This window comes from Indicator indicator, chromosome 3 (genome assembly GCF_027791375.1).
Source record: "Indicator indicator isolate 239-I01 chromosome 3, UM_Iind_1.1, whole genome shotgun sequence".
Lineage (NCBI taxonomy): Eukaryota > Metazoa > Chordata > Aves > Piciformes > Indicatoridae > Indicator > Indicator indicator.
The window spans coordinates 40,504,946-40,577,034 of record NC_072012.1 but is presented as its reverse complement, the minus strand read 5'-3'; the positions used below and the strand labels follow the sequence as shown (position 1 = coordinate 40,577,034).

General features: G+C 38.6%; 2 protein-coding genes across 3 annotated transcripts; one reads left to right on the top strand and one right to left on the bottom strand.

Moving 5' to 3' along the window:
* Positions 1-39,679: 39,679 nt before the first annotated feature.
* ATP23 (ATP23 metallopeptidase and ATP synthase assembly factor homolog) lies at positions 39,680-45,825 on the bottom strand. Of its 2 annotated transcripts, XM_054399402.1 has the most exons (7): positions 45,808-45,825; positions 44,268-44,394; positions 43,569-43,614; positions 43,380-43,461; positions 42,943-43,080; positions 41,441-41,524; positions 39,680-39,902 (listed from the first exon to the last, which is right to left on the bottom strand). In XM_054399402.1, exons 1-7 carry the CDS (start codon positions 45,823-45,825, stop codon positions 39,699-39,701), a joined length of 699 nt encoding a protein of 232 aa, XP_054255377.1. In that variant the 3' UTR covers positions 39,680-39,698. The 2 variants fall into 2 exon arrangements, with proteins under 2 accessions (XP_054255377.1, XP_054255376.1); XM_054399401.1 differs by lacking the exon at positions 45,808-45,825 and having other exon boundaries at positions 44,268-44,448.
* RPAP3 (RNA polymerase II associated protein 3) lies at positions 44,780-63,813 on the top strand. Its single transcript, XM_054399400.1, has 17 exons — positions 44,780-44,797; positions 45,835-46,029; positions 46,764-46,904; positions 47,387-47,509; positions 48,636-48,763; positions 49,330-49,451; positions 49,818-49,888; positions 50,846-50,977; positions 52,009-52,136; positions 53,593-53,714; positions 54,098-54,168; positions 54,300-54,416; positions 57,204-57,415; positions 58,618-58,813; positions 59,413-59,510; positions 62,628-62,728; positions 63,717-63,813. The coding sequence occupies exons 2-17, from the start codon at positions 45,877-45,879 to the stop codon at positions 63,806-63,808; spliced, it is 2,007 nt and encodes a 668-aa protein (XP_054255375.1). The 5' UTR covers positions 44,780-44,797; positions 45,835-45,876; the 3' UTR covers positions 63,809-63,813.
* The last annotated feature ends 8,276 nt before the right edge of the window (positions 63,814-72,089 follow it).

The window sequence follows — 72,089 nt, the reverse complement described above, 5'->3', positions numbered from 1 at the left end:
CTTTCAAAACCCATCTGGGCACATTCCTATACAACGTGATTTGGTGTATCTGTTTTAGCAGAGGGGCTGGACTAGGTGATTTCCAGAGGTCCCTTCCAAACAAAATCATTCTGTGATTCTGTACTGTCAATGCAGAAAGAGGAAAGTGATAAAGAGTATACTATAGTTAAAATGTCAGCACTATGTTCTCTGAAAATAAAGTAAGGAACATGCAGGTGGTAAAAAGAGGAACGTAAAAAGTCAGTTCTTGTATCTCTTGCTAATGAAATACAATTTTCAAGGATCGCTAAATTATAGATTAAGGGGATATAGAGGTGTTTGAGATTTGTCCTGAGAGGAGGGAAGCGAAAACCTCGTTTGGGCTCTTGTATATTTGTTTTGGAAATGGTCCCTGGTGCATAAAATCTCCAAACCCATCCCGAGCCATCTCTCAGAAAGTGCTAATTGGCCTGAGTCTTTATCATGGCAGTTGGATGCTAGCTGTTCAGCACCATGCATAATCACAGTCCAATACTCTAGGTTACTCCTTCCTTTTTTTTAGCAAAAAAAATAATAGTTTAAAAGCCTAAAGACATGCCAATAGTTCTAAGAATTATATTAATGGGATAATCAGCACACTATCCATACGTATATTTAATTATTTTTCTGTTCTTCTGTTTTCATCTGGTTTTATTCAGAACCTTGCTTCTTATAAAGATCAAGCAAAATTTCACACCATAGGGACCCATCCTGTCATTTTCTCCCCTTTGAGTTGTGGCTATCCTTTGAGGTTCTGATCATCATTACCTTTCAAAAGCCTAGTGAATGTCTATTGTTATTAGAAAGCCGTGCTAGCTTTTATGTGCCAGTCAGTGAGAGGACTACAGACAATGGTTATATTATGTCTTCCAGCAAACACTCAAATTGTTATGATTAAGAGGTCCTGAGCAGCAAGGCTTCAGCTGTATCATTGAATTGCAAGATGGAAGCTAAGGAGAATGGTGTTGGTATCAAAAGTGATGTATGAAATAGTTTTCAGTATCTTTTACACCTTCTTTTCCTCTCTGCTTCCTTCTTAAGGACAAAGCTATAAATCATCATTTTTTTTCCGCAAGACAAACCTGCTCAGGTTGTTACACAAGCCACCTAGCCAAAAGCAGACACAGCCAGATGGGATGACTTGTGAAAAGAGATTTTGAAGGGGAGTTTTAGAGACTATTACTAATTGCCCTCGTGGGGCCTTTATGTCCTTTCTCAAGGCCCATCTTTCAGAGAATGTTGTAAGTATAAACCTGTGCTGTGTAACAAAGACAAAAAAGATGAACAGGTGTTAGCTGGAAAAGAAAGTAAGCTTGTTAAAGAGCAGGACTGGAAGAAAACCTTTGGGCCATGCAACCTGAAAAAAAAAGGCAGAGCTTGGTGAAAGGAGAGGAAACACCAGGAGAAGCAATATTTGAACCACCAAAGCTGACAGAAAAAAAATTAAATGTACCTATGAACTGGATTTTTCTACAATTTGGCATGTGGTCAGTTGCTTAATTAGTTGGAGAACCAGGTTCTCCAAGTAAACAGAAGAACCCTAGACCAAGAGGCCCCAGAGACAAAGAGAAGCTGATCTGTCAGGATTCCATGCTGGGGGGATGTAGTTGTACCTGCCGCAACAGATTTCAAATTTTTTAACTGCTATTTCTCATTCTCAATCCCTCAAGGCAGAAAAGCCTTTTCCTTTAAGAGAAGCAGAATGACATTACCAAATGATAAACTGACTGAGATTTGTTCCTGCTCTTGTGTTCAGATGGAGCAAAGACATAAGGAGCTGAGCTCTGTTGTAGTCTTTTTTTTTTCCTACCTAGATCCACTAATCCTCCTCAACTTTATGTATAAATATATATATAAATATATAAAGTTGTCTACATACTTCCATAATATAAATCTTCATTTCTGTATCTACACAGGCATACATAACCTGTCATCACTCTAAGGCACATAAAAGGAACAGTTGGAATATCTGGTCCAATCTACTTATTTTTTTCCCTTCTCTTCTCTATATGTACAGAGTTACATGAATTAGTTTTTTTCTCACTTTTATTATTGACATTTTCCTGAGCTTTCCTCTCTGCCTCCTTTTTATTTGCAATTAGCACCAATATAGTTTGCAGAATGAATTTGTCTTAGGATTGTAATTATTTGACTTGCACTTAAAGTTAAATTAAGTACTCTTAATATTTTTGGAGAAGTCCTCTGACCATTCCTGCTTGATACTGCTAACAGGAAAGTCAAAAGACCTTTAATGAAAGCAAATAGGTCCTGTTATGTTCTGTTACAGATTTAAATCAAGTAGCTCCTTTGAAGTGAAGGATTTATATCAGCATAAAATCAATATAAGAATCAAAATCCAAGCCTATAAAATGTAAATAGTGTCCAAAATTGACGCAAGTTATTTAACTCCATTGATTTCTCAGTAGACAATTTGTGAGGTATGGATGGGAAATATTTTTTCTACAAACATAGTCTTGAAATGTTGCCTGCTGGTCTTGGCTTTCTGGGTTTTTTTTACTCTGGCAAAAAGTGAAACATGGTTAATATTGAGCTCACCGTTGTGAACTACGGCCAAACTAGACTATACCAAACCATTAGCTCATCTCATCATCCAGTTAAAGCTTTACTCCTGAGAGAAACTCAGCACTCTCAGATTTCTTACCTGCTTGTCTGGTAAACCGTCCAACTGAAGTGAAATCATATCACTCAATTTCCTGTACTGCATCTGTTCTAAAGCTTCCTCCAATATCTCAGCCACTGCAGTTGTTGAATTATGGTCACACCTTTGGCTGGTTTGGGAAAGGTATCAGATTAGGCTTTTCAACAAGCTCACATTACTTTGTGGCACAGCAGATGCAAGACAGGCACCATTCCTTCAAAGTGGTTACCTTGCCATCATGGAATAAGCTCTAGCACATTATAAATCTGTGTGATGCATTACAGCTCTGAGTGGATTGGATCCATCTTTAATCACACAAGAATAATTTTTAAAGCATCAAAAGTATTTTTACTAGTTCAGAAAGAATTTCAGGCTTTACTTGGTTGGCCACGCACAGGTCTCTAATTCTACTCTAGGGGTCTCAGCATATCCCACTTGGATAGCCAGGAGTATGACTAACTTTGGGGTTTAGGATTATATCTGCCAACCTTATATGGATGTCTCTCAGACACAAGAAAGTATCTGCTTTAAAAGGTACTAAATCCCTATTTTTAAATGACTGAATTGGACCCACCTACTGAGAAATTCATGCCATGTCTTTACCAATAACAGAATAAGTAAATCACCCTTCTGAGGTGAGTGCTTCTTTTTATTGCCTGCAGTTGTTTTTGTTTTGGAGATGACATTCAGACATCTTCGAAAGATAAGATGATTCCTCTCAATATTTCTAGAATGAGGTTTGTGAAAATACATTTTTTTCTAAATACTTGTAAGCAGTCTTCCTTTTATATTATATACTTGGAACTTGGGAGAAAGAAATCATAATCTATTAAACCAGTGGGAATATGACCTTTCAGTGCAGAGGGAATCCTGATGCAGTCCATCTTCTTTATCTTTTCTCAGTTTCTACAGTTCCTCTACTTGTAAAACACCTTTCAAACTTATGACTAGAAAAATCATATAAGAGCTAAGTATTAGTATTAGTATTTATTAGGAATAGTGTTATTGTTAGTATTAGTGTTAGTATTAGTATTGATATTACTATTAGTGTTAGTATTAGTATAAAAGTGCTCTGATGCAGTGTGTCCAGCGGAGGGACACAAAAATGAGCAGGGGGTTGGAGCACCTCTGCTACAAAGACAGGCTGAGGGAGTTGGGGTTGTTCAGCCTGGAAAAGAGGAGGCTCTGATGAGACTTAATAGTGACCTTCCAGTACCTGAAGGGGGCCTACAAGAAGGATGGAGAGAGACTGTTTACAAAGGCCTGTAGTGACAGGACAAGGGGCAATGGCTTCAGAGAAGAGCAGATTTAGATTGGATGTTAGGAAGAGGTTCTTTACCATGAGGGTGGTGGAACACTGGAACAGGTTGCCCAGGGAGGTGGTTGGGGCCCCATCACTGGAGATATTCAAAGTAAGGCTCAACACGGCTATGGACAGCCTGATCTAGTTGAGGATGTCCCTGCTGATTGCAGGAGGGGTTGGACTGGATGACCTTCGGAGGTTCCTTTCAACCCAGACCATTCTATGATTTTGATTCTATGATTCTAGTAATAGACTGACTTGAACCACACTCAAATATTTATTCAGTCATCTTTGTCTGTACAAAAAAACTGACATGAATGAACTACTTTGGCACAACTTGTTAAGCAAAAGGAGTCCTCCATGATACAATGCCTTTTAGTCTAGAATAGGATGTCTTTGTCCATGTGATGGTTTGAAACTGTCTTTTGGCTTGTTTAAACAGAATGGAAGTGAGGAGGAGGAAAGGGGCTTTTGAATTAGCATGGGTTGGTTACTCAGAAGTCATGTGGCATCCAAGCAAATATCTACGCAGTTCTTTCTAGCCTTCATTCAGATAAGGAATGCATTTTCCCACAGGGGTAGAAAATTACAGCCTGTGACCCTCAAAAGAGTGGGTCTGAACGTTCCTCTGTGTAGGGAAGTTCTCATGGAGAAACAAATCAGTTCTAAATCTAATTAAGAGTTTTCAAATTTTATTTTTATTTATTTTTTAATAAAAATAGATATTCTCAAGTGAAAGTTAATTCTAATGTAAAATCAGAGAGGAGCTCTGTTTAACACAATCATCTTGGAATGAATTTTCCCAGGAAAAAAGTGACAGTTTCTGGTTGTTATGAGGGGAATACATAAGCTCCTATCCTCCCCAGCAGCTGGTTTTGCTGAGCTCTATGATGCCTGTTTTATGTTCCGTCCGCCTTGAGGAGTAGCACTGAGCACGAATTTAGGAGGAGGGAAAGGCATGAAAAATACATTCTTTAAAAAAAAAAAAAAAAAAAAGTTAATCTCTGCTGGAAGGATTGTCCATATGTAGATAAAATATGGGAGTATGAGGAACTTCTTACAGTATTAAGCCTCATCTCCTTCTCTCAGAGGTAATCAGCTCATAAGACCTGATACCTAAATCCATCAGTCACTGATGTAAGTAGGAAATACCTACTTAAACATTAACATGCTAAAGGTTCTAAAGGTTTGGTAGTATATATTTACTTTGTGAATGAACCTTCTATTCGACATTTTCAAAAGCACAGGGTAAAAAAGTCAGTACATAAGTACTGTAGTACCAAGCATCATTTGTTTGTGAGTCTTGGGGCTATAGACACTGGTATGAAGGTATACAGTTAAAATAGAGCTATGTATAATTTATCTGTGGCAGAAACTCAGTGCTGCAAGAAAGAGGTTTCTGCAGAATATCATGCTTTTATAAACTGTATAAGCAACTAAAATTGAAGGGAGCTTTTGCTTCATTACCTCAGCAATCGTGATCTGACCTTTTGGTTGAAGTTGTTAAAAATGTTTTGTTCTCCTTTGCGTACCAGGAATTAACATTTTTCTAAACTCCATGAACCCAAGCTATGTGAATGCTTAGTAGTTTGCAAATAGTTTTTCAATGTCACATTTCTATAACAGTGTTACAGAACAAAACTAATTGCTGTCTGCAGTGGATGCAATTCTATTCACAGCAAGATAAATTGGATTTCTGAACTACGATTTCCATTGTGTTACCTCCATGTATCATGAGAGTCATCCTGATGTGCACAGCAGTGGGCCTGCTTACTTATACACTGAACTACAGCTTTATGCAGAATGCATCATCTTGTTTTGTTCTCAAAAAGACAGAGGGAATCTCAATATATAACTGTAGACTGCCATCTTTTGGAAGGGTTTAATGAGAACACTCATTCCTAATTAGGCACTACCTGGAGGAGTAGAATGCATAACTTCTGCTCATGGACTTAACTATTCTAGACAATCCAATCAGATGTTGAATTGGTATTTTGGCTACCAGGACCAATAAACTATCAGACTTCTTTCACTTTGGTTCTCTAACTGAAATAACAAAGTTTTTTTCATTTAGAATGCTAACTCTTAACATTAAAAAGAAATATAAAGCAAATTTTCAGTGCTGATGTTTTGTAAGATTATACTGTAATTGAAAGAAAGGAAGAAGGATGAGAAAGAAAGAAGGCTGAACTGGTGTAAGATTAAGGTTGCAATACTGCAGTTCCACAAACAGGTGATTAGTTTAACACTAAACTGAAAACCACTGCAGTTGATTATGTGTAGTAGGAGACGTCTCAAACATTTGAATTGAATCCTGTCACTTGAAAAATTTATGTGAGCCGTATAATTCAGACTATGATTTAGTCAAACTAATGTACTGATGGAAGGTGAGATTCCATTTCAATTTAAAGGAAACTACTGTCATGCATAATGCAGAAATGTTATTTCGAGCCCTTGTATTGAGAAAGAAACTGTTGAAGAATCAGATGGCTCAAAGGATTATCAGCAAGGATAAGAACCTTGATTGTCCTGGATGACACTGAACAAACTTCCTTACAATTTCACAGCAGAGCCTATTCAACACAAAATGTATAGGCAAGAGATGATTTTTCTTGCATCTAGTAGTAGATATTACCATAATTTTATGTTTCTTTAACAGTAATATCAACAACTTTTAATTTTCTGGAAGTGAAAAGCCAATCCAAGTGGAAGACACATCATGGAGATTTGGAGAGCTATGAAGACTTGACAGAGTTTCAAGGAGCAGTGATAAGGGGCTGGAAACAGTAAACCAGATTGTAGTTAGCAAGCATTTTCAGATTTCCAGAAAGACAATGTCTGGGAGTTTCTCTGTGGCTTTAAGATCAAGAATGGGCAAAATATCTACAGCGCAAACACCTGATTTTTGTCCTGTTGCGATCCCCTCTGGATTCATCAGTCCACCACTCTCTTCTGTCTCCATAACAAATAAATTTTCCACCAACACTTCATCTAATGTGAATACTTCAATGATACTGAAAATCTGCTTGTTTAACTGCCTGCAGCATTTGCAACTTTGAAATCTTACTGTCCTTTTCATTACTGTGTTTCTTCATGATTTTTCTCCCTGCCGTATGGTCTTTTTCTTATAACTCTTTTATAATCTGTCTTCATAAACTGACATGTTACTTCTGATAACCTGTCAGTCTTTGTCCATTTCTCAGATAATTTTGCCTCCTATTAACCTACTGCAGAATAAAATATTGTCAGACAAGACAAGATAGTTGATAACGTAATTATTCACTAAATAATAAATACTGTTCATTTTTACAATCAAGTGTAAATATTTTATCTGCCATTTCTGTTTCAATAAGAAAAAAATAATCATTTCTCTGATGTGTACTATCATTCATGTGTTAAAAAAAAAAAAAACCAAAACTAAAAACCACACAACAACAACAATAACAAAACAGCTATCAGGGCTTCTTGCAAACATCAGGTACTAGCCACATTACTTAAGAACAGATCCACAAAACACCTTCAGACTAGAAAGCAGCAAAGAGCTGATTAAGCAGAAACACTAAAATCCGTGAAAGCGACTCTTTTCTTGTACCCTAACCACAAGCACTCAGAATTCTGAGGTGCTTCTGGGTATATTGGGCTGTGCTTTTTACATTAACAGTTCTTGTCCAAAAAAGTACTTTCAGAGGATTTTTTTCCGCTCTGTATCTCCTCAAGGTTTTTACATGGTTGCTAACACACTCATATGTAGAAAGAGGCTGTGTACATTATAGTTTTCCGTAAGAGTGAGATGAAGCCTTGAAAGCAGAAGCAGAAACAGCTCCTTACCATTAGATTGCAGTCAGTCCTTTTTTCTCTGCTTCCTAGTCTCTATAGATATTGAATTTTAAATTCTGCACAGCTATGCTCTTCCTTGTAGATATGACTTTATGTATATAGACTCTTCCAGGGTATGAAGAGACTGGTTCTGAATCCCTTCATGATATGAAAAAGAGAGAATGCAAGATTTTTGCTCTGCAATAAAGTGCTTTAACCACTTCTGTTCTGTTTTGACCCCTTAAAGAATGGTAAAACAGAAAATAATTTCACTCACAGAGGAAAATCTTGTCTAGAGGCTGTGAAGATTTGGCCACCCACTCACACATCAGAAAAAGTTCCTGTGGAACAGATAGACGGTTCTTACTAGTGTCATGTCAGATTTCAGTTTGGTCTTGACCTTAAAAATAAATCCTTTCTTTTGTATGAAACAAACACTTCACCTGTGATAAGGTGTGACAGTGCACTCACTGAGCTCAGGAACTGTGTCACTCAGCAAGTTTGCCACCACCACCAAGTTGTGTGGTGCAACTGACACACCAGAGGGAAAGGAGGTACCTTGACAGGCTTGAGATACAGGCTCATGCAAACCTCATGAAGTTCAACAAGGCTAAGTGCAAAGTCCTGCACAAGGGTTGAGGAAATACCAAAGTATTATCACTACATCCATTGTCCATTAAATTGCTCCCACAAGTGGTGCCAATCTAAGACTTATTGCAGAGATAATCTGCGTTGGAGTATGGAATTGGCCAAGCATTCAGTGACACTCTAAAGGAGCATGTAAATAAATTCACACAGGGTGAGTCCTTGGAAAGAGAGGCTTGTTTTTGCAAGATCTTGAAGGTCTTTTCCAACCTGGTTAATTCTGTGATTCTGTGTGATATATTTGTATCTTTAATGTGGATATATAAGTGGGAGCAAGGCATCCAGAAAATGTCTTGCTGAATTCTGCTTGCTTAGGAGGTCACTTTGTAAGTTAAACTGGTTTTGTTCTACAGGTTATGGTAGCTTGTTTTGTGCTTATCAAGGATGATTCAGGCTCCCAACTGTGGTTATGAAGGCTAACCTGGGCTCCCAATCATGCTTGTCAAGGATGCTCAGGCTCCATAGACTTGGTTCTCAGACTAGCATTTCCCAGATTGGCAGAGATTTTTCTGTCACTATTTTAGCAGGCATCTTTTTTTTCAATTTCTTTTCTCCATTATAGCCAGGTCATCTTTATGGCTGCTCTGGCAGAATATTTCTTCTCACTGATGTTAAGTTGGTAACACACAATGAGGGAAGTATCGAAAGCTGAATCTATTCTGCTTTATCTGTAAATACTTTCATTTCCTTTTCATCTTACCACATTTTTGATGGTGAACATTTTTGATGGCAAACATTTCCATTAAGACTTTAATTTACAATGCCTGAACATTCAGAGGGTTCATATTGAGGAAATTAAAGTGGAGAAATTTACCCTTGTAAATTTACCAACAGGCAAACCATTCACACTCCAGCGTAGGTGACTTCAGCTACATGCTATGAGCACTTTTCTATGAAATACTGTGAGCTCCACCTGACATTCAGGGAACCCAGGGAAACTGGGTTGGAAAACGAGGTTTGTGGTAAATCCACAATAATGTATCACAGAAAATCTCTTTAAATAGTTTTACCACTGAATAGTGCTAGCCTTCCCTGCTGAGAGTCAATAGAGCACTAATCTTCCCAGCATTTGTTTTATCACATATTTTTATTTTAATACAAGTCTAAGGCCAATATTTGGATTAGTCTCCAGTGGGTCAGATATTGCAGAAAGATGCACAAACCCACAATGCCTATAATCAAAAGCTTACATGAAAAAGAAACAAAATCAAAAAACCCCTCACCAAAAATCAGGCACAGATGCTTCAGAAAGTTGTATAACATAGAAGGAAAGTTACCACAATTATGACTTTTGCATACTATGTTACTTTAATTTTCCAATGCTTGAAATGGAATTGTAATCCCTTCCCTGTGTTCTGTAACAGTTTGCTTCAAAAATAATTCTGTAGTTCCTGGGTGTCCTTTATGGACTAATAGCTGCTCACTGCAAGCAAAAGATCACATTTTGTTTATTTCCATCTTATTAGGAAGGTTCACGTTTTTGTAAGCTATGACCTTTACTTCTTGCAAGGAGAAGGAAAGAGTGGTTGCAATAAAACAAAGGAATATATATATATATATATATATATAAAAGTATGATAATAAGAATCTGGGTGGGAGTGACAGATGAGGAAATTGAAAAGAAGAAACCTTTTATGAAAAGAAAAGTTTACTTTAAACAAGTTTAAAATAAACAAGCAAAAAACAAAGAAACAAAAGTTTGTAAAGTTGTAATGAGAAGGGAAAATGAAAAAAACCCCAAAAACATTGTTTGGCTGAATTAAAACCAGAATGACAAATCTAATTCTGTTATTTATTTTCCAATTTGAAAATATCTTTCATTTCATGAATTAGCTCCAAATTAATTGAATAGCTTATATGCTACTAATGTAATATCCTATGCCTATACAGCCAAACGTATCCCTAAAATAATGAATAGATTTTAAATTAAAGATGCAAATTTCAGCAGATGGAGGATCCTATTGTGAATAATCAAAACACTTAACAAGGAAAATGAAATCAATGCCTAAACACTTATCCTGTAGAAATTTATGTATTTATGAGGGAGACATCATTGCTCCCTACAGCTACCTGAGGGGAGGTTGGAGTGAGGAGGGGGCAGCCCCTTCTCCTTGATGACAAGCGACAGGACTAGAAGAAATGGTTACAAACTGTGCCAGGGGAGGTTCAGACTGGATGCTGGGAAATATTTCTTCACTGAAAGGGGCTCTCAAACACTGTAATGGTCTGCCCAAGGCAGTGGTAGAGTCACTATCCCTGGAGGTGTTTAAGCAGTGTGTGGACCTGATGCTTAGGGATATGATTTAGGGTTGACCCTTCAGTGATGGGTCAAGGGTTGACTAGATGATCTTCAGGGTCTCCTCCAACCAGATATATGTTGTGATTCTGTGATTCTATGCTTCTGTGATGTATATTTTACACTTGTTGTGATGTATCCAAATAACATAATCCAAGCCTATTGGATTACAGTAAATTGGAAATGAATAAATGCAAATAAAACCTCAGTAATTGCTCAACTGTTAAGATCCAATATTATAAAGAGCACAGAGTTGAAGTACAGAAGACAAAGAACACAAATATAAAATGTATTTTCCCAGGTCTTCCAAAAGGTAAAGTCTGAACTTTATAGTCAAAATAGTATATTGCAGTTTGTGTGAAAATGCACAGAGAATTCCACAGAAGTTGTATAGAAACATGATTAATATGATAATTCTCTATCAAAAGGGTAGCAGGACTCCTTAAAGTTCACACAGACTCTTTAAATTGGAACACAACATATCATTATTTAGGGCTAAATGACAACTTTTCTGAGAGCTGGATGTGTCAGAGGAAAAAGTTATTCCAAGAATGTGAAGGTATATGTGGCTAATGGAAGCTACTTATCAACTACTGCTAGGAACTGACTGGAAATATTCCTTGACTCAAAATCACAGCTACATTTTTAAAATATGGACTGAAACAAAAAGAAAACCAAAATCTTCCATTTCCCTTTCCTCTCTAGTATGGGAATTTTTAATTATCTTTAGAACAAAAAAGTTAATAAAAAAAGTTTTAATTAAGATTTTCCTCAAAAGCCATAATAGACCTCAAAGGTTAGAGGTTATAAATAGATTTTTTTTTCTAGAATTAGCAGAAAACTGGAGGTCTTGCGAGCCTTTACTACAGAGCACTCCAGAATCAGTCAGGAAAAAAAAAAACAACACTTCCTCCAGGGAGCACAGCAGCTATAGATTTAAAAACAAAACAAGCAAAAAAGACCAAACAAAAAGGAATCTGTTTATTTTTTTTCCAATGAACAATAACCAAAATTTCCAATGCTAAGCCACTCTTGATCATGATGTCTGTTAATGATTTACTTCAAAAGCTTAGTTTCAGCTCCTTCTGTTGTGGATTCAGGATGATGACAGTGCTCCATTCCTAATAAGACACATTTCTTATTGGATAAACTAATCCTTACTGTGTCCTTTATATAGCCTGGATTCTTACTGTGGTCAATGCCAATAGGGCCTGCTGTGAAAATGCACATCTTAAAATGTCCAATCCAAATTTAAACTACCAGATCTTTGCTGAGATCTAACATGGATTCAGGAATAAATGTCAACTGAGTGCATTGCAACAGCATTTAAATTATTTCAGCATTACATGATGCTGCCAGGTACTGAGAGGTTAAGGAAGTACTTATTGTGTGCTTTAAATCACCTTGACATTCAGTACTCACATGTCATCTTGAATTTCCTCTGTGTTCCAACCTTTCCTGTTTTCTTTGCAAAATCCACAATGTCCATTTCCTGAAATTCACACCGCCTCAGGAGTCTCTAATGCAGCCTCTTGCTCCCAGCAGAGACCAGTCTGATCTCAAACCAGGTTGCTCAGAGATTTTCCAACTAGATCTTGAAAACCTCCAGAGAAAGGGATTGCACAGCCTCTGTGGGCAGCTTGTCCCTTTCCCTGACTGTCCTTATGATGATTCCCCCCAGCCTGTTACACAAAGCCAGAATGTCCTCTGTTTCAATTTATGATATCCCTCTCTCAGCCTATTTCCACACGAAAAGATTAGTTCCATTTTGTCAAAAAATACTCATTTTTTGGGAAAACTGTTTATATCCTTTCCAGCTTTCTCTTCTCCATGTGTTATGAATCCTCATGTTCATTAACTCTCCAACCAGATGTTTCACATCAACTACCAAATAGAAAAGATGTTTTGTTAATTCCGTCAGCATCATAATGAAACATCTGCTTTTCATATATCCTTCAGATATTACTGGATTATTTTTCCTGTTGAATTTTACAAATAAGGGAAAGTAAACAAGTACATCTCTAAGTTGGTATTCATGCCTGAACTTGTTAAAATATGATGTGACAATGAAGGAGAAATAAAAGTTTGTGTGTTTATTTCATTGATGCAAACATTCTTTTCTCTTAGTAGACTGTTAAGCTATTTTATGCATTGCAGTGCATTTATTTATTTGTCACTGACACCTCTGCTATTTCCTTCCACTAGATACAGAGTCCAGGGATGAAAACCTGGTCCTCTAAATGCTATCAGGAGTTCTTCTGTTTTCAAAGGGGACTTTCACAACAGACTCTGCATGTTTTATAAACAAAAATACTGCTTACTTTGGTGCTTTCATCTCCTTTTACAAATCAGAGATATTTATTCCTTTCTATCCATTCTATTTTAAATCCTTGCAGGAAAGGATGCACTTGAAATTATTTAACTTGAAAAAATATACCATGTATATAGAGTTTAGGTTACAAACAAGAGGGAATGGCCTCAAGCTAAGACTGGGTAGGTTTAGACTGGATATTAGGAAAAAAAAATTCAGGGAAAGAGTGGTCAGGCATTGGAATGTGCTGCCCAGGGAGGTGGTTGAGTCAAAACCCTGGATGTGTTTAAAGGTGGTTTGGATATGGTGCTTGGGGATATGGTTTAGGGATTGAACTTGCAGAGGAGGGTTATTGGTTGGGCTTGCTGATCCTGAGGGTCTTTTCCAACCTGGATATTTCTGTGATTCTGTGACAATTGGGATAAATTTTCATCAAATTTTGATGGATCTTCCCTATTTCTTTGCCAGACAAGATGTTACTAGGAATTAATTTCTATATATCTGAAATAGCTACAAAGATTGATGTGCCAATATCAGTTTTACTAGAAGCACTGGTTTTGAAACAGCAGAGGTATGTATGCATGTTTGCACAATTCTAGTTTTCAGCCTCATTGTATTAAAATATGTAACTCTTGGGAAAGAAAGCCTAGATGTGTATTTTAAGCTAACTAGTACTGACTTGAGTACATTATACTTAATATAGTGGAAAATATGATATATAGTCATATCTAATATATGTTAGCTGGAAGATAGAATATATTTCCAATTTTCTTTCCAGACAGGTAATCCTGCTCTGGCAGTGGGGCTGGACTAGAAGATCTTTCGAGCTCCCTTTCAACCCCTAACACTCTGTGATTCTGTGATAATTGAAGTACTACTTACAAGAAAATCACTATTCCATTCTCTAAGATCCTCTTTTGAAAGTTTTATAACCTTAGTTAGTTTCACTCTACCATACGTTTTGGGTTTTTTTTCCACTTGTTCTTGGTACTTTTTTCTCTTGAATAAAGCTGAATATTCATCAAGAATAATTTATCTTTCCTGGTATCAGCCACATTACAAAGCTGATTCTTTCTCAGCCCTTGATATGCAGTCATTCCTCTTCTCATTATTGCATTGCTAGCTTATCTGGCTTGTTTATAGTCCATTCAAGTAATGTATAAAGATAAGAAATTGAAAAGTCATTTGGAAGCCTGCAGACATTCCATATGGTAGAGGTTCAAAGAGATGTGTTCTTTTTCCTGTCAAATAAACTTTTGTGATATATTCACTATTTCTTTTGCCATCCTTGATTTTGTTCAGCCTCTCCCTTATGGATGAGTCAACGTGGAGGTCTTCATCAATCAGATGTTTATTCCATCATTGCTAATGTCCTGCTCTTCAAATAAGCATCTTCAGGGGGAAAAAATAAATTGAAACAATAAAATAAATATGTACATGCATCAGATGATGGAGAAAAATAAAAAAGAAGAAAAAAAGACAATAAATGAGTAAAGTTTAAATTGTGATTAAGAAAAGTCCAGTCTGTGACAGAAGTAAATTTCATACATGAAGAATAGTTTCAGTAGATGACCTAAAACCTAATAAGACAGACTTAATACAATGAACAGCCAAGACAAATCATGCCAGATCAAAGTTATAAATGCTGCTGGGAACTGTGTGAGGTCTCCTACTGCTTCCCATAAAGCATTCTCATTATAAAACACCCACTGCCAATGTTGCTTGTAAATCAATGATCAGGGAAGATGGGCTAAGTTTGAGGAGGCTCCTTAAAGGTGAGCTGAAATACCCTGGCAATGCAGCAGGGGACACCAGCTTTGCTGACTTAGAACTGAGTAGATAGTAGGCCATAGCAAAGGATTAACGAGTAACTACTGCTCTGCTAATTAGAAGTCAAGTTGGTGTTTAATGGTTTAATCAAACTGTAAATAAGAAGAGACATGCAGAAAAGCCACCAATAGCTCTTGTGGTGACACTTGTACAGATGGTTTGGGCACTGAGGATGACATTTATACATATTTATGTGCCTGTTAACCTGATGTGAAGAATAAAATATTTTCTGTCTGTGAGGTATTTTTCTTCCCAGAGGCAGAGAAGGAAATCACAGAACACTACTAGAGGAACACAGTGACCTCTGTGGAACCTCCCAGTAAATGGCTTAACACAGTAACCAAATTACTCCCCATGAAGAAGTTACTGGCCTAATATATCAGAGAGGTTCTCTAACGTGCTGGTTTGGAGAATGTAGAAGGGAGCTTCCTGTTCAAGAGAAACCTTCATCGGACAGCGAAGGAAAATCAGCAGCTGTACCTGGTAAGTTTTCTCTGGTCCATGCATGGAACAGGTCTAGTGGAACTAGACCTTCTAGTGGGACCCTCCTTCACAGAGGGTGCAAAAGAAAGCATTTTCAATGAATTTGTCTGGATGCCATGTTCCACCTGACTATGTCATCTTACCAGAAAGCAGTTTAGGATACTTTTAACACTTCATCCTAAGTGATCAGGGTTAATGGAAGGGAGTGATTCAAGGACAAAGGCTCCTACAGGTGACCAGGGCAGCAGTGAGGCATCTTCATCACAAGCACCCCACTTGCCAAGTACACTGCAGCCCTGCATTTGAAAGGCTATGTTTGGCCTAAAGAACAGATGATATACGAAAATGCATACCAGTATGACCTGACAGGTAATGCAGGCACTCATAGAGGTCATATTGCCTCTGAAGCTAAGAAAGTTGGCCCACATGATGGCCAAATCTCAGAAAATTACTTCTATGTCTCACTTCACCAAACATCTGCACTTCCAGTTGATATGCAAGAAGTCAGTGCATTGTCCTTGGATTGATAGGTTTCCTCCTGAGGTGATATGACTGGTGGCACTAAGAGACCTTCAATCCAGGCAGCAGCATTTTAGATCTTTCTCCTTCCCAAGCTCAAACATCACCCAGCAGAAATTGTAGTGTATTGTTAAGTATTCAGGAACTGTGTTTTTGCAGCAAGTGCTAGAACCAGGAATCATGCCACATTGTTTTGTTTCCAAAGGAATTCCAGAAAACATAAGAATTTGTATAGGTAAGAGAAACTGAAGGTAAGACCAATAAAACACCCCTCATCCATAAGTACATTATATCTTTCTGCAGGAAGCATCTCACTTTTCTGCAGGGTACCCCAACCTTTGTGGAACACTTCTGTCCCTGAAGACCCTTCTCTTTCTCCATTTCCTCCTGTTGGTAACAGTCCTGCAGAGGACACTGCTCACCATATCTCCTAATTTCTGTGCCATGTTAGAGCTCTTCCAGCCTCATTATCTCTATCCAGCAAATATCTTAAAACTTCTTACTAATACCTGCAGGATAAGGAAAGGAATTTCCAACCAAAACATAAACTACAGTCCTGGTTTCTTTACCAACTACTCTAATTAATAATTCTGTTTGTCTGAGAGACCTTTCAAATGAAGGTTCAGGTTGACAAACATAACCTCAGGAATTCTTTTATCCTTTGTTGGAAATCAGTCACTCAAACTCCTGCCTGACAAAACAGACACAGGTTTAGGTAAGTCCTTATGGAGGTTTCTTCACTGTGGTTAGGTTAGACCTCTAAAAACTGGTTTTAGAAGTGAAAACACCTAAATTTTTAGACTAGGAAACATCTAATGTTGCCAAATGTTTCCTGAAGTGTGCATGAACACTTGTGTGTGTGCATGTACGAAAATAGATACTAAACTAGTACATAGGGACTAAAAATCGCTACTTGCTGTAGCTTTTTCTATCACCCCAGAGCAGGTGGCCTGCAGTATTTAGAGCTTATTTACAACTATTTGAAATGCTTGTTTCAAAACAGAACTAGTCCTGAGGAAAGGGTTTTGCCTGAATGCTGGTTTTATGCAGCCATCCCCAGCTAGCAAGCTTGCTGGCTTAGAATTCTAGTTTTGGAGTATTAGTCATGGCAGCTAGCAAAAATATCAGTTTGCAGTTTATCATTCATTGTTAGGTTCAATTAATAGAACCTAAGCTTAATTTGCAGCACATTTTCATTTGGTTCCCAAACATGCATTTGCTAGTCACTAGATAATAACAATTGTTTAATAGCATAATCAGTTAGGCTTTGGTTTGCAAGACATACATCTTGTAACCATGTGATTTCCAGTAATTACTTTTAATTCAGGCTATAAAAAATTCCATGTCATACTCACCAGCAAGACCGGGAAAGAAGCCAGACACAGTGTAACTTTTTATGATTAAATAAAAAGAATCTTATTTTCCAAACTCTGTTCAACTCCTGTTTTAGTAGACAATTTTCCATGCAGCTATTTCAGTGTTAAATCTGTGAAGGCTAATCAGTACAGGATTAAAATGAAACAGAATATAGGAAGTAATGTCTAGACCTTAGTAATGTCCATCCTTCCATAGACCAGCTGCTCTACAGGCATAGCAATGAGAAGGTTTAAAAGACAACAGCTCCAATGCATTAACACAGAGGATTCCTCAAAACAAGACATTGTAACCTGTGGTTTAGGGGAGGCTCCTCTGAAAGGGTTGGCTTAATTTAGGAGATACCAACAAGCCCTAGATTTACTGCATTTCACATCCTGCTTTGAAGGGTGTCTTAGAATACTTTTCTCAGCTAAAGAGATCTCACTTAAATTTACTGCAAAAATTTATTCATCAATATCTCAATCTTATTTCATCAACAAAGTTATTATGAATTTGCAGCTACATTTTATTTTCATTTCATTATATTCATTCATTTGACAGCTAAGGGCCAACACCAGCAGAATGCACCTAATGTGTTGTCAGGTGCTTTGGCTTTGGTGATGATCATGATAGAGCACACTACATCTCTCAGTGAATGTGCATGTTAAAGTACAGTATTGATAGAAGTCATGCTGGTAATCAACAAGCTCCTCTTCAGTGTCAGCAAACTTTTCTGAATCACACAAACTAGCAGTTTAAGACACATTAAACACACTAAAATTTTCCTTCTATCTATAACATAAATTTGAAAAATCTGTTAGCTAGACTGGGTTTGGTAATTTTGATTGTATGATTCTGTTTTGCTTCCCTCCAAGCTAGGCAGCCCAGCTCACTAACCTTTACAAGTATAGCAACATTCTTATGTTAAAAAAAAAAAAATTCTCTCTTCTTTTTCCTAGTTTTAAACAATACCTGCATATCATTTTCTTACTGTATCTGCTGAGCAGAATTGAATAAAAGTGCTTCAATTTATGCATAAAACTTCTCAAACCACATTTTGTGATAAAGTGCCTTATGTTATTAAGAACTGTAATATAATTGCTGCACATCAGTTTCATTATGCAGCTTATTTTAAATGGGATAGAATATCTTAATAGTCCAACAAAAGACATATTTTATAACTTATAACTGGAGATATATATGTAATTTTCCCCATAAAATATGCATGAATGATTTTCAGCCCCATTTAACTAATGTGTTTTGGAATGTCTTTGCAATAGTAAATGCAACAAATCTCAGGCATGAAGATAGCCTCTGTGCTATTCTGGAATGTGACACACTGATCACCAGATATAAAACTGTAAACTATGTCAGAAAATAAAAATGTCCACACATCATAAACAAAAAGAAGTGTGTGCATCCCTAAAATTGACTAGGAGAGCCTCTGGGAGCTGACTGTTAGCTGCTCCACAGATGGATGTAAAAGACGGAGAGTAGACTGCAATCAGTTATAGATCCAGAATCAGCAAGGCATCTAAGCCTGAAAGGTCACATTGTCCTCTGGCCCTATCCCACATATTTGCTATGAAAAGTGCATCACACCTTTCCTTTGTGTTATCCTGACACAGATCAGAGGTGCAGGGGATTGGAGACTCATCCCCACTCTTTCTGAAATCAGTGGGAACAAGCTTCGTTCCTAAAACTGAACAAAGAACAACAACAAAAAAAAAAAAAAACAAAAACCAAAACCAAACACACCAAAACCCAAACAAAAACTAAAACAAAAGTAACTTTGCATATATGTTACAAAAGTACCTTAAAGATGCTGTTAGCAATCATTCATTCAAGCCAGAGAATGTTACATTAGAAGTAGATGGCTAAGATTTCAAAACTGCAAACAAAAATTCTTGAACCCAGAGTCATTTCACTTAAGTCAGAAATATAACTCAATGGAAACAGCCTAGGAAATTAGCATCCCAAATGCTCCCTTAATCAATAGCTGGAGCTAACTGGCACCATGGAGCAAGTCAGCACACCTAAAATCTGGATTTGCCAATGCTTGGTCTCTTGGAAGAAAAGTGATTTTTTGCAACAGACCACAGAAAAAAAACCCAAACCATCCATTTCCAGACACAGGCAACAGAACCTCAGTTCTGCTCCCCTCCTAGTGAATTTGTAAACCACTCACTGAGAATTATGCTCTCACCTATTTCTAGGCCTGTGATTATTTCACTTGTGACTGCTCGGAAGTTCAGTTTCAAGAGGCATAATGAAGCCCAATTTTGTTTTGGATACAGTAGATTTTGTTATTAGGACATATTTCTGGGAACTGGTGAAGCAGTGATTCCTGGAAACCATTTCCAGGCACATTAAGGTCAGGAAAATTGTCAGGAGTAGCCAATGTGACTTCACCAAGGAGAAGTCATACCTGACCAACTTCTAAGATGAAATGGCTGGCCTGGTAGATGAAGAGAGAACACTGGATATTGCCAGTCTAATCTTCAGTAAGGCTTTTGACACTGCCACCCAGAAGATCCTCAGAGAGAAGCTATTGACATACATGCTGCATGAGTGGACAGTGAGATAGGCTGGCTGAATGGCCAGTTCTAAAGGGTAGTGATCAGAAGTGTGAAATCTAGTTGGAGACCAGTCACTAGCAATATACCCCAGGAATTTATACCAGATCCAGTCCTTTTTAACATGATAGAGCAGAGTATATCTTCAACACACTTGCGAACACCAAACTGGGAGGCATGGCTGGTATACCAAAGGGTCATCTTTCTATCCAGAGGGATCTCAGTAAGCAGGAAAAACAGACTGATAGGAACCTCATGAAGTTCGCATGGAGAAGTGCAAAGTCCTGCATATGGGGAAGAAAAACCACTGCACTTATATTGCTGGGGTCTACCTAGCCAGGCAGCAGCTTGGCAGAAAAGGCACTGGGGGTTCCCTGGTGGACATTCAGTTGAAAACGAGCCAGCTGCATGCACCTGCAGCAAAGGAGACTGATGGTAGCCTCGGCTGCATTAGGTGAAATACTGCCAGCACATCGAGGTAGGCGAACCTTCAGCTTTATTCAGTGCTGGCGAGGCTGCACCTGGAGTGTTGTGTCCAGCTCTTGCCTTTTCTGTGCAAGATAGACACAGACATACTGGAGAGAGTTAAATGAAGGTAACATTTAACCTGGAGTATCTGATATCTGAGAGAAGGCTAAGGAAGCTGGGATTGTTCAGCATGGAGAAGAGAAGGCTGATCTTATTAATGTGTATAAATCTATGAGGGGAGGATGCAAAGAGCCAGGCTCTTTTCAGTGGTACCTAGTGGAAGGACCAGAGACAATGGGCACAAATCAAAACACAGGAGGTTGAGTCTGAACATTTTTCTGTACAAGTGACTACACACTGACACAGGTTGCTAGAGGATTTGTGGAGTCCCAACCCATGGAGACATTAAAAAGACATCTGCATATGGTCCTGGGTTTCTGGCTGTAGTTGGCCCTGCTTGAGCAGTAGGATTGGACCAGCTGCCTCCAGAGATCCTTTCTGACCTCAAGCACTCTGTAGTTCTGTGAGCTTTGGAGGTTAGCCTTGGGCAAGTAATCTAACCTATGAGTTACTGTGCAAAAAGTGACCTAATGACACTGTTGCTGTCAATGCTGAACTTTTGAGATTTCTCTAGCAACTGATACAGAGTCCACTGAGAGTAGCAGTAGTACTTTAAGCATGAAAAAGGCATTCACCTCTGCAGAACAAGTGCTGCTTGCCATTCACAAGTTAACTAATTGCAAACAGGGTTATCAGGTTTAGGACAGATGTCCTACGGAATAAGCAGTTCTTACCTGTAAGTGCTTTACATAGGACTTGGGCCACATCTGCAGTCAACCTGGCGAGTAACAAACATTTAAAAACAAAATGCTGGCTGGAGCAGAGTACCATAAATGGCTTGTAGCTGGGATTGTAACATGGGAAGCTTCCTGTTTCTGGTTGCTGCTTCTGGCAGGCTGGCTGTGGTGTGGAGTGGGGGGATGTTTTATTTCTGTCTTTTGCTGCTGCTTCTGCTTTTGCTGTGCTTTTTCTGTGAAATAGGCTAAGGTAACTGTACATTGCCTCATTCCATTAAACTCCCTCCTTATCTCGACCTACTGCTTTTTCTGTTACTCTCTCTCCCTATCTATGGGAAAGGGGGGCTTGCTTGTGAGAGCAGGTTGTGTTACACCAGGACACTTGCAAAGGGTGCCACCCTTCAGCTCATTTCTGTGGCCACATGTCTCTCGATTTTCTCAAGAGAAAGGCTTTGATTTTAAAGAGAAGTCATACGTAAGAGCTGCAAAGTTCAGCCCTCAGTGTTTCGGTCAGCAATATTTTTCCCATCAAGTGCTGTGTAACTGCCTTGAAAAATTTGCACACTTGCAAGTATTGTCAACATACTTTTTTTTTTCCTCAGTGTTTGAAAATCTGCCTTGATATATTCTGTTTTCAAATGTTGCAATAAAAAATAAAAAAAGGAATGAGAAGTGTAGGATTGCACTTTACATGATTGGTAGTATTGAAGTGGAAAAAGAAATAGTTATACAGTCAGCTCACTTTAAGAACCCAAATACTGCTATTTATGAAAAGATGGGATCTAAAATAAAGCAAATGGAAATTCAGACAGTAGAAGAAATATAGCACATGCAATGACAATGCCCTATTTATTACATGCTAAATTGCTCCATTAAACTTGAGTTTTTCTGACCTTGAAATATCACACTGAAAACAAAAGAATTGTTCTGCCTCAGTGCTTGTTGATTTTTACATTTCATGGAAAACGACAAGTTACCTGGCCACTATAAGTGTATCTCTTGCTATTCCTTGTCAGGAACATACCTTCAGTATAATCTGCAGATAAGCAATGTGTGAAAGAAAGGTCAACTGAATAATATTTGAGGTAGTATAGACTAGAGATTGATGTAAAAATCCATTTCCTGGGATGAGAAAAATACCTGCGGATTAAAGGATTACAAATTAGGCGTTGTGTGTCACCTCTGCATATAACAAAAAGGTTTTAAGATCCAAAAGAAAAAAAAAAAGTCATCACTACCTGGAATGTAGACCTTACATTTTCTTTCTCACACCAGTGCCAGAACAAGCTAGTACGTACCACAAAGTCTGTTTGTTCATAAGAAAACAAACAGAAGCTGAACAACCAACCAACCAAAAAACAGTAAAACAGTTGGTTTGGGTTTTTAAATAACCCTGCTACAACAGATGTTTGAATTCCATCCCATCCGGTTTTTAAGCAGTGTAGTATTATCCACCTCACTGTGTCTAATTTAGCTATTTATTCCAATGTGAATAAATCAGGTGAATAAGAATTAGGTCAACGATGTTAAGTATTTCAGTGCTCCAATAAGAAGAGGATGAATGGAATAAAATTGTGGAAGTATTTTCTAACTAGTAACTAATTTTGTTACTACGGATGGTTGGTAGGTGTTGGTGGCTGATAATTTCTTTTCTTTTTGTAGAGTAGCAGAGCCCTAAGAAGCATTTGGCCGATTTCCCCATATTACTCCACTCCAAAGGCAAAATTAACATCAAGAGGCTAGATATAGTGTATGACAACAACTGGGACAGAGCCAAGGCAAATGTTCTAGGCATATTGCATGAATATATTCAGACTTCAAGAAGGTGATATTGACTTCACTGAGTATCTAGTCAGATGCAGAGCAGAGTCTATGTAGCAGTATGCAGCAGACATACAAATAGTATCCTTTTTTTTTGCTACTAAAAGTATCAATAAATACTTCTGTTTCAAATAAAAATTGCAAAATTTAAAAGCACTCGCTTGAAATCTTGCAGTGTTTGTATTACAAGTTAAAGCTTCAGTCCAGCTTCCAATTCAATATTCTAGCTATGTGGCTATGTGTATTTATGTATCTGGGTGTGGGAGGGAGAATATGCCTACAAATAAAATAAAAAGTACTTATAATATAGTAAAGGCCAGTTTAAAGAATTGTGACATTACGTTACTGACTTGAAACTCTGAAATAAAACCTTGCATGTAAGTATGTCTTTGATTCCAGAGGAGTGCAAATAGTTTATTCTGGACCAAAACCACATGGAAAGCAATGCCAGTAACTAGACATTTCATTTAAGTATGAATTATGTTCCCTCTCTCCCCCAAGAAAATTGTATAATGTTTTCATTTGCTTTTTTTATATTCAGAAAATATTTGAGGGTAGCAGTAGGAATGCAGTTTGCAACTGTTACTTTAGAAGAGTTTTTCACAGTGAGAGTGAAAGATATTAAAGACATTAATTATTCTCAATTAAGACATGAATTTATAGGAGCTATAAAAAGAGTTTTTGTAGAAAAATGTGGAGTAAGTATGACTGTTTAATATTAAATTGCTTTTTAAGATATCATAGATTAATCTAGCATATGAGAACTGTGATTATTATTTCTAATATGAAATAGATATATTGTTATTCACATTTAAAGTTAATTATTTGGATTCACTAAACTCCCTGAGAATTGTCATTTCTGACATGAATAAGGTCATACCTTCATCTTCCAAATTTCTAAGATACATCTCATCCAGGGTTCTTAAAAATAGTACCCTTCTAATTAGCATATATGTTAATATGTCACTAATGAATTGGATATGAGAGTAATCTTGTTCTCTTTCCCTAATCTCCTCTACAGCATTCTAAAAACATTAATTTATCAGTCTACGCTTAGTGAACCACATCTGTCTTACCATGTCCTACTGACACCCCAGAGTTTGTACAGGATTTCTTTGACCTAAGAAGGGATGAGAGTGATCTTGACATACCACCACAACAATGGATGTAGAGTTGAGATTCACTAATTACTTGATGTTTGCTTGAAGTAGGAGTGTTAGCATATTCCTAATATTAATAGTAAAGTTCCACAAAATAGTAACCATAGGTTTATCATTTATCTTTAAAGACACCTCAACTTGAAGCATTTTGAAGCAGTTTGTCTCTGTTCAAATCCCACACTCAGTGAAGCTGCTTTACAAAGGTTCCACATCTCATATGAATGACTGGGCATAAGAGCCCCAAAATGTTTATCCAGAAAAGGGTCAGCTTGCTCTTTGTTACAAATTGCAACATACATACAGAAATGTATTTATATACACACATAAATGCATATGTTTGTCTATAAACAAATTCCTCTTATAAATAGAAATGACACAATAACTGTGAAGTGTTGATAAATTAATTTTTCATGGCAAGAGTGGGTTTTAAGACATTTTGGAATGTATTTTCTTCAAAACCGTGCTTATAAACTGGAATTTACAGGTTCTTTAACTGAAAGTAAGGAAAATTTTGCCATACTACATCAATTACATAGAATATATCCTATTTCTTAAATAGATCCAAATTCATTCTAAGCCACTTCTAGTGTTGTCAGTTGTCTCCATTTCCCATGCTTTTTGGGAACATGAGAAGTGGAGAAGATGGATGGATGGATGGATGGATGGATGGATGGATGGATGGATGGATGGATGGATGGGTGAATGATCACTTTAGCAGCATGGACCCATAAGCCATATTTCCTTAGCCAGTCAGGCTGGATGGGGCCATCCATTCCACATTTTAGAGGCATCCACTACTACAGAGCAGTAGGAGTTGTACCTCAGAGCCCACTCACAGATACAGTTCCTCCAGCAGACTCCTTAACACACTCAGACATGCCAGCCACACTACACTGTGCACCTCATGAATACTCAGGGTTTAAAGTTCAAGTGTGTACATCTTGAAGTCCTGATGGTACAATCCTCCTCTTGTCCATATAGACCCCTAAGTATCTTTCACCTAAGTGCATCACAATGAAAACTGATGTTACCTGCAATATTCCCACTATTCACCACATCAACCAGGGAGAAGACTTAAGTAGAAATGGGGACTAAGTTTCAGTATGGCATGAATTTGTCCACTTCCTCTCTAAATTTGTTGCACAGGTTAAAATATGGATATGCTGGGACATCCTGAGTACTGTGTGGGTGTTTTGTGCAGTTCATCTGCACTTGCTTAGCAACTTATAACTAAGGACAGTTTTAGCAGTTCCCCCATGTGTGAGTAGGTGGACTCTGCAACACCTACATAGTGGTCAACACATTCACAATGCATGTGTGTACCCAAGGGCAGGAGATGGGACTAATCAATTACGCAAAATATCAGTGACCTGAACACAGACAGCTGTCATTTGTCCTGCTGCTGCTTTGAGTGGACTGCTGGGCATCCAGAAATCCCAGAAAAGAATGGCCAGAGCTGGTAGGAGAGCAGGAGGTGAGACATAAAAGCAATCAGCTACTGCCAAAAGCAGTAACATTAGCAGATGTGTATTCTCTCAGATGCTCCTGAGGCAACCTGGATAGGTTAATTGTAAAATTACAGGCAGGACACACTACAAAGCTGCAACACAGTAATTACTGTGCAATACAAAAATCTTGTATTCAGTCCTTGTCTCAACCTACATAGTGAAAATGCAGTTGAAGGAGTAGGTGCCATCAATTCTGTTTTGTGGCAAAATTACTACATCATTCCATCTAAAGTTCTTCATGGCTGTCTAAGAGAAGAATTTGGCCTATTATGGCTCTCAAAAATATTTGCTTTATGCTCTCCATCACTGTTGCTTCACCTCTTCAGATGATTCTATCATTCTATTTAGCATTCACTTTTAGAGAGGCCTTAGTAAGAACCACCTGGCACAGTATGGCCATGAAATATTTCACAGCATTTGTTTTGTTGAGTGAACCATTAAGATCATTACCATGCTTCCTATTGTCTTTAAACAGAAACCCCGCTGGCATGGCAAATCCTGTAACACAGTAGTATGCAGGAATTATTTATTTATGTGCGTATTAATATGTTCTCCAAGTTACACATCTTGACTTGTATGAAAGGACACACAGAATGTGTAACATACTAAAAGATACAGTATCTATTTTTTGAAACATACAAGTTGCATGTTTGCCTCCATAGGTTACAAACAGATGGAGTGTTGTGTTCAGCACATTTCTTCAGAGTTTCTAAATCGGCCTAATGGGAATTCCATTACCTGCACCAGCTGTACAGGTGACCTCTTTAACATCCACTTGCCAGGCTCTGAATATATGAGGCAGCACTGACATGCTTTTAAAATAAAGTATATGCAAATTTGGACATATTTGACATGTTGCTGCAGTGCTTATTTAAAATTAATGCTATCTGGTTTAACCCTTGCACCCATAATTGTAAGGTGTTTCAAACTGTCTGTGCAATAAAATGCTTTTATGCCTTTCTCTTGGTTAATCTACTTTATTTTTTTTTCCTAATCAGAAGTAATTAATGTTTATTTTTTACCTACAATTATGAGTCCCTTTTGTTTAATTTCATTGTGAAAAATTACTATTGTCCTACAGTAATCCTAAGGCTGACCTTTTCAGGCACTGAATGTGTATTACCTACTATAGATGCAAATACTCAGAAAGACCTTGGAAGCCTTCCATATTAGGAACTTTATAAGAAACAGGATACATTGCTTCATTGTTTTCATATAAACATAGCACATAAAAAAAGGGGTGGGATGACCGCGGTTTTGTTAGGATGTTATTAATATGGTCAAAAGGGGGGGGAGGTGGGGGGGTGCTTCTGTTGTTGAGCTATATAAATGTTAAAATAAGAAATATTTGAAAATAATGAGGAATGGTGGGTGGGGGGGTGTGGTTGGGGGAGGGGGTTGTAGGGTTGGGTGGGGTGGTGTGGAGTGGGGGGTGGGGTGGGGGGGGGGGGGGTGGTGTGTGGTTGGGGGGTGTGGGGGGAGTGGGGGTGGGGGGGGGGGGGGGGGGGGGTGGGGGTTGGTGGGGGGTTGGGGTGGGTGGGGGGGTGGGTGGGTGGGGGGGGGGGGGGGTGGTGGGGGGTGGGGAGGGGGGTGGGGGTGAGGTGAGAGGGGGGTGGAGGGGTGGTGGGTTTTTTTTTTTTGGGGGGTGGTTGGTTGTGGGTGGGGTTGGGTAGATATATATGTGGGGTGAGAGGGGGGGTTTGGGGGGGGGGGGGGTGGGTGGGGGGGGGGGGGGGTGGGGTGTGGGGGGGGGGGGGGGGGGGGGGGGTGGGGGGGGGGGGGGGGGGGGGGGGGGGGGGGGGGGGGGTGGGGGGGGTGAGGAGTTTTTTTGGGAGGTGGTGTGTTTTTTTGGGTTTTTTTGTTTTTTGTTTTTTGTGTTTTGTTTTGTTATGTATTGTATGAGAAGGAAAGATCCCTTCACCAGTAGGAATATTATGTTCATGTTGGTGGTATGTTCTTCCTCACTCTACAGTTTACTTGACACCATTTTTATATGCTTTGTTCTTTCTCCACTGATATGAATCTCCATATTACAGACAAATTTACTATATAGGGTATTTTTCACAATGTTAGATGCTATTTGTTTGTTCTCTTTGTTATCCCCAAAAGCAGTTTGGTGCAGCTCCCAGCCCTCTTCTCTTTAGTTGACCCTTAGTGAGCTAGTTGTTCAGAAGTGTAGAGTCTCCAGTGTAAGTCTGTGCCCATCTTTAACTTCTGCTCTGTGTTTTGTCCCTTGTTTCCACCTCTTGATGCCAATGCTATCAGACCAGGTTGGTATTTCTGTATGCTATATTTTTATGGCAGTCATATACATATCATTCTACATAGAACAAGTGGTTATTATTTTTATCTCAATGAAACTATGATCATACTCTGCAAAGATAAAGCAAAGTAGAACAAATTAGCAACAACCACCTGGGCACTATGAAAATTGATTTTTAAGTTAACCCAAGTAAAACAAAATGGTTCAGACAAGACAAGCCTGACACAAGTGTGTCCTATGTCTTGAAAACTCAGTTCAAAGCCTGTGCCCAGAAACTAGTAACGTCAATACTGTACTTCACGTCTACCAGGTCACAAAGTTAAGTACCTGTTTTGCAACTGTAACCATATCTCATGAAATAGAACACCAGATCTTACTTACATTTTGTGTCATGGCAATTATCTCAGTTCACTCACTCAGTTCACTCAGTGTTGTATCTAATTCCCCTGCCAAATTACTGTCTGGCAAACTTTCATGGTTTGGATTTTAACAGAGTTCTGATCAGTGTGCAGAATGCATCCTGACCTAACACACCATGTTTCTGTCTGGAGTGCTCTCATGCCTCCAATATGCAGTCTGTGAGAGACCTGCCTCTCCACTGCTGCATCAATTGGGACTGGAAATTTTTACAGTAAAGTGAAGAAAGATACTCTGAGCAAACTTAGGAAAGAATAAGAAAGGAACCAGTGTGGGGCAGAAATAGAACAGAAAAAGGGATTAAGCTGTTTTTAGGAACAGGGTAGTCTGAAGAACAGGAGGACACAAAGAACTCTGAACTTGCAGGAGGGGAATAGACAGGATCATGAAGAAAGCAACTGTTACAAGGCTGAGAACTCATAAATGTGTAATTAGCAACATGTTCACCTTCAGCTTTACAAACCACACCACTGTGAGAAATACAGAGTTAATGTAAATACCTGGTGCCTAATAATCCATAAAATTGCTAGGTGAAATGTCAGATCTATTGTCTAAACTGCAACAAGTTCTACAGATCCACCCAAGACCTGAAACATAATAGATTTCCTCTGGCTAGAACTGAACTTCTCTTTATCTCCTTACCTCAGCACAGGTTAATTTTAAAAATGTATTTACTTTCAATCTTAAAACTGCTAGGCATCAATAATTCAAATATAAATTTACAAGGACCAAGTAACTGTTTATGGAATGTGTTCTGCAATACCTGTCTATAGGTATTGCAGAAACTGTTCATCGTTTACAATGGTCCAACAAATGCAACAAGATGCTATGCTCGCAGACCATAAAAATGAAGTAAAAATTTAAGATGTCTACTATGAATTCGTACTGATACCAAATCAATCTTTAGCCATCTAGAAAAGCAATTGTAACATTTTTATTATACAGTCCAGATATAGCAAAGGTTTTGCAGTTTGATATCTAGAAGTGACAACCATAATTCTTTAATTTACTTTGAAAAATGTTTCTGGTTTTGATCAGAAATCAGATGAAATTTGTAAGGATTTGTGTCTTTAAAAGTAGCTTTGAGCAAGAGCAGTAATCCTTTCTTAGATGGAGAAGCTACCTGTGAACCAAATTGTATTTGCACACATGACAAAGCCAACCCAGTATAATGGAAACCAGGTGTTAGACTAATTTGCAATTTAGCCATAAGTGAAGAAAAGAGAAATAGCAATCCTCAGTGCAAGTTGTTGTGGTATTACAGAATCCATCATAATGAAGAAATGACCCCACTTTGCACAAAGGTTAACTGTACAAATGGTACCGCATCGACAAAAATGTTAATGAGTATTTGTGGCAGCAGGTAAGCAAGAGCTGGCAGAAGGAAGCTACTGTGATAGGCAGATAATTACAATGGAAGTCATGTCTTTGGTAATGACTAGGATTCACATCACATATCTTTTCAGCCACAGTACAATTTCGTTAGCTGTGTGTATGGTAATCTATGGGATTATTTGACAGCAAGGTGACACTTTGACTTTGGAACGTATTTCTTTCATAGGCAGCACAATTGCTGATATTGTGACATTCAATTACTGCTGTATAATTTTCATTTTAGAAAATATACAGACATAAGCTATATTTTTCATTAGTACATGAAGTTCTTGTCTTCTCAGTTTGGGTTTCATCATGGTAAATGTTTTGACCTTAGTAATATGGGGGAGTTAAGAGAAATTTAACTATTCAGCAGCAGGATTAATAAAGAAAAAGAAAAAATTAGAGAGGAGGAATATAGATTTTCAGCCAAAGTTCATCTGTGTTACAAACTCGATTACATGACAACAAATATGTAATATGTTTTACAAAAGGAATTCTCTGACAGTAGTTACACAGTATATAATTTTTTAGGTCAAGTCTCCAGATAATCCACTTACCTCAATCTCACAAAATGGAGACAAATAGGAAAATACTCAGGTGAAGAATCAAATCTCTGTCATCTCTTCTGCTTTTGTGGAGGGAGTATGAAACAAACAGGGAGAAGACAAGACTGGCAGTAAAAGCAGTGAGTAGGTCCTGAAATTCCAACATACCCTGGAACCATGGCAATAAGCAAGGTTATACTGTGACCATTTTGTTGCAAGACCAGAGATTACAGCACCCTGCAGTGCTTGCATGTAAGTAAAAGTATTTCACATTCGTGAATGAGAAAAGATTTACTTTGGCAAACAGGCAGCAGTTTGTAAAGAAAAATATTTCTGTTTGAAATTCTTCAAGAAATGCATTGTGCAAGCAAACTTTGGCTTCTGGGATGCTCATCAACATTTTCTCCATGTGTTGCATGTGCATGTTTCAGTGCCTGAACATGTGTGAACAGCCACCTTAAGCACATTTCATTACTTCAGTTCTTTCAGTGGCTTCCACATCCACTTTCCCTAAAATCTCTCTAGCTTTGTAAAGTTATATCTTCACAAATATAACATTGCAAATATTAATTTTAGGGGGGGGGGAAGAAAGGAGAATATAAGAAGGAGTACAAATATACTGAAAGTAAAAACTTGCTTAGAAAATAGTATCTACAAATACCTTGCCTTACTATTAGAATGGCTCTTGTCCTACTTGTGATTTTTTGATGTAGACTTTACAATACAAAATATATGTCCCTGCTTTCTTTTTAGTTCTGAATGTATGTGAAATGTTTCTTATTTTAATGTATGGTAGTTAAGTATTAATGTAGTCTAGTTGAGGATGCCCCTGCTGACTGCAGGAGGGTTTGGACTGGATGATTTGTGGAGGCCCCTTCCAACCCAAACCATTCTATGATTCTATAAAATAATTAAGGAACCATAGCCATTCTTAATCTGTACCTTTCCTTTCACTGGACTTAGATGTAAACTTCCATACTGAAATTGAGTTAGAAAAGTTGGCTTAGGTAAATTATTATAGTCATGATATGGAAAAAAAGAATTACAACCAGTTTCCTCTTATTTCCACTTCTGCTCAGAAATTTGTGAATTGAATGAACAAAACCCAAGGCTTCAATGAAATGAGGATGTTGCTAAAATTTGTTTGAGCAGTCACATTTTCTCTCTCCAAGAAGACAAGTTGCAATCGTAATGATCTTACATTTGTAGAGTGGTTTTCATGCCAAAGGACCACCCCAATGTGGCAAAAAAAATAACAAATTGCATACAGGAATCTTATCATTCATCACTGAATTTCAGCAGCTTCCATCCTGAACACTTTTTGACAAGCACAGTAAAGAGTTCCCTTTAGGACAAGATATTACTACTATAAAGCAGGAAGAGTCTCAGCAGGCAGACAATAACACTTCAAATGAAAATGCAGAGACCACTGAAGTTAACATGCTACTTAGGATGTGTGGCACATCGATTTAATGACCTTCCTTTTGTGTTTTGAGAGGACCATATATCCCATAACTCATTGAGAAAGTCCAAGTGCACTTGATGCTCTTAAAGAACAGTTCTTCAAGATGGCTCACCCTTTGGCTCACAAGACAACAAATGGTAAGTCTGTAAAAGTGACATGATTAAATGTAAATCCTTAAGTGCTTTACTGATCAGAACTTCCAGAGATATATAAAAGAGTCTGAGTCCCTAAGAGCCTGACATTCACATCTTGAAAGCAAGATTCCTGGAGGAGAAACAGAAGCAGAAAGGTTGGTATTTTTCACTGGCACAGTTTACAAGGACAGAAATAGGCAATTCCCATCAAAATTCTTTCTCTCACTCATTCCTTGAGAATTTACTTTATGAGGCTACAGCTGAAGAGGACAAGAGTTCTGCTAAAATGAAAACCAAACCAAAGCAAAAAAAACAAAACAAAACAAAACAAAAAAACCCAAAAAGGATTAAATCATATCAGAAGAAATTTAGACAAAATCTAAGTTGCTTCTACAGAGTTGTTAAGTTAAATGTAGAGAAGCCTATTTCTATAGACATCTCCAGTGCTGCCATGAAGATTGTATAAAAGGGGAAGCTCTACCATAAGCACTAGTTTAAGAGGTATCTCAGGTGGTGGCAAATGAGCCTGAGTATTGACATCTGCTTTCTACCCAAGGTAGGTAATCAAAAAGGATTGTGAACAGCATGATTTCTAAAACAACTACCCTCATCAAGGACTCAGGTACCCAGGATTTACTAACTGAACCCAGGAAGGCTTCTTTAACTTCCTGAGTGTCTGAAATACAGAGCATTTCTTCCTTTGTAAGCAAAAGTCTAAGGGGATTTGAACACAAATTTCCAATCTCTCAGGGAATGTCCTTTCAGATTGTTGATACTTTGATGAAAAGAAAAGGAATACCTTGGGATTTTTTGTTTGTTTTGGGGGTTTTTTGTTTGTTTGGTTGGTTCTTTTTATGGAGTAAGTGAAATTGTATGGGAACTAGAAACAGTTGAAATAATAGCCTCACCCCCGCATATGCTGTGAAAACTTCTGAAATTTTTGTTATGTCAGAGTTGAATTTTTCTGCTTATTGATGATTTCTGTTATTTTCACTTCTACTTGCTACTGTTCCTTAAAACAGTTCTGAAAAGCTACAATAAGCACATGAAGACTCCTGTAGTAACTGGCAGGCATCCATGCAAGTGAGATCTAGGTACTACAGACTTAATAAAAATTCTGCTAATTATTCAGTGAGGTATGTCATGGCTAATGCTTCTTTCTTAGGAAAAAGAAAACACCTAAATACAGTTAAAATACTCTCCCTTTTAAAATTATGTCTCTCTAGTATTTGGACAATGATGATTTTTTTCTTTTTCCCCTTCATTTTGGTTTTCAGATCCTTCTGTTACAAGAGACTGTAAAAGACTAAATCTTGTCTCTCTTGATGTGAATCAACAAAGATAAAATCACCTTTGCTCCTCACCCAGACAATAGCTGATGTGTATTGGGCAAAAGCCACTGGATAACGACTCTCTGGAATGTGCACACACAAGATCATCTCTACCTATCAGCTACCCCAGAAAGGGAGGATGGTGAAAAGGCCAATGGATTCACCACCTAGACACATACCTAAAAAAACCTGTGACTAAAAAACTGTATAAAAGACCCTAGCGATGCCTGCTTAGGAGAAGAAAATACAAGGAGAGTAAAGGACAGACACAGGAGAAAAGACATCACCATGTAGCCTGGAGGCAGCAGACCCGGAGGAACCCTTTCTCCGTGCCCTAAGTTCTGCCTGCTGCAACTCATGGAGACTAACACCATATGTTGGAGGCTGCTCAGAGAAGGACTTGGACTTGGACTTCGGGATTTCTCCGTCTCTTTCTCCAGCAGAGGACAGCACAGCCAACAAGGATGACATCTCATCCAAGCAAAGTGGCAGCACCCTTCTGCCACAGATCCAAACCGTCTTGGGGGTTGGGAGGGTGTGGTAATATAATTCCTTTCCTCTTCTCTCTCCCTCTTCTTCCTCTAATTATTTTTTCCCTCTCCCTTTCCCTCTCCCTTCTTCTGTTCCATCCACTTTATTCTATGTTAATAAATCACCTCGCTGTTGATATTTTGGCCTCGTTTGTGCCTCTAATTTCATAATACAGGAATATTCAAAAGAACTGAGTCTCATTCCCTCTCTGGACCGAGGCATGAGGAACAAGGAATCGAGCAAAAGTAATCTGCATTATTCTGATTACTAACAATGAGTACAGTTTAATGGTTTGGTCTGCCACATGCACCCCCAGCGCTTACCTAACTGCCTCTGCAAACACAAATACACTCCAAAACAGCACAGATGCAAAAAGTATATCCGTGTATGTTTTGAGATGGTCTTCTAAAGGAAGCAAATATTCTGCAGAAGCAGAATAATGTGATTGAAATATGATTAATTTTTAACATATTTGACATTGGAGTTATGCAAATTTGATTAAAACAGAGATTTAAACCAAAACTCAACTGCACAATGAGCAGCAGCTGTGTGTGGTCTGCAGATGGCTTTGCACAGCACCATGCATTTCCATGGTCCTTTAGCACCCTCTGCTGCTTAATAGATTTCCACATTTTTCATATTTGCAGCGAGCTTCTACTTATTTTTTTTTAACCTTTGACAAGAAAGAATGGTGCAGAATAAAATTGCACCTAAAGCAATGAAATGATTGCTTGAATTGATAAACAGTGTGTGCAAAGTTTCATGTAATTATGTCCCTCTTTTTCTCAGGGAATGACAAGAAGCCCATGAGACTCTTTTGATTACTTTCCGGTGACTTGTAGTGCATATATTCTTCCATTTCATTTTGACATGAAATGTAACTGAAATGTATCTATTGCTTAAGACGACAGTGCATATTTATGTAATTTTAATTCATATTGATCTTTATTTGTTAAAAATAATTATGTCTTTACACTGCTCAATATACTCTTAATTACCAACGTCTCTTGCATATATCTGTGGAATACTTTCCATAAGTAATTCCATATTTTTTGAAAGATGTTAATCTATTAAAAAGGCTTTAAAAAAAAAAAAAAGAAAAAGCAGCAGTAGCTTCTTCTAATCTTTATTGAGGTATTTTCCATTTCTAAGTAGACTTGACAAAGCTTATCCATGAGAGCAGACAACCTTGTATATTCAAACAATGCTTTGGTTCAAAAGCACTATCAATGCAAACCACACAAACACACACATTCATTAATGATAGAACTTTGGTTAATAAGCTATAATGAAGGGAGTATGTGTGAGAAGTATTAAAAAAAAAAAAACTCAGTATCATATTTTGTACTGGCAAAAATGTAGCTTTGAAAAGTGGTAAAGATTAAGGGAATATTAACACACAAGATTATGCTGTTCTGAGGCCTTTCTGACCCTCAGGGAATTTCAGAAAACCTCAAAGGTCTACTTAGATTACATCAAAGATGGGAAGCTTAGAATTCATTGTGTAATTTTCTCCACAGGCATATAGGGCATACCCATTTTTTTTTCTGTTCAGATATTCAGCCATGTGATTATGTCAGTCACTGGTGGAATTACCCCAAGAAAATAAGATTATGAAATTTCTATTTGAAATTCTGCAAAACTACAGAAAGCACAGCTTTAAGGAATCTTGACCAAGACATTGCTTCCTCCAAGACAATTAGGATTACTTTCTGAGGGATCTGCAATAAAGCTTAGCCCCAGAAGCAATGGTACCTGTGAGTATGAATTATGCTATAACTAGGAATAAATGAAATCCAACATGATAGTCCAACATGAACAACTCAGATAAGTCAAGCTTGATCAGATCTCTCAGGCACTGCTTGGGTGTGTTGTCTTGTCCTTTGTGAGGACAGTGCTTATGTCTGAATCTTTTAAAAGTGCTGCTGTTGAGGAAATGGTGACAGACTGCTGGCTCTGCTCAGTGGGCAGAGGAAACAGCTGACCTTGCTATCGCCTTCTTCATGTGGTTTGTTTCTGAATAGCACCTTAGTAGCAAGCTGGTTTGGCTGGAGACTAATTACATGACTGAATTTGTCTCAGGAGGAAATTAGAGATGGTCAGATGCAAAAGATTGTAGGCATGTGAAGTAAAGATGTGGATGGCAGAAGCCCAAAGATGCAGTCAACCAAGAACCTCCTCAGAGGCTGCCTAATTCTGGAGGTCCTTGGAAGGATCTTTCTTTTCCAGCTTTAGCACCTGTCAAGCACGTAAAATCTGTGCAAGTCCTGACCTTCCCTTACCTGAGTTCAGCATCACTCCTGCTCAAGTCTCACCAAGGGGTTTTTTGCCCCACTGCAGCCAAATCTTGCCATTACATACTGCCTGAAAAAGCTTCATACACTGACACTCCTGTTGTCACAAAATATATGTGACACAGAACACGAGAAGGCAACACTGATTACAGATAAAGAGAAAACCAGAACAGGAACAGCAGTTCAGGGCATAAAGGACCCAAGTCATAAAAGCTTTCCCATTGCTGACAAATATTAAAGTAAAAAGGCCAATAACCATATTGGGATGTGCCACAGCTGGGTAAGAAAATGCATTCAAGGTCATGGCAGTGAGCTTCATTCCTGCAACATGAAGGACCATCACTTAACATGAAATTCTCAGGTGATTCAGACAGCTTTCTTCCAGGTCTGCCTTTCTCACTGGCCACTATCCCAGTGGTCACTACAGTCTGGTAGCTCACACTGCACAGGCGTAACTGCCTGCTTCAGATCTCATTTCTGAGGACCAGATTCACCCAGCCTTGTCACTATCACAGATCAGATCTGCACTGGACTTGTCACAGTACTCTTTGTCTAGAGGCTGCAAATGTAAAGCTGTGCACTAGTGCCTGAACAGCACAAAATAATATCTAGTTATTCAATAGAAATACCAGTCATCCCTATCAAATTCATCAAGGAAAATTTCCTTTCCAGTCCCAGATTTTGTGATTAGTTTCACCTTGGTGATTAGTTTAACCTTGAGCATGTCAGGAAAGTAGATCAAGGTGGTACTATAAGGTTTTAAGATCTCAAAACCATCAGCTTGTCCTAACTCAGATTTATTCAGACTACCACTGTGGCCTTCCTAGTGCTGCAGGGGAGGGAAGGGAAGAACTAGAAACCAAAGTGATACATCTTTGGAGGTGGACAGAACTGAAGAAGCACAATAGCCTTTCCCTTACACACTTTGTCAATGACCAGGAAAAATCATGACATACAAGGTTGCTACAACAGAAATAAAGCAAAAGTAAATGTGATCATGCAACAATCTAGTTTCATTTCATAGTTTTTGGAATACTGACGTACTTAACATTTCTCATTCCAGGATCAACCTTTTCCCTAAACTTCTCATTCTCAGTCTAAATAGTGCATATTCCTAGTTCTCTATTGCATTTAGAATACCTCTGCACTTCAAATGTTCATATGCCATCTTCCAGCTTCCTATTTAAATTAACCATGACCCTTTTACAACTGTTCGGCCTTGTGCCATCATTTGAAAAATCCAGCTGCAAATGTATTCATGGAGTCATCACTTCTTTTCTCATCCAGTTTTCCTTACTTTCTTTCCAAACTTTGTTCAGAAAGAAAACTGAAGAAATCAAAATGCACAGGACCAAGGAAAGCAAGAGCAGAATAATAAAATTATGGCCCTGTGATAGGAATATTCTTTTGGAAGTGGATGACTGAGAACCTGGGCTGCAGGACCTGGGTGTCCAGGTCTCCCAGGACTCTTTGCATTTTACAACACACAGACAGGGGACAAATAAAATGCCTGTACATATGCAGCAATTCTTGCAAGTGATTAAGCCTACATGGTAACCCTACATGCCTTCTAACCCTGTCAAGGTAGCAGGTAACATTCTACTGCTGTTTCTAGATAATTTTAACTCAACAAAGAGCAGAGCAAATAGGTTTTTTTGCACGACTGAATTCAATGTGAACAAAACACGACTGGCAGATTTTTGTGCTTGAGACCCAAGTTCCAGGTACTCAACCTGTCATTACACCTTACAGTAGTAAATTAACATGTCTGGAATGGCTTTCTGACACTTGGGATAAGTGAACGGAACAATTCATATTGGTATTTTCAGCCTTTTCAAATCTCTAGAAAAATGTATGCACCCTCTCTAGCTGAGAGGTTCTTGAATTCATGTTGATTCTTAACCACATCTGGCACACACGTAAGTGTAAGGCCAGACATCAGTGGTGTGCCCCAAGTGCTGGCATCATGGCCAATGCTGTTTAACTTCTTCATTAATAACCTGGAAGACAGGAGTAGTTCAATTTCTCAAAGTTTACAGACATAAGAACACTGAGGGTTGCAGCTGGTACACCAGAGGTTTGTGTTGCTAGAGAGAACTGGACATGGCAGAAAAGGCCCTGGCAATGCTGGCAAAGACTAAATGATAGGCAAGCAAGGCAGCCTTGCTGCAAACAAGGCCAACAGCTTCCTTAGCTGCATAAGGAAGAGTGAGGTAATTCTCCACTCTGCCCACTGGTGATACATCTGAAGTGTTGGGTCTATTTCTGGGTCTCCCAATGTAAGACAGATGGACATAGCGGAGTGAGTCCAGCAAACTGCTATGAAGATGATTAAAAGGATCAGTACATCTGACCTATAAAAGGAGACTGATATCTGAGACTTTTTAGCTTGGAGAAGAGAAAGTTCATGGACATCTTATGAATATGCATAAATACCTGATAGGGCAAGAGTGGAACCAGAAAAGACAGACAGTCTTCTCAGTGGTGCCCAAGGAAAGGACAAGATGAAAAACTGGCACAAAGTGAAATACAGGAAACTCCATTTACACACAAGCTAAAAATCCAAATAAAACTTCAAGAGCAACCAAACCCTGGAACAAGTAATCCTGAGAGGCTGCAGTCTCCATCCTTGGAGATATTAAAAAACCTAACTAGACATGCTGCTCAGCAACATGCTTTTTAGTTGACACTGCTCTGTGCAGTGCGATTGAAACAACATCGTCTCCAGGGACCCTTCCAAACTCAGCAATTCTACGCTTCCATAGCTGTGAACAAATTTGCACAGGAAAACTAACAACATGTCTGCCACTCAGCCTGACTAAAGTGCTTTGCACTTCATATGAAGCAGAAAGAATCAGGGTACCATTTCATCTTATGTGGAACTAAATTTTGCCCTTGAGTCTGGATCCAGTAACTGGTACAACAGCCATGTCTCCAAAACTTTGACTGGGGACCCACATCTCATTTATGCCAGTGAACTGTACCTGTGGTTGAATAGCACCTTTAATACTGAGAAACAGAAGAAAATGGGATTCTTGTGCATCCATGACAATGATTATATCTGGTGTTTGAAAATAATGGAGGAATAAGACAGCTTCTCTCAGACTTGGGATGGAAGTAGGAGTTTCTTGCTTTTCTCAGATAGACCTATTCATCTAAGAAGTATAGGAAGACCTTAAGCTACTCCAACATTTTAAGCAGTGTTTAGTCTGATGGAGAGACTCAGCAATGCTTATCTAGCTTGTAGGTTTGACCTGGCAAGCAGAATTGCCAGCCAAATTCCTAGAATTTCAAGAGGTGCTTAAAAACAAATCTGGCAGTAAGCTTCACATTTAGCCCTAGTTTAAATTTAGATGTAAGAGCTGTAGGTCAATTGCCCACCTTTTAAAATGGAGTGATGAAGATCATCAGGTTTATTCTTCCATATCAAAGTTGGTGGAATTCTGAGGATTTTTTAATTAAAAGATTTATTCAGTAACAACAATCCTTTTAGAAACCAAGAGCTAGTCAGACTGAGAAGAATTAAATGCGCATTGAAATGTGCAGATCATTGACAAGTGAGTTGGTGAATTATCTTGAAGAAAAGACAGGTGAGGAAACATGTTTTAGTCTTGTTCATTTACTTTGTTTACTTCCATAGAAGCTGACTCCTGCATGTTTACAAAATGTATTGATAGATTTGATAGAATTGCCCTTTCCACCAGCACTATGTGCATAGACTGTAACTCCAGATGTTACAGAACAATCAGATGCTAACATTTTCCATTTTTTTCCTTTACAAATTAGCATTATAGCGATCTCTGTTCTGAAAGTCTCTGTAAGCACGTTTTGCATCTGTTTTGCTGTGTGGAATTCTTCCAAAAGGTTCCAGATCATTGAAGCAGGCATCAAAAACTTCATCCACAGCTTTTTCTGCTGTTTCTTTGCTAACTTTTCTAACAGCCAAAATGGAACGAATTGCTCTGTCTCGTACACATGTCTAAAGTGGGAATTAAAGAAAAATAAAAACCTCTCATTATTAGTTTATTTTTCCCCTATATTTTGTCAAGTATTAATGCCTACCACATATGCAACAATTCTGTATCACAGAAGAGTCAAACAATGCCTGTAATAAGCATTAAATTTCTTTTTTTTTTTTTCAATGTGTGGTTTAGTTTTCCAAATACAAATAAACTGTCAGGTAAGTAAAATACATATGTTAAATAAAAGAATTAAAATACAGTTTGGAATTAGTTATAGGTATCAAGTATTTCTACACCTTGACTTGCACACAAGAGAAAGTATGTCAAAAAGAAACAGATCTAAATACAAGTTAGTATTTTTCCAACTTAAATGCTATAACACATAAAGGAATTACTCCTCCACTGGTTTTCTTTTTATGGTAACTTTTGCTTACACAGTCTGTCTACTGAAAGATAAACATGTAAACATACCCAGCTACAAGCTAACTGCCACTTTAACACAAGCAAATACTTGGGATTCAGTCTGACAACATCATTACTATTTTAAAACAACAACAAAAAAATCAATACATTTCTGTATGATTTAACATATATGGCTATTTAGACATCTTGTCATTTTCCTTTCTCCAGTTTCCAAAGATTTCTGAAGTTTTATCCAGTTATAGTCTTTTTGGTTCTTAATAACCATCCATTGTTAGTGATAATGCTTTACAACATGACTAAGTATTCGGGAATTTCACAAAAATAACAAGGTGGAATAATTTATCATGATGGATCTAGTGGAGGCTCACTGCGGGGGGCTGGGAGAGAGGTGATTCTCCCGCTCTACACTGTTCTCGTGAGACCCCACCTGGAGTACTGTGTCCAGCTCTGGAACCCCTATTACAAGAAAGATATGGACATGCTGGAACGTGTCCAGAGAAGGGCCATGAGGATGATCAGAGGGCTGGAGCACCTTTTCTATGAGGACAGGCTGAGACAGTTGGGGTTCAGTTTGGAGAAGAGAAGGCTCCGAGAAGACCTTAATGTGGCCTTCCAGTATCTGAAGGGGGCCTACAAGAAAGCTGGGGAGGGACTTTTTAGGGTGTCAGGTAATGATAAGACTAGTGGGAATGGATGCAAGCTAGAGGAGGGTAGATTTAGATTAGACATTAGGAAGAAGTTCCTCATCTTAAGGGTGGTGAGACACTCGAACAGGTTGACCAGGGAGTAGGTGGAAAGCCCATCCCTGGATGTTTTCAAGGCCATGCTGGATGTGGCTCTGGGCAACCTGATCTAGTGGAGGGTGACCCTCCCCACGGCAGTGGGGTTAGAACTAGATGATCCTTGAGGTCCCTTCCAACCCTGACAATTCTGTGACCTTTGGAGATCCTTTTCAACCCAAATCATTCTATGATTCTATGAATAATTTCAAGTTATTAAAGGTTAATTAAGAGAAAGCAGCAAGTCCATGGCATCTACTTCTTTCTCTGATGTTTTCAGCTATGAAGGCTGAGATCAAGTAGGTAAAGAGAGCTCATAAGAATCAGTAGACTTCAACATCTACAGTCTTTACCTGATGATGTCCTTTTAATCCAAACTTAAACCTGGCTATTTCATTCATCAGGGTACAGTCTCCACTGAGATTAGCAGCTCGAATCTATTGAGTGAAAAAAGCACACGATTAGAGAAACACATGAAAATGTAAACCTAAAAAAGCTGTAAGAAATGTTTTTTTACAAATCTTTCTGGTGACTGCTGGTAGAGAATACTCCCAGGAACACTTCTACTTACTAAGTACACATTAGCTTTTATATCCATCCTCTCAGCCTCAATGAACTGCAAAGTATGACTACAGAACCTGTAACTTCTCCAGTGACCAAGTCTCAGATATACCCAAGCTCAGAGGTTTCATACATACATTTTATATACATCTACACACACAAACTTCAACTACAGCTGCAATACCTGGAAGAGCAGGAACTCATCTCCTTTACGAAAAAGTCACATTTAAACAAGTACATATGTTTTAATTTGTTAAATGCCTTGTTCTGTGCACTGCAATTTCTCTTGCTTGCCAACTATTCCACACTCCGCTTAGGAACAGTTAGAAAACATAATTATAGGAAATTTATTTTTAATTAAGTACCAAAGTGAGAACAAATGCATGGAAAATATGAAAAGCAAGAATTAAAAAGCTGACAATAGAAATTGTAAACACCATAAAATAAAGTATTAGAAGACCTAAAGCAAACGATCTCAACAAAAGCAAGAGGCACAATCTTATCTGTGTTCTCCAGTTTTATGTTTAAGGCTTTTTTTCTGCACTGTGTAATGCTTAGATTAAAAAAGTAGATTATAATAACTATGAATTATTATTTTTGGGTTTATGTGGCGAGATTACAGCAACAGAGGGGCATGCTGGTATGGCTTCTGAGAGATGAGACAAGGGGCTGCCCCCACACTGGACAGAGCCATTTTCAGCTGGTCCATGGAGGTGGGGGGAAAGGTACTTTTAGTTTTATTTCTCATTATCCAATTCTGTCGTTAATTAGCAATAAATTAAGTTAATCTTCCCCAAGTCAACTGTATCCCACCCATGATGGCAAACGGCAAGTGACCTCCAACGTCCTTACCTTGAACAACAAGCTTTTTAATCTTACTTTTTTAACTCCTCTGCCCTAATGAGGAGGGGGAGTTGGAGAATGGTACCATACTACTGTAACAACTACGGAACAACTACTGAAAGCACCAAGGTCTGCAGAGAAAAAAAAAGAACTCTATTTGAATAATTCCTGAATGTGTTTTCATCTCTAATTACTCTCAGTGGTTAATAACCACTTCTTGTTGTGGTTACACTCACAGCTATCAAATTCTACTTAATGGGACACTGATAAATATTTGTAAAAACTAAATATTTGTTTTCTGAAAGAGACTATTTAGGCTGATCTGACAGAAAGGGCAAAATATTAACAGGATTAAGCCAAATGAAGTGTGTGTAACAGCATGTCTGTTTAAACATGAAGCATCTCTAATAAACATCAGCAATTAATATACATTAGAAGCATTTTAACTTACCTCTGAACATGCTAAGTGTTTGACATTTTTAAACCAGTCCACGTGTGCACGGCAGTGATCAAAAGCATGAATCAATTCATGTGTCACCACCCGGTTCATATGGGATTGCTGGCGAATGTTGTTCTGACACAGAACAATCTGTAGAAAAAAAAAGATACAGGTTGTCTTTTCACCAAGTTTCAGTATTTTCCTTACTTCTCATTACCTACAGCATTTAGAGATTCTTTAGATCAGTGCTTTTCAATATCAACAGTCTCATCATTCTGCAGTGTACTAGTTTTAATACTATGGAACATCTTTTATTTGTCTTGTTTTCGTGACTAATTCAGATATTGGCGTTAGTGGTAGATTTAATCCTGGTAACACAAAAACAAAAACAAAAACAAAAAAAAAAGGCAAAGGCAGTCCTTTGAAAGAGAACAGTGTCCAGCACCTACCTGAGATGTGGCAGCATCAAAACCTCCACTGACACAGCCATCACAGTTTTCACAAGAAAAGTGCCGATCATTGAAGACAGTGCTGAAAGGCCCCAAAAAATGAGGTTATAGCAAAAAATCTGAAAAAGACTGGTAACTCAACATAACAGTGATGTTGCTACACAGAACAAGATGAATTAGTTTACATACCAGCCAGATTGCTTCATAGCCTCAAGAAGAAGCTGAGCATATGGATCTAGAAAAACATTGCTGCAATCAATTTCTCTAGACAAAAGTTTTGAAAGTCATCTATAATCAAAATACAAACACAGTCAAGAAAAAAGAAAAAGCACTACACGTGTAAATTAACACTTTGCAGTATTTAACCTTAATGCAATGCAACTGGCACCTCTTACAGCTCAGGCTATGTAAAGTGATAAGGAATTACATACAGAGCTATTCAGGAATCAAGTTACTTCCTACAGTATTTCATTTGTAGCAGACATAAATAGATTGGCTTTTAGTGACCATTGTTTCCGTAACATTCACAATCTATTTAGTGAAAAGGACAGAAACAAACCAGAAATCAACAAATCTCCTCAAATATTCAAGAGAAAGGGGAACGATCTTAGAGAAGGAAGAAAAAACCAAATCACATCTACTTTTCAAGTTATTTCCTTTGTCCTAACCCAAACGAACGCGCAGCAGCCCCGTTCTCACAGCTACTTGGACCCCGTGTACCCGTCCCGAGGGGACGACGACAGCGGAGGAAGAGCAGCCGCGACCCTGCGGCCCAAGACCACTACGGAGAGCCGCAGCAAGCTGCACGAGCAGGGGTCACGGACATGCCCGGTTCAACCCGGGGCGCCCTCCGCTGCGCCAGGCCCTCCAAGGTACGGGGAAGCTTACTCGTGTCTAGGGTCATCCTCAGCATCAGCTGACATTTGTTGTGAAAAGTGAATAAGCTGCGGACCAAGAAGCTCTGCGGCTTCTTATTTCGGTCCGGGAAGAGTCGGTAACCGAAGTCATCCTCCCCCTCCCCGGCTTTCTCCCTGGCCACCGGCGGCGAACCAGCCTCCCCTCGCTCCATGGCGAACCCCTCCCCCTGCCGGCCACCGTCCCCACTAGCGGCGGGGCAAAGGGGAAGAGGCGCGGCAGCGCCAATCACCGGGCCAGCTCCCGGCTACGCGTACGAGGCGTGGCCAGGCAGCGCAGAGGGCTGCGGGCCTAGAGACGGAGAACGGCGAAGTGTGAACGTATGCGCGTGCGCCGTATGCCCCTGCCCCTCCCACTGACACTCCCCCTGCCGCGCCCCCTGCTGTCGCCGGTGCGTGGGGGCCGTCCCGCTGTGGACCCGCGCTGCATTCTGGAGGAACGCTCGGTTGCACGGGGAAGGCGTCCGGCGGGGCGGCGGCAGAAAGAATTGTGATCTGCTGCAGGTGAGACTACGGGGGAATGGGGTCCGTGGGGTCTGGCCCAATGCCGCTTCTCCGTGGCCCGGTGAGGCGAGGGGGCATCCGTCCTGCAAGGCCTCTTTTCTAACCGCGAAGCGGTGGAGAGACAGGCGTGAAAACTCGGGCGTGCACGCTTGGCCCCAGGGGCTCCTTTGGTGTCAGCCCGGGCCGCGGGGTTGACGTGGGGATGCCTCCTGGGGCGCACCCTCTGCGTGGCTGCCGGTCAGGCCTCAGGGTAATGCGGATGCTCCCTCATGGGTTCGCTGGGACGAGATAGTCCTCGAATGTCAGGCAAAGCAAAAGAAGGACCTGCCGTTGAGACTCAAATAAAACCGCTCTGAAGGGTGTAAGAGAAGGGAAAGAAGCTAGCTCTCAGAGCAAGTGTGAATTAAGGTCGTTGCTACGCTTTATACCGTAGTGTTAGGCTGGTAACAGGAGTAAGCACTTGTGTGTTGATTGTGATATGCAAATATGTATAAAAAGCACATTCAAAGAATACTCTGGACTTGTAAATTACTAGACTCCTTAATAAAACACCTCATGCGCTTACTCATTCCTATGCTAAGTATTGGTGCATATTTAAGTATACTTACTTGGAGGTGTTGAAAGTGATTTTGGTGGTTATTTTGTCAAATGCTTTGTTTGTGTTCAGATACAAGGCAGAATGTATGTATTAATACTTTTTTTTCATGTTAAAACTTAACTGCTAACATCTCAGTTTGCTACATTCTGTCATCTAGAAAACTGCAGAAATTTCTTAGATCACCATGATATGTCTTTTAGGATTTTTATTGGCTTATTGGATACTTTACCTTATACCTAGTTAGTTTTTCATTATTATATACTTTGTCTCATTGAATAGTAGGGTTCTTTTCCTTTTATTTCAAAGACTTCTAAATTGTGTTTCTTCTTAGGCTCTTGGTATTTAATGTTGCTTCTGTGCTGTTGGGAAGTCTGCCTTGCCTGTAAGTCAGACTTCATCATTTTGAAATAACTAATTTCTTTCCCTCCATACTTTGAAGGTCTCTTTAGAAAGCTTTTTCCTTGAAGTCTGGCAGATTACAATGAGTACCCCAAATAAAGCGCTAGAACTACAGCTGCAAATCAAGCAAAATGCTGAAGAGCTGCAGGATTTTATGAGAGAACTGGAGAGCTGGGAAAAAGATATTAAAGAAGTGGATTCTGAACTAAGGAAACAGAGTGGTGTCCCAGAAGAGGTAAAAATCACAAGTCCGGTCTTATTATTAACTCAGCTGTTCATAATGTGATAGTGTTTATCATAGTTACTTTTTGTGCTTTAGTCAAATGCTTAAGATACCTGAATAGAAATTATGAGCTAACCCACTTCGGGCTTGTTCCTCCTCGGACTGAAGCATACCAAAAATTTCCTCTAAATTGCTATACCAGCAGAGCTGTGGGGCAGTAGCCTCTGGAGGTGATGGAGACAGTAAAATTTTAATCAGTTCCAGGTAGATCTAGGAGAATGTTTCAGTTTGCAGCATCAGTATTGCTTATCTGCTGACTTTTAATATACTGATGAGGTATTTCAGTGATATTCCGCAGTCTCTTTGTATTGTACCTGTAATACTTGCTGTTATTATGAATCAAAAGAGTTATACTTGCTGTGGCTGTCCAGGGAGGTGGTGGGGTCGACGTCTCTGGAAGTGTTTAGGAAAAGACTGGATGAGGCTCTTAGTGCCATGGTTTAGTTGCTTAGATAGAGTTGAGTGATCAGTTGGATTTGATGATCTTGGAGGTCTCTTCCAACCTGATTGATTCTGTGATCTTCTAAGTGTTTTTTGTGGAGGTACTGAGAACAGCTTACCAGATGAATTTTTAAATAAAAGTAGCCAGTAGATAAATACTGTATCTAGATATAGCTGCTGTAGTTTCTTCAATGGAAGTGACTTTCACACGTCAGTTTTATAATACATTACTTCTTTCAATTCAGAATTTGCCACCAATTCGAAGCAAGGCTTTTAGGAAAAAGAAGAAAAGCAAAAGTAAAGTCCCTTCAAAGATAACCACTGAGGAAAACAAGAAAAATAAGATCAAGTCTTACGATTATGAAGCTTGGGGAAAACTTGATGTGGTGAGTCAGAAAATTTGCTTGTTAACTGAGTCTTATCCCCAGTTGATTCCATTTCAGTTAACTTTAAGTTTTTGTTACAGTGCTGAGGGGTCAGTCCACAAGTGATTATCTTACTATGATGGCTACTCTATTATGCAAAGTAGCTTTCTCCCAAAAAGGGTTATGTGTTTAAAATTTGGAATATTGAGTAACACTTGAGTTTTCTATTAACAGTGCTTTCTCCCAGCAGACTGAATTTGACTTTAATATTAAAAAAAAAAGGTTTAATGATAAGTCTCTTAAAAGGTCATCATTCTGGTAGAATGTAAGACTAGGAGACTAACCACATCTGGCAGGATTAGAGGATAGTTCTTTCACTTTTTAAGTCCTCTTTAGTAAAGAAGACTTAGTAGGAGGGATTTTTAAAAACACGACTCTTAAAGTCATGTTATTCTGCGTTGTTAAATTATAATGAAGTAATAGTTTATTTTATCTGATTTCAGGATAAAATACTTGAAGAACTTGATAAAGAAGATAGCACTCATGATTCTGTATCTCCAGAATCGGACTCTGAAGAAGATGGAATTCGCATAGATACAGAAAAGGCTCTTGCAGAGAAGGAAAAGGTTGTGTCATGATAAGTCTTTGTTACTCGCAAAGCAACAATTTAGATGTAGGGGCATTTGTAGTTTCTTTTAGAAGATTGTCCACTTGTATCCCATTTCTGATGTGGTGCCCATTTGAAAGGAAATTTTCACTGTGTGTCTTTTTCTTCTTATCACTGATTGCAGCAATGCCTGTTAGGCTTTGCTTAATTTTGTCTTATGTTGATGAATGTGTGGGTGATTTATTTTGCTTTGAGAAGTTGGATTGCTGTATAGAGTTCCCATATGGATCAAACTGGCATTTGCCTGACACAGCCTGAATACCCCAAACTCTCCAAGAATGTAAGATGAGTCCCTTTGTGAGCCCAGTACATCTGGGAATGGTGGGTGAGCTTGCATGTGTTCCTTGCCTTGGTAGTAGCAAATTCGTGCCAGTACAGTTTTTGTCTGATTTTGCAAGTAGAATGCAGCAGCACCTACCTCATGCTTCACTGTCGTATGAGAGAGATAAGCAAAGTTTTATGGCAACTTGTGTGGTTCCAAGAAACCTCTCATCATTTTTCAGTCCATACTTTTGTGGAGTTTATTACAATTGTTTTTCTTTCTTGCCTCTGTGGGCGATATCTGTGATCTTTTCCCTGCTCCTGTGGAAATTCCTTCATTTATAACCTGCAGTCTACACTGAGAAATTGAAGTCTTTGACCATTATCATGTTGGCTGCAGGGAGGCCGCTGATGGCACACAAGATAATTCTGTTCTGAAGCAAGAAGAACTTGGAATACTCATGTTGGAAAACAAAGATGTGGAATTGAGTTACTAAAAACTCAGACTTGGCAATCTAAGAAATTATGCATGTGCTTGTAGGTTTCTTTAAAATGAACTACACATACTGAAATAAGTGTATACATATATATGTATAAAAAAATCACGTTATTGCATAAATCATGAAAAATATTTCATATGGAATACTTAAAATATTTGCTTTAAAAGAAATATTTCACAGTAAAGCAGTGCTTTGTGGGAAATGTTAAACAAAAATGTGTGAACATTCTAAAATACAAGCTTTGATGTTTTTTCACTAAAAGTTAGCAGTGTGTCTGTCAATGTATAGTAATTTGCTAAAAAGACTTTTTTTTTCTGTTCACAGGGTAATAACTACTTTAAACAAGGGAACTTTGATGAAGCTATAAAGTGCTATACTAGAGGGATGCATTCTGATCCATACAATCCAGTATTGCCCACAAACAGAGCATCAGCTTTTTATAGAATGAGAAAGTAAGACTTGTATTGCTAAATCCCTATTTTTCCTTTGAAATTCTGCCTTCAGATTTTTCATATGGTTTTAAATGTATATTATTTATCATGCTCTGATACAGTTTGAGATTGATTTTGCAGCCTGCTTTTGCATTTTCAAAGTAAAATAGAAATGGCCAGGATAAGGAATCTGGGAGACTCTCATGTTTTTTTTTATCTCAGCTTTCATGCTAGAAGTTCACTGTTTTCTGTATTACACCCATAGGAGTTCAAAAACAGAAAAAAGAGAAAGTTCACTGTCTAATTTGCCTTTCAGATTCAGTAAGCTCTATTTCTAAGGCTTTGATTTCTTTTGGCAGAAGAAAGGATACAGGGGAATTACTCTTTCTGTTGCAGTAGAGGTCCTTGACCTCTGTTTTCCTTTTGTATTTTAATATATTCTGAGTTGAGAGTTGTTTAAATACTCGTTCCATACCTCAAGATTTCCACTTCAAAGAGGATTTCTAAAGCTTCATATTAAGCTAAATCACTGAAGTTTAGGATTTTGTTACCTAGAGGTGTCTAAAATAACTCCTTATTTTTTATAGGTTTTCTGTTGCGGAATCTGACTGCAATTTAGCGCTTGCTTTAGATAAAAATTACACAAAGGCTTATGCCAGAAGAGGAGCTGCTCGCTTTGCTTTAAAAAATCTTCAAGGTGCTAAAGAAGGTGTGTCTTTTTAGAATTCTTTCCTTAAAATATGTCTTAACTATTTGTCTGTCTGCTTGATTAAAGTTTGTGTGGTTTGCTTATTTGGTGTAGGAACTCAGATTTTATTTTCTGTAAACAAAGAAATACTATATTGCATATTCTTCTGGTAAGGTAAAATTCAAGCAGCAAGTCCAAATGATTTCTGTAGGTATTAGTTCTAGAATAATTGATCTTTAAATGTCTTAGAATAATGTGTTGCTTGCAATAACTCAGACTTCTTGGGTAGCTACTTAAAAAGGGTATCTCAAAAGAAGGCTCTTACTTTATATGCTCTTTGGTAGCCTGTATTTTCTACCTGAAATATTGTTTTCTCACCTTTGATAGATTATGAGAAAGTTTTAGAGCTGGATGCAAATAACTTCGAAGCAAAAAATGAACTGAAGAAAATTTATCAGGTAATAACATTAATAGGCCCTACCATAAATTAGTGTACCCTGGACAGTTTGTTTCTGTATGAACTTATAGCAAGAACTCAACAAAATCTCGTGCTTTTCCTGGCATTTAGAGTTCACTGGTGTCAAAATTGAGTTTCTTTTGGATTAACTAACATGTACAAACGTCAGTATAATAATGGATTGGTAGACTAAGACTGAATGACTGCACCACTGTCTGTGGTTTGGTTGTTGTTTTCTTTTTTGTGGGTTGGTTGGTTTATTTTTCGGTGTTTTGGTTTGTTGTTTTTTTTTTCAGATGTTTTTTCTACCTCCTATGTTGATGTTGGTTTTTTTTTCAGTCATGCTTAGGATTTTGGTGCACGAGAGCTCTGTGAGGGAGAGAACCTGTGTTCCCTTGGCCATAAAGCTGTACTGCTAGCCTGCCTGTAGTGCCACTGATTGCTGTGGCCTGGAAAATGAGAAAGTGGTTTTAAGTCCAGCAGAACATGATACTCTGCTGCAAGGTTCATCCATTTCATGACAGGGACTTTGCTTATGGTGACCTTAGTAAACAATCTCATCTGTTGTTACTGTGTGAATATGCCTATACCTCTTCAAATGTAGTTTGGAAAGTGCTTGAAGAATTAATTTTCAAAATGAAGATCCAAAAGTCTTCAATAATTGAAAAACTAAATGATTTGTGAATGTGAATATATAGAGACAGGTTTCCTGGTTCATTTTATATTGTGCTACAGCACTTTTTGTTTACTAAATAACATTTTGACTCATAGTGCCTCATAGAAATACATTTTCAATAACTAGAATGATCTCTTCAGTCTGCTTTCAGCTTGCAACACAGCCACTTCCATTTAAATGCTTGGCAGATATCTGTGTCTTAAAAGTTTAGAATATTGCAATGTATTTTGTGCGGTTGGGGGAAATGCTTATTGAGGGGGGAAAAAAATGACGTCTTTGCAGGCTCTGTCATCAAAAGAACATTCAGAACAGAAGGAGCTTGAAGATGCTGTCAGACCAGAGTTAACAGACGCTGAGAAGCGGCGCATTGAAGAGCAGCAGCTCAAGCAGAAGGCTATTACAGAAAAAGATCTGGTAAGTCACTGGTTCTGGTGGAATAGGAGAGAACTAGCAAAGTAAAGTGTTGTGTTATGCTATTAGCAGTGCAGATGTGTAAATTAAACCTGATACTGTCTTGAATTTCATAAAAACAATGTCCTTGATTTTAACCTTAATTGCTTCCTGTTTTGAGCTCTGTAGGGAGGGTGATAATGAGTTCTGTTTGGACTCTTCTGGAGGAATAATTACACAGCCCAAATTATATATGATAAATTTCAAATATGTAGTAAGTAGAACTTGAACTGTGTTATATTGCAGTATTATATGCATCTGGACCCGTTCTTCTCCAAGTACAGTTTTGGACTGTTTGTTCTGTTTTCAAACCTCTGATTACATAATGAAAGGTAGTTACAAAAAAGAGCTGAGGGAGTACAGGCAATAGTGAAATTAAAAATGTATTTTTAAATACATGATCTTGACTTGTAGTTGGCTTATAGTTGGCTTATGGATTTCTCAGTCACTCCACTGGTGCAATTAAGAAATAATATCAGCTAAAAGTTTTCTCAGTGTTCTCTCTAGCTATTTAACTTGTAGTGGTTTTTTTTAATTGATGTTCATATTTCCTAAAAGTTTGAAGAGGCCACAGAAAAGAATCTAAGTCTAATGCAATACTTCTTTAGTAGCAGTTCATTCACTGTGGTCCTGTTCCTGTTCCCTTTTGAAAGGGGAACTGCTTGCATTTAAATTCAGGAGGTACAGGGTGCTTTATCCTGCACATCAAAAGCAAGGATTAATCAGAAGTTACAGACTTAAAAGTCTGCATTTTTTTTTCACTGAAGTACTAGAAAAATTCAGATTTTGTTTGTTTGTTTGTTTGTTTGTTGTTGTTGTAGTCTTCCTCCAAGCTTAGCTATTTAGAAATATGCCATGAGTAGCTGCCGTGATGTGAGTGTTCTTTGTGATTCCTGTTCTTGATACTGTGACCCTGTCTACTAAAAAGGATAAGAAAAGGCCATTTCACTAGATCTTTCTGAACACTACTTTGTTTTCTAACCTAAATATTCCAGGGTAATGGTTATTTCAAAGAAGGGAAGTATGAGGCTGCAATAGAATGTTACACCCGTGGCATAGCAGCAGATGGCACCAATGCTCTTCTGCCAGCTAACAGAGCAATGGCTTATCTAAAAATTGAAAAGTAAGTAGGATTGCCTATGCTATATTATTTTTTTTGTTGTTTTGGACTAGATGGAATAATGATCCAGTAGATTTTCATTCAGTAAGGGAGAATCAGTATGTGTGATCTCAAAATGCATTTCATAGGAAAGAAGTTCTGAGAGAATAAAATAGTGTCAGTATGAAATTATAGTTTCTAATGTTTGATTTTTGTCCTTTATGTGCAGAAAATTTCTAAGTATTCACCGCTCTGAAAGGACCTGCCCAAAGCTTTGTCTTTTTTTGCCTATAAAACTCAGTCAGCTAAATACTGCACTGCAAAAAGAAATGGATTATAATGTCTGACTTCAAAGGGAATGGATAGGAGCTTTTTCCACACACTTGTCATCTTTTAAAATATTTTTCTTTAACTCTACCAGTGGAGACACATATGTGTACTTTATTTTTAATTCACCTTTATTCAAGTAATCCAGAAACAGTAGGAAACAAATGCTTTTTAACAAATACAGGAGATTCCAACAGACCATTTTTTAAAGTTTGAAATATTGCTGACTCCCTGGTGGTAAGGTAGTTTAAACCTTTTAAACTAGTAACATGAGAAGCAGGGAGCTGAGCATTATGTTGATTATCTGTTTTAACATGACATGGCTGGGTATGTGAAGAAACAAAGTACTGATCTCAAATTATGAGATTATAAGGTAGCTTGCACAGTATTTCTGACAAAACATTTGTAATTTGGTTCTGAAGCCATAGAAGGACATGATAATGCAAATAATGTTCTCAGAGAGTCCAAGGAAGTGATACTTTAATTCAATAACCTTGCAAGAAAATCAATTCTGTAGGATAAATCAGTGTATCATGCATGGGTCTATACATTTCTAAGAGGACCGAAACATAAAAAAAATGCAACAGAAATTCATTTGTATTCTTATAAACCCCTTGAACTGGTAAGAACTGGAAAAAAAAACCAAAACCAAAACAACAAAACCAAACAAACGAAAAAAACAAACCAAGAAAACAAGTGTTTCCATAAATTGAATGGTAGTTTGAAGAAGAGGAAGAGAAATGAATGGAAATACTTTAATATACACATGTTGGAATCATGATTAAATATAATTAAACATAATTGGGATGGGGAAATTTGATCTTGAAACAAATTGCTTTAGTGTAGGGATATACTGATTTCTCATTCTGGAATAGCTAAGGACAAGACACAGAAATTCAGATGTAGAGAAATTTATGCTTATATGCTTGCATTTATATGTGATGATAAAACCAGAGTCAGCAGTGTGTAGTGAGATAGCAAAAGATTTGGCTGAAATTTCAAGGTGCTGAGAAATTTTACGTTTTAGCCCAGTGATGTGTATGTAGGTATTTAAGACCTGTTTTCATATGTTAATTGTTTTGGGTAGCTCTGTTTTCTATTTGAAATTGCCTTGTGAAAGTGATTATTAATTTTGTACTAATCTTTTGCTGAGATATGAAGAGGCAGAAAATGACTGTACACAAGCTCTGCTCCTAGATGCATCCTATTCTAAAGCCTTTGCCAGAAGAGGAGCTGCCAGAGTTGCTCTTGGAAAGCTAGAAGAAGCTGTGCAAGGTATGATTTTGAATTAGCCTGTGATAGGTAAGAGATGAATATAAAGATATCCTGTTTTTTTAATCTTCTAGTAACAATTAAGTCAGTTGCTGACGTATCAGGGTAAAATGTAAGGATTTCATTAAATACTTATGAAAATCTTTGTATTGGTATCCACATCATCAGAACATAGTTTTGTGTGAAATGAAAACTATTGTCACTTACAGTAAGTAGTAAGAAAGTTTGAAAAATGTATTTAGAAACTAGGTCATGATGTAAGCAATGGGGTGATTTATCTGCCTTTATTTGAGAAATATGAAAGGAAAATAAAAGGTTTAAAAGTTTGCCAGGAGCGCTTTCTAATTTGTCATGTCTACAGTTTGTCTATATTTTTTTTCGTTCAGATTTTGAAGCTGTTCTGAAGCTGGAACCTGGAAATAAACAAGCAATAAATGAACTAACTAAAATAAGGAATGTATGTATACTTGTTGTCTATTCTTTTTTTGCTAAGCTTGTAGTAATCAAATGTTTTCATTCTTTACATACTGTTTAATTTCATCTTATTCCTCAAACTTTGATCTTTTGCACAACTTACTAATTTTTCAGGAATTAGCTGAGAAAGAGAAGTGGACTCATCAAGATTATCCTGCAGTATTGATAAAAGAAGATGAGAAAAAAAATATAGTGAAAGTGATTGACAATCCATTATACCTGAAATCAACAGTAAGTTGTTTTGTGAGTTGCTTTCTGTAATGATGGGAAAAGTAGAGCTTAAAGTTGTGTGTTGGTTTGGCCCTGGCTGGGGTCCAAATGCCCAGCAAAGCTGCTCTATCACTCCCCTTCTTGGATGAACAGGGCAGAGGGGGAAATATGCCAAAAGGCTGATAATAAGGTAGAATCAATTCAATAATGCTGAGCACAGACAAAGGACTGGTCACGGAAGCAAAAGCAAAGAGAGATGCTATTCGCTACTTCCCATCAGCAGACAGTCTTCCCTCCCAGGAAGCAGGGCTCTGGCACACATAGTGGTTTCCTTGGAGGACAGATGCCATGGATGAATATCCCCCATTTCCTTCTTTCTCTTAGTTCTTGTATCTGAGCTGATGTCATTTGGCATGGAAATATCCCTTTGGCCAGTTTGGGTCAGCTGGTTCTCCTGTGTCCCTTCCAAAAGTCTTGCCCATCCCTCAGTGTACTCTTGGAGCAGGGAAATGTTGGAAAAGCACAGCCAGGGTGCTTGTTCAGCAGTAGCCAAAACACTGGTGTGTAGTGAACACTGAGATACAGCACTACAAAACAGCACTGGAAGGATGCTGTGAGGAGAATTAACTCCAGCTCAGCCAAACCCAATACAAGTTGAAATCCACTTGCTTATTTATGGAGGCTAAAGCCTGTTGGATACATCTTGCCCCTGGAAAGTCCAAAATTTACACATTTACTCTTGATATTTTCCAAGCACATAACTTGAGCATTTCCATGCCATGTGTCAGTAGCATTGGTGTAAGCATTCTGCCTACAGTACCACACTCTGGAAATATGGTGTGTGACTTTAATATGAAATGGGAAGACAAACCCACAACCCTGTCCTGGGCCGATAGCTAGTACTGTGGTTGAAAGTAAAGGGGATGCAGTTTAGTCTCTGATTTTGATGGCAGACTTGAGAAAACTTTGAGTAAACTTCCTTCTTTCCATCTTCTCTTTGGAGTTTCCATAGCAGCTGCAGTTGTAGCAAGACATGTTGCCTACACATGTCATATGCTGGGTAATGAGGTCAAGAGCCTTGAAATGCATTTTCATCCACATGGACTAAAATATCTGGGTATTGATTTTTCAAGATCTAGACTATGAATTATCAGTGGTTGTAATCAGGTAATAGAATCATAGAATGCACTGAGCTGCAAGGGACCTCTAGACGTCAGGTAGTCACCCTGCCTCTGCAATAAGCAGGGACATCCCCAACTAGATCAGGCTGCTCAGAGCCCCATCAAGCCTGACCTTGAATGTCTCCAGGGATGGGAGCCTTGACCATTTCCTTGGACAACCTATTCTGGTTCAGTGGTGTTCTACCACTGTCATAGTAAAGAACTTCTTGCTAATGTCCAATCTGACTTTGCATTAACATAGGACAAAACATAGGACAAAATATAACACAGAGAGTAATAGCAGCTGTCTTTATGCATGAGTTCTCCTCTTAGAATATTTAATCTTCGTACATTCAGCAGTGAGTTGTGTAAATACAAAGCATGCTCACACTTTGTGTGGAGTACTGTAGTGTTTTGCTTTTGATGATTTCAAAATGTTTACTTCTGCTAAATAAATAATTCAGATGGATAGTTTTAGTAGATTTATGTGATTATTTTGATGCTCATAATGGGGAGGGAGGGAAGAATTATGTATTTTCTTTAAGCATGTAGAGTATTTCTAGAAACCTAAATGAATTTGTGAACTAGCAGATTATAGATAATTATATTAGGTTTTCAGTTTGGCTGCTAAATTAAGTAAAGATAGTAGGTTAATTGTTTTTTTTCCTTGTAATTCTATTAAGGTAGAATGAGTATAGATGAAGCATGTGTGCTTTTAGTACTTTCCAGGGATTGCAAAGAGCTGTAATATGCTTCATATCCAGCAGGCAGCGTCCCAGTTTTGGTGCATATATACATGGTATATTTTCAAGGCAAACCACATATTTTCTGTCAATACACCAAGAAGATTAGAGGGTTTTGTTGTGATTTCAAATGGTTTCCAAACCACTGTGAAGACTTAGAGATTTTGTGTTAGAGTCAAACATAAAAATGTGCTGTTTCTAGAAGTCTTAAGTTATTGAGTATGTTTGATTGTGTGCATTTTCATTTGTATTTCTAGTCCAATATACCCTATGTTCATGTTTAGTTCTTGACCCCCTCCAAATGTTGCTTACCAGTAAGACCAGTAAGGTGGTGCTAGCTGATGGTAAAAAATAATGGTGACCATGCAGAGATTAAACAAGATGAAGCATTTTAGATATCAAGTCCCCTAGTGATGGAATTAGTGATGGAATTAATTGCCTCATGATGTATGTAACTTAATCAGTCAGCAAGGCTGTTTTACAAATATTTATAATCTTAAAATTTTAAATTGAGGGTCAAGGCCTATGTTGTTTGATAGGTGTCAAAGTACATGCTGGTCCTTGCTCATTCAACCTTACTAGGCGAAAAAAAAAAACACTTTATTTTTATATTTTTTTCTATTACTGAGAAAAAAAAATGCATGGTCAGAAATCATCCAGAGTAAGGATTCACCTATTTATAAGGGGAAAGCAATAAAATGATCATATAAGGTTTCCCACAGACTTGTTGTGAAGTTTCTTTTTTTGCCATTTATCAGTATATTCCATGTGCACCACTACGGATGAAATTGTTTATCATAAGATATTATTGTTACTACAAAATTAATCTCACCTGTTTTTCTGGGGCCTCTGTATACACTGGTGTTGAGGCTATGTGGATGACATGAGGCATGTGTTCTGTTTAGAAGCCTTTGCAAAGAATACCCATTGAAGATATTGATGATGACACACCATCAGTGTCATCAGCAGTGCCCAGCACTACTTCTATAGTCAATAACTGGAGGAATTCAATGAGTGTTGAAACAACAGAGAATCAGGATGATCACTTGACTACAGTGGACATTCCAAAAGCAAAGCACTTGAAAATAGAAGAAATCAGTGATACATCACCATTGCAGTAAGTATAACAAATTTTGATCCTTTTTTTTTAAAAGGTAAATGTACTAGAAATGTAATCTTTATTCTCAGATTTCTACACGTGATCAGTTACTGAACATCATTTGGAGAATTTAAATTAAAAACAAAATACCAAAAGAAACTGCTTCATTGCAGTGGTGGTTGAGACAAGTATGATCTGTTCAGTGCCAGATGGAAAACTAGTTCTGTTCATCCAGGAAAATACTATGAATTTCTTTCCATATTCATTTGCTTCCAAATTGAGTTATCCTGGTTATTGTTAATGTGGGAGGGGAATTTCAGCCCACCACATCACAACAATGGTAGACTCGCTTCCTTGTGCACCTCATCCTCCCAAGCTTTGATTTTTGTTCCTAATGTTTTAGAGTCAGTTCTGAGAAAAGTTCAAACCAGTTGTGTGAGAGAACAGGAGCAGATGAGAGTGTCACCACTCTACTGAGCAAGTAGCTGATAACTTGAGACTAGTTCCAAATTCCCAAGTTCTACTCTGTTAGCTGGGCATACTCAAGTCTGATTGGCTGAAACCAGGCTGAAGCACAGAAGCCACTGTCCTAGCTTTAGCAGGAACTAGGAGTTTTAACTCTATTTGTGTGCTTAGGAAAGTGCTTTATACATTGCAATCATTTCATTTTGTTAATAGCAAATACATTTTATAAAATTCTGATTGAAGAATTTATATGAGAAACACACTCTGCACCCACCTTTTCCAACTCAGATTGATTTTTCTGTGAAGTGTTGAAGAAAAGATTTTATTAACTTCTGAAGAACAAATTGACTTAACTGGAAAATTATAGGACAAAAAATGGTTCCACTTTAATCAGTGTTGAAAATGGTTTGTTCATTACCTTCTAGCTGTTTTGCATTGTGAAACTGCAGAAAATGAAACATTTATTTTGCAGCTGGGTATGGTAGAAATCTGTACCTTAAAACACAGCTATTTCCAGAAACAAAGCAGAGAAAGGCTGAGCACATTGCTAAATATTTGTGGATGTGTTTTTTGAGAAAAGGTGAATCAAGTTTAAAGCTTCCTTAATTTGAAGGGAATTTTTAAATACCTACTTAAACTAAAATGCATTTTTTTTTTTAATTTTGGTAAGATTTTATAATTCTAATGGATTGAAAGATCCACAGTTAGGTCAAAGTATTGGATTTCCTTAAATATGTTTCAAAATCTCTCTGCAGGCTTCCTGCTAGCATGAAAGGAGTTTCATCAGTGGTGCATCCATCTTTCCCTGTGAACAAACAGAGAGAAAAAGAAACCAAAAGGTCATTTAGCTCTGTTTCTCCAATCCCTCCTATTCCTGCAAATTCTTTCCAGCTTGAGTCTGATTTCAGGAAGTTGAAAGATTGTCCAGAAAATATGTACTTGTACCTGAAGGTATGAAATGTATTACTGATTGACTGTTTGAACAGTTTCTTCAACTGGCATTGATGTAGGCGGAAAGAATATTTAAAGTGTCTTAACAGTGCAGAGTAGTGACTTTCTTTAATTGCCTTTAGATAACACTAAGTAGTTTGATCCACACTTAAGTATTTCTTCTCTTGTGCCTGACTTTACACTTACCTCCTTTTGAATACAGCCTCTGTATAATCTATTCTTTCAAACGTAGGCCCTGACTCTGTAAAGACTTTAAATATGTATTAGTAACTAATTTCTCAAATTAGTGGGTCTGGGGTAATAGATACAACAACATTCTTACCTCCTTCAAACTGAAAAAATGCTTGAAACATTGATCTACTTACTCTGTACTTTTGCTTATATGTATTTTGCAAAAAATACTGCTTAGCATCCTTTTAAAAGAAGTTAGCAGTTATCATCACCAAAAAAAACCCCAAACCAAACATCAAATAGTGCAAGTCATTTGTTTTTGTTTTCATGCACTTCAGTATCATCCAAGACATCTAAAAACTCATTTGTAATTCTCATGACTCTACTGTATTTGTCTAAAAATATTTTTTCTTTTAATGTTTCCAAAGCAAATAGAGCCTTCACTTTATCAAAAACTGTTCCAGAAATCCTTGGATCCAGATTTGTTTAACCAGATACTGAAAATTCTGCACGATTTCTACATTGAGTAAGTATAACTCTTCCTTTTTTTTTTTTTTTTTTTGGTTTGTTTTTAGTATTGCTTATTTCTAGTCTGTTGTTTTCTTCCCCTCCCCAACAACAACCTTGGGTTTATAAAGTTATTTCCAGCATGCAGCATGATGGAGTAATTGGAATGATTCATTTGTTCCTTCTTAAGAAATGAAGCATATCTTGAAAAATCTTAGATGCATAGAATCACTAAGGTTGGAAAAGACCTTTAATATTGAGTCCAAATGTAATCCAACTGCCATGACCACTAAACTGCATCCTGAAGTGCCACATCTCCAGGCTTCTTGAACACCTCCGGGGATGGCAACTCCACCACCTCCCTGGGCAGCCTGTTCCAATACCTCACCACCCCTTCAGTCAAATTTTTTTTTCCTAATATCCAATTCAAACCTCCCCTGGCACAACTTAATCCCATTTCCTCCCGTCCTAAAAGAGGTAAACAAATAAATAGCTTTTACTTTATCCTGTTGAAATCAGTTTTGATAAATAGCCTTGGAAGTTGAATATTAGACTGTATAAAGTAATTATTATTTGTATTACTGTGTATGTTCTGTTGTCCCATATAGCTTTCTGTATTAACTTCCTGAAGCTGAGATACAGTTTCATTTTTGTGCACTCCTTTCTGTGATGCATTCTGATGTTTAATTACTTACTAACATTTCACAGTAGCCTGTAGAAAATGTGTACGTGAGATAAAGAACCTGACAATTATTTTGGAAATTTCTATGCATGCTACCATTTGAGCCTTCAAGTTCATTTTGCCTGTCAGAGACACTGTACTGCTTCTCTGTGTTATTCTGAGAGCACACACTTGGAATGTTTGTAGGGTGGTGTTTTATGGAGAAAAGCAAACGTAAATCAAGGTTAACCTTTCCCTCCATTTCTTTATAAGTAAATATCCTCATTATATATTAAGAGATACAGTTCTACATTTTGGTGGTATAGAATCATAGAATCAAGAAGGTTGGAAGAGACCTCAAAGATCATCCAGTCCAACCTGTCACCCAAGACCTCATGACTATCTAAACCATGGCACCAAGTGCCACGTCCAATCCCCTCTTGAACACCTCCAGGGATGGTGACTCCACCACCTCCCTGGGCAGCCCATTCCAATGGCCAACCACTCTTTCTGTGAAGAACTTTCTCCTCACCTCCAGCCTAAACCTCCCCTGGCACAGCTTGGGACTGTGTCCTCTTGTTCTGGTGCTGGTTACCTGGGAGAAGAGACCAACCCCCTCCTGGCTACAACCTCCCTTCAGGTAGTTGTAGACAGCAATGAGGTCACCCCTGAGCCTTCTCTTCTCCAGGCTAAACACTCCCAGCTCCCTCAGCCTCTCCTCATAGGGCTTGTGCTCAAGGCCTCTCACCAGCCTCGTTGCCCTTCTCTGGACATGCTCCAGCAATTCAACATCTTTCCTAAACTGAGGGGCGTAGAACTGGACACAGTACTCAAGGTGTGGCCTAACCAGTGCTGTGTACAGGGGTACAATGACCTCCCTGCTCCTGCTGGCCTCACTATTCCTGATGCAGGCCAGGATGCCATTGGCTCTCTTGGCCACCTGGGCACACTGCTGGCTCATGTTCAGGCGGCTGTCCACCAGTACCCCCAGGTCCCTTTCCACCTGGCTGCTCTCCAGCCACTCTGACCCCAGCCTGTAGCTCTGCATGGGGTTGTTGTGGCCGAAAGTGCAGCACCTGGCACTTGGACTTGTTGAATGCCATCCTGTTGGACTCTGCCCATCTGTCCAGCCTGTCAAGGTCCCTCTGCAGAGCCCTTTTACCTTCTAACAGATCAACACCTGCTCCCAGCTTGGTGTCATCTGCAAATTTACTGATGATGGACTCAATCCCCTCATCCAGGTCATCAATAAAGATATTGAACAGGATGGGGCCCAGCACTGATCCCTGGGGGACAGCACTAGTGACAGGCTGCCAGCTGGATGTGGCACCATTCACCACCACTCTCTGGGCTCGGCCCTCCAGCCAGTTCCTAACCCAGTGCAGAGTGCTGCTGTCCAAGCCACAGGCTGACAGCTTGGCCAGGAGTTTGCTGTGGGGGACAGTGTCAAAGGCCTTGCTGAAGTCCAGGTAGACTACATCCACAGCCTTTCCTATGTCCAGCAGGCTGGTCACCTGATCATAGAAGGAGATCAGGTTGGTGAGGCAGGACCTGCCCTTCCTAAATCCATGTTGGCTGGGCCTGATTCCTTGACCATCCTTCAGGTGCGCAGTGACTGCCCCCAAGACAATCTGCTCCATGGTTTTCCCTGGCACTGAGGTCAGGCTGACAGGCCTGTAGTTCCCAGGTTCTTCTGTCCGTCCCTTCTTGTGGATGGGTGTCACATTGGCCAGTTTCCAGTCTTCTGGGACCTCTCCAGTGAGCCAGGACTGGTGGAAAATGATGGAGAGAGGCTTGGCCAGCTCATCTGCCAGCTCTTTCAGCACCCTAGGATGAATCCCATCAGGTCCCATGGACTTGTGAATATCCAAGTGACTCAACAAGTCTCGAACTAATTCCACATGGATTTCAGGAGTACAACACTGCTCCTTGACCCCATCGACCAGCTCAGGAGGCCAGTTATCCTGAAGTCCTCCTGCCTTACTGTTGAAAATGGAGGCAAAGAAGGTATTTAGTCATAAAAAGGCTAAGATGTTTAAATTGTTTGTAATGTACAAGACATTTCTTCCAGGCGAGACAGGACAAGTTATGAAATGCAAATACTAACAGCAAATGGCATTTTTAACAAAGGCGAGTCTTGTTTACTCTTGACCAGAAGAATTTAAAATTAATACCATTTCAGAATATTCTGTATGGATAAAAATGGTCAGTTTGCATCAGTCTAGGTTTTTATATTTCTTCATTCTTGCTCTGTATCAGAATGATACTTGCATAAAGATTTGTGGATGTTGACTTTTTACTTCGTGTGTGGAAGAATTAACAGAAGCAATGAGAAAGACAGAAAATATGAGAGGGACTTAGAAGGGAATTCCACTGGTCCTTTTAATTTATTGTTCCTGTTGTCTTTGATATTCTTGGAGCTACTGAATATGTCTAATCAACCATAGTTATTTTTATATTTCTAATAATCTTCAGGAAAGAAGAGCCATCACTCATCCTTGAAATCCTCCAGAGGCTATCTGAATTGAAAAGATTTGATATGGCAGTAATGTTTATGTCAGGCTCGGAGAAAAAAAGTAAGTAATTAAATAGTGTCTTTTTAAACTTCATTCGTGATAAGTTGTCTAGTTTTTGATTGCTTTAAAGGTTAATATGGATGTCATATAATTTTTCTGAATCTTTTGATTCTTTATTAATTGTTAAGACTTGAAAACTTGTTTTTATCAGTAATAACACTGCATGAAGGAAGTTCCTCTAGCATTGCAGTTTGTAGCTGGTAATGTTATGGATTTATGAAATATGTATGAAATCTTTTATATGAGATGCAAGATACCCAAATTACAGAGTTTCCACAATTTACAACCATTTCTTGGCAATCCTGACTTTTCTGTTGGCTACGCCTCTCAACCACTCAGCCTGTGATCTGTCCTGTTCTTGAGGCATCACCTAGATTAGTTTGCAACTCAGGTTGACACTGGTTTGAGTTTATGATTTACAGGTGGTTTTTGTTTCAAACATTGTCCTTCTTTAGCACACCAGGCAGAATATGTAGCAGTGAGACACAAGCAAAACATTTCTTAGTGACCAAATAATGTCAAACCTACTATCTACAGCTGGGTTCCACTAATAACCACTATACTTTCAAAATCTTGGTACATTACTCTCCTTAAAATAAATGACTTGTTTGACTTACTGAAGTGCAAGAAAATTCATGAGTTGCATTCATACCATTAACCTGATGTCAGCTTTATCTGCCATCTGGCATTAGTTTTTATTTTCTGCATTTAATGTCATAGTGCCAAGATAATAAAGTAAAAGCTGCCTGTTTACATTGTCAGGATTATATACTTGTTTAAAGAAATGTTGTTGGGCAGCTTCTGGGCATCAAAACAAAATGAGAGCTTTGCTTTGCTACTTTTTTTCATCTTCTCAGTAGTTCTAAAAACTTCCTCATATTTCAGCTATGTAATCCAGCTCTTACTCTCACTGAAGAAAGAACTGGACTAATTTACCTGAAGAGTGTGAGTAATAAAACTAACAGTTTGTTGTGATTTTCTTTTACAGTTACACAAGCATTGTTCAATCATGTGAACCACATGGGATTGAAAGATACTGCTGTTGAAGAATTGGAGAGGAAGTATGGCATTTCCTCTTAGTGAGATAACTGACAAAAAAATTTCTGTTTCCACACCTCTTTAATGTGGAAATCATCTGAAGAAGCCTATAAAGACTGGAATTTTGCTGCTTTTGTATAAGTAATGAAACTCTTAAACTTGGCTTAGCCAAATGGCAAGTGCCTGAAGAGAAAATTAGCTAGTTCTGCAGGTACATTTGCTTTCCAGCACCTGAAACAGTACAGGTCTACATTGTCTTCAGTGGAATCTGCTTGCCTAAAGAAACAGATAGGCAGGTTAACATTCAGAATTTGGATTGTAGATAGAGGTCTTTAATAAAAGGAAGAAAAATATTTATAAACATGTCTTTGCTAAGAAACAAATGGTGTATACTACAAATGTGCAGTTTTTATTTTAGGAAATAAACTGTATGTTGAATTGAAGATACTAAATTTGTAAGGAATTTATTTTTAAGCTGCCTGAATCATTATTTTCTAAGGGTACACCACATCAGCCCATGTCACATGCAAAGTGAGCCTGAGGTACAGTAGACAAAAATTTCCAGATTTCTTTTGCTTGATTTTTACCCTAAGGCTGAATTTTAGCCTTGACAGCTGAGATGTTCCTGTGAACTTCATCTGTAATTGCAGAATAGAAGGAAGTCAAATATTGTCAACTTAAGGTCTAAGGAAAAAAAAAAACCACACATTTTTGTGGGTTGATGACGACATTTACCTTTTGCCTCAGTTGTTCGTAACCAGGTAAAGGCTTTAAGAAAATTCAGAAGGCTGAGCAAGATAACCTTTCCAGTAGAAGGAAGACAAAGGCATGAAATTACCTGAAATTCTTAGACAAGAAATAGTGTTAGGCATAATAAACTGTTCATACTGTTCACATGGCCAGAAGAAAGAAAGCACAGCACTTGTCAAGTATGCTGTAAGGTTTAACTGCTATCCAAGCAGTGGTGTCTAAAGTAGTTGGCTCTGTCTTGAGGCTTGACCACTACCTCTTTTATCCTACCTAATACTCTGTCAGATTGCCTTCATCCTGGTTCAGCCCTTGTGCTTTACCAATGCTTTTCTGTCTCCATACTGACTTGGGAAGCCTTCTGACATTAATACTTTTGTTTTAGTAGTTGAGCTTTTCTTCAGAGGAGGGACTAAACAGCTGTAGCACTCAAAAAGACTTCAAATTTTCAAGATGGATTAATAGAAGATAACATTCATACCTTTTCCTGTGTGGTCACTATTAGAAAACTAATTAAAAAGCATTTGCAGGTGTGTGATATCCTAGTTCAGCTATAATCCAGGTTAAAAACAAAAGGCAACTGAGCTACATCCTTTGGCTGGGTAGCAATTAACATGAATAGAGCACCAAATCCCTAGAAGTTAACTTCTAATTAGCTTTGAAACTGAGCCCTGGGAGAAGAGCTACTGTTACTGGGGCAATGGAAGGGCCTTTATATACCCACAATGTGAGTTGTTATTGCTGTGTGTGTCCCAAGTTACGTGGTTAACTGCTCACTATTTCTTCTCTTTGTCCCACAGTGTATCAGGTATGCTGCTGAACAGAAGTGGGAGAGGGGTAGTTACCAAAGTAATTTTATGTCTTTGTAGATACAGCATGTCTTGTGGACTAGTAGGAGTTGTGCAGTGTAGAGCAGAGGTGTGCAGGTAAATGTGTTACAGAGTATCTGGTACATTCTCAGACGCTGTGTCTCAAAGGCTGTTGGATGAAAGCTAGGATTGTAATGTGGATCCTTGACAGTAACAGCAAAATGATAGCAGAAAGACTTGAAAAGTGTAGGCCAGGAGTCACCTACAGCTCCATCCAGTCTGCTATGCTTTTAATGAGAGTAAGCTGATATATTTGGTTTCTGATCCTTTCGCTGAGATTTCTGCTCAGGATTTGTACATGGTAAAGCTGATTGTAAAGAAGCTGTGCAAGCATAGAGAATTTGGTGGAGTCGATGGGTGGACCTGATGCATGTTGCTGCTGAACACAGGCCACCAAGGTTTATCTTGGGAATGGTATGTGACTGTAGCCTTTTGCTGACATTTCTAAATAAAACATTTGACAGCGACTTGCCGAGCCCCTGAGGTTTCTTTGGAGTGCGTAGAAAGCAATGAAAGATCAAAAGCAGAGCAGAGGCATTCAGAGAGCTGCTCGTTTTAATTGCTCCAGGAGATGGCAGTGTTTTTCCCTTCTAAATAATTAAAGATAGCCAGATCTTTAAGCATTGAATAGAACATAGAGAAGATTCGTAGATCTGAAGTCAAAAATTTTTTTGAGGGAAGGAGGAACCTTTTATTTATTACAAACCCAACACTCTCTCAATGGTTATGTCGCTATTGGGAGAAAAAAGTCTGAGGTAAATAGTGTGAGGCAATCAAACTGTGTGGAATAAGCCTTTGTGAAGTTAGGGCATTCAAGGGGTCAAAAATCTGAGGTCGTGTTTGCTGCAATGACCGATTCAGACTTGAGTTTTGAATTATTCCTTCATTTATCAGTACTAAAGGTAATATTTTTCTAGACAACCCATCAAGATAGTTTTTAAATGTGAATGTTGTCCTCCAGTAGGTTTAGGAGACATTCAGATGACATATTGTGTATTGATTGTTAGAATATTGATGGAACTGATTCTAGGACATACTTCTGCAGAACATGTTTAACAGCTTTCTGTTCTGCCTGTGACTTTATTTTTTTTTCCCCTCTCTGATAACATTAGCTCTGCATTCATACCATAATAGTTTCATCTAAGCTGTTTGTCTTGGTTTTTAAGAATGTCCTGTCACAGTCAGATGTCAGATACTTCATCTACTGCTTTTTTCATTACATTACTGTGGAGGAAAGGATTTTAACATAGCTTGTTCTTGGCTGACTTGCATCAGTTTCTGTGGAAAGTATAAATGTTTCTAATTTGAGTACTTATTCCAAAATCTTTTAGAATGAAAAATTAATGATCTTGAGTCTGGTCTAGAAGTTTTTGCTACTTCTCTCTTCCCTTCTGTTTTTTTTTTTTTTTTCTTTTGACAAGTTAGTACTTTTCTAGGCATATCAGGAAGGGCCTTAATAAAAGCATAGGGCAGTGCATTTGTTGACTCTTCTCAGGTAACTTTTCTGTTGTGGTAGCTGTTAATCACACAATAGTTTTCTGTTTCAGATCTTAAAGAGACAAAGTTGTTCTGAACTGCATTGTATCCGTGCTGACTTTGCAAGATGGTTTAGTAACTTCCTTTAGGTGTTCTTCTCAGGATTGTAGTACTCAGGACAGATTGATCCTGCTAAATCCTTTTGTTATTGATTATCCTTGAGACATCAGGACACTAGCCTGACCTCTCAGAAACATATCCCAAGTCTTTGCTTAATATTGGCAGGTGCAAGTCTGTCAAGTGACCTGTAATTCACAGAATCACAGAAACAGTCAGGTTGGATAAGACCCTTGGGACCACCAAGTCCAACGTATAACACTACTCTACAAGGTTCATCCCTAAACCATATCCCCACAACTTCTGAACACATCCAGGGTCAGTGACTCAACCACCTCCCTGGGCAACCCCTTCCAATGCCTGACCACTCATTCTCTGAAAAAACTTTTCCTGTCCAGTCTAATTGCATTACTGATTAATCTGACCTTACCTGCTTTACTCGTTTGGCTTAGTGAAAGTACTACTTTTGGGGGGAGAAAAGGTGAAATTGGATTTTTTTCCACTGTTGTCACATCTGGGATCTCTGAAGTATGCAGTTCAGCCTGATTGCAACACTGAAGTTGTGTGGGGTTCATGCATCTCTCTGTTCCTTTGTACTGTTACACAAACCGTTAGTATCAGGTCTTTACTACATCTGTCATCATTGGGCTGATTCTGAGTTCGTCTTCATTTTCACTGTGCCCTTTCTGTCCAAAACATTGTGTTCTCCCTTGCCTTCCTTCTCCTGTCATTAAGCAGCTCAGCCTCTAAAAGTGTCATTTGAAGGATCCTTTCTTTTTGCTTTCTAAAAAATTCTGCTGAAGGCTTACTTTTTCTGAATGTTCCTTCCAAAAGTGCTACTTCTTCAGGCTCCATTCTACCCACATTCTACTTTAATGTCTGCTTAATAAACTGAAGCAAAAAGAGCATAGAGACCAAGGGTATTCCTTAATTTTTAAATGTTTTTACCTTTAATTATCTTTTTTCTTCTTGCTTCCTATTCAAGTGGTTGCTGAATTTAAATTGTGGTTGAATACACTGGAATCTGTTTTCTTTGTTAATAGTAGCAGAACTTAGTGTTTGCTTTCCAGACTTCATCATCAAACTCCAGATCTTCCAGTGTCTCTTTGGACAGACAATGGCATAAAATACAAATTTGATTCCTTGTTCCTTCATACAAAACAAGTCTACGTGGATTTTAAAGCAAGGAATGTATTGTCAGGTACAAATACAGAAGTATCAGGGTTGGAAGGGACCTCAAAGATCATCCAGTTCCAACCCTCCTGCTATGGGCAGGGACGCTTCACACTGGATCAGGTTGCTCAGAGCCCCATCCAGCCTGGCCTTAAAATCTTCCAGGGATGGGAAATACTGATTATATTAACCAACAACAGAGTATGCAAAGTCTTTCTTGTACTGATGCCTGAGGAAATGGAAGAGATTAATGTTCTATATAAACTATTAAAGTCCTGGTTTGTGGCTATGTACTTGGACAGGTCTGCCACAGTGAGCTGAGCAGCAGATTAGCCTAAGTGAGGAAACCCACAAAAAATGTCAAATCAACCAACCAACCAAAACAAAACAAAAAAAACCAAACCCCAAACAAACAAACAAAAAAACCAAAACCCAACAAAACAAAACCCAAGCAAACACCACCAACCAAACCAAACCAAACCAAACCAAAATCACACACGTTTTTTGCTCTTCTGTGTATTACAGGCATGACTGTTGGTACTTTAGGCTGAAAGGCACGCCCTCAGAGGCAGCTTCCTCCTGAGAGAGTCATCTATCTATAAGAATATCACCAAAAAGGAGAGAAGAATTAAATAGTTCATTTGCACAGCTGTGACTGTGATGGGATAATAGTATCTGACTCCTTAAGTCAAAGCCTGGTGCCAGGCTACACCTGGTTTGAGTACTCAGGATAACAAGTGAATCTTGAACTTGGTTCATAATAAATTGCTACCACTTTTGGAAAAATCAGGAACACTCTGCTGGCTTCAGATAAATGCTCTCCAGCATCCTCACTGGAGAGTGGAAATGCTGCCAGCTTTTTTTAAAATAGTCTTACGTTCTGACTGAAATAATGAGCTACTGCTGTGTGCTGAAGCCTGTGCTTAATACCATGTAGTACATGAACCTTGAGGATTCCAGTTCTGTCCTTGGTTTTAGATTTCTATACATTTTGTGACTTATTCAGGTGGTTGTGAAAATTAGCAAGGCTGTTACGGGGTTACATCTTATTACATGCAGTAGTTAAGTGAAAATGTGTGTGTGTGTGTGTGTTTCAACAGATGGCTAAGAACACTTTAGGGAATATTTTCCATACAATCTGTAACGAAGAAAGGGCATAAAATAAGTGCCTAAGAATGTGCCAGATCTTTGAGATTCTTCATGTTTCATTCTTCTGTGGACTTGCCTGATTGATTGGTAAAGCTGGCATCTCTCACCCCAAAATTTGCAAGCATTAATTGAGCTTGAGAACATCATCTTTGTTTAAAATTTTTTCATCACTAGACTCGAAAATTAAAGCAAGAGAGAGAAGTGGATTCACTCCTTGCACTGGTCTGCAAACTGCCAAGCTTTGGCTTGCTCTGACCTTGAGAGAGCCCTTGTCTTCTGTCCCACCCCCAGCTGTAACACAATGCTGCCCAGAAATGGGTATGGGCTATAGCAAGTGGGGTCTTGTGTGCTCGGAGCTTTTTTGAGGAACTGCCTCTACCTAATTTCTATTTTTTTCTTCAGAGGTGGTATCTGGACAAGCAAATGCTTTGGAGCTTGTTTAACTTTGAACTTTGCTCAAACTGTAAGCATGTTGTGCATTGGAAATACAGAGCCTGGGTAGTCTTTGGGGCTCTGCTTTCTGGTTGTCTTCCTGATCTTCTGAGTGAAGGGGATGCCCTTTGGGCTCTGCACAAAGATTTATACCAGCAGCTTGTGGTCACTGACACAGAGTAAATCCTTCCTCTAGGGGCCTGCAATCCAGACAACACAAAGCATACTCTCCCCACTGTTGGAGATATGGGTCTGAATGCCTGGAGAGCCTGAGGAGAAACTTCCTTTCTGTGGGTGAACTGACTCAATTTTCCCTGAAGTGGGAAGGACTTGGCTACCCTGCTGTCAGAGGCAAGAGATGATACACCTCTCTGAGCTGTGATGGAGGCAGGGCCATCAACTGGTGCATCACATCATCTATGATGCAGAAGAGGATGTATTTTGCCAGTGTGAATGCCAGCTTCTTCCTAGTGTAACACAGGAACTCATTGAACAGTGGGTGAAGAACAGGAGATGTGAACTTCTGTTTCACAGGACTCAAAATCAACATATTTTAAAAGAATGCCAATATTCCAATCAATATCACTATTGAGTGCTTTCAACATTTCTCTCAGTAAAATGTAAGCAATGGAAATTTTCTACATAAGATTTAGAGAAGCTAGGAACTGAACAAACCCCTTTTCAAGCCCTAGCTTGTTTTAGTAACTTCAGCTGGCTTTCCTCTCAAAATTCCATTTTGCCCTTGCCTTTGTCCTTTCATGCTTTTGCCTGTCACACACTGGGTTTGTGTGAAGCCAGCTGTATTAAGGACAGATTCTGTGGCCATCAGATTTTGCCAGAATAACTGCTGGTTTGGAAGACAAGAATAAATTTGGGTTGAGCAGGATACCCCGTGTACTGCATAAAAAACATCTGGAGAGGCTTCAGCTGTATCCCTGCCTGCTTTAAGTTGACAGAAACAGGAATCTGCTGTGCTACACAACCAGAGTTCCATGCTCAACTACAGTAATGACAATGCAAAATAACATCATAGGGATCAGCTGCTCTGTTCAGACTGACTAGGGGTCTTTGTTCCTGTTCAGCTACCTCAGGTAACAACATAGGGATCTTCATCTCAAGACTCTCAAACGTTGGAGCTTGATAAAGGAAGTTTAAGCTTGTTGTATCATTCTTAGTTGCCTAGTGTGTAAACCAGATCTTGTTCTAATCTTCATTCCCTTCTTCCCCTGCTGACTCTCTTTAGACTGACACTTGCCATCTTTCAGCCTGCCTGTAATCTTTCATTGCCAGTTCACGGCTGAATAGAGCCCTTGTGTTTATCAGAGCAAGATGCAGCATTTTGAATGGGTCAGATTAAATCAGAACGACAGACCAAAGCAGCAGCTTCAGGTGCCTCAGTGCATTCAAATTCTCTGTGTGTAGGACTCACCCAGGTGCAGTAGTGCACACCTACACATTTCAAAACTTAACAAGATGACTGTTTCCAAACCGACGAGTGTCTGTTGGGAAGTCAGTGAAAGCAAAAAATAACAGCTAGCTGCTGTTCTGAATCTCAGAAAAAACAAAAAAACAACTGCATTATACAGCCTACAGAAGCAGTGCTTGGTGCAGTTTTACACCTGGAGTAAAGAGTGCTTGGAAAAAGAAGAGAAGCCAGATGATGAAGTGAGTGACAAGATCCATCCTTATCTTCCATGTTTATAATGAATTATGCAGTGTTTAGAGCTGCCCCACTTCTGTGCATAGTCCCATGCCTCAGACAAGTTATTCCCTGTATTAATCCAAGATTTGGAAATTTTTATTGTTTTCCACTTTCTTGGTAAGACATGGCTGTTCTTTTTATCCTTCTGCTTAGGCTTTTGCTCCTGTAACTGCTAGGCTCATGAAGGAGAAAGCAGGTTTGATTAGTTTGAAAGTCATGTGGAAAATTAAAAAGACACTATCAGAGAAGGTCTGTCTTTGAACAGAAATTGTCTGCGTCACCCTGCTAACTATTAAACCTTTTTCAAAGAGCTAATTTGTAAGTGTTGGTAGTTAGGAAGTTTTTGTTCTTATTATTGAAACCATTCTGGATTTGCCACACCAGTATTGCAGGCCAGAGGAGCTTCTATTTGTCATCTATGACTCAAGACGTTCACAGAGAACTTGATTTCCCTCAGGAAATATTTTTCAGGTAATTCTGCCTGAGGACAGACTGGTCTATGATTTCTTTGTGTTTTTTTTCTTCTCTATATTCTTATAAATACTCTCTTCCTTGTCAAAAACAGACCACTTCCAGTAAATATTCTCTTTCCCATACCTGTTCTTTTCTTGTACATTGCCTTTCTGTACAAGTCTCCTGTTTAGCCAAGCCAGCTCCT

Bases quoted from the DNA above. Each gene is read 5' to 3' on its own strand.
- ATP23 (XM_054399401.1), bottom strand. From the start codon at position 44,448: ATGGAGCGAGGGGAGGCTGGTTCGCCGCCGGTGGCCAGGGAGAAAGCC. The intron at 41,525-42,942 runs GTAAGTTAAAAT...TTCACTCAATAG, and splicing joins AACACTTAGCATGTTCAGAG to ATTCGAGCTGCTAATCTCAG. The intron at 39,903-41,440 runs GTAAAGACTGTA...TTCCCACTTTAG, and splicing joins GATTAAAAGGACATCATCAG to ACATGTGTACGAGACAGAGC.
- RPAP3 (XM_054399400.1), top strand. From the start codon at position 45,877: ATGAGTACCCCAAATAAAGCGCTAGAACTACAGCTGCAAATCAAGCAA. The intron at 49,452-49,817 runs GTGTGTCTTTTT...CACCTTTGATAG, and splicing joins TCTTCAAGGTGCTAAAGAAG to ATTATGAGAAAGTTTTAGAG. The intron at 49,889-50,845 runs GTAATAACATTA...ACGTCTTTGCAG, and splicing joins AACTGAAGAAAATTTATCAG to GCTCTGTCATCAAAAGAACA.